The following is a 72,089-nucleotide window of genomic DNA, read 5'->3' on the forward strand; positions in this document are numbered from 1 at the left end:
AAAAATGTTAAAAATTATTATTAGAGAAACAAAGACTAATGTCCAAGGACGGATGACGATCATTTTTTTTTTTTTTTTTTTTTTTACTTCCAAACTATGGTACGTGTAAGTGTCAGAAGATTTATAAAACGGATTTGTCCGTCCAGCTGTGAACAGATATCAGAGCAAAAAGGGTATGATGTCGAGAAGTGGCTTCTTGTAATCGATTCAGCTTCCAAAGAATAGGTTCCATCTCTTCCGTTAACTCACTATTCAAATCAGAAGTGGTTCAAATTAGCTATTTCTGGTATCAACTTTTTCGCCATAAAATGAAAACAGTAATAGACAACGAGAAGCGGTTTTCTTGCAATCGATTTGGTGTCTCAAGAATAGGTTTATTCTTCTCCGTCGAAGCTCTATTGAAATCGGAAGTGGTTAAAATTAGTAGTTTCCGGTTTCAATGTTTATTGTCACAAATCAAGGGCAGTACTAGATAGCAGTGAGTAGTTTTTGGAAAATGGTTCAGAGTCTCAATGCAATGCAACATAATTATCCGCAACACTCTACCAAAACCAGAAGTGATGCAAAATTACTATTATTTCTGGTTTCAATACTGATTTTCATAGAATAGAAACGGTGAAAGACACCAAGAAGAATCTTTTTGTAGTCGATTCAACGTCCCAAGAATTGGTTTCATCTTCTGCATTAACTCTCTACTCAAAATGGAAGTAGTTCTAATTAACTATTTCCTGTTCCGACATTTATCGTCATAGAGCAAAAATTTGATTTTGAGTTTCAGCAACAGGGCTAAATGAGACGTGGACCTACAACTTAACGTGGGATCCGAACCACATGAGCTTCGCTGGGAATCGCACCGGGGTCTCCCACGCCAAAGGCGTAACCATTTAGCCACAAGGGAGCTTTATAGAACCAAAATAGTAGTATATAGCGACAAACTATTTTCTACAATCCATTCAGGTTCTCAAGAGATCGTATCATCCACAACACGCAATACCATACGAAAACCAAAAGTAGTTGGAATTTACTACTACGTCCGGTTTCAATTCTAATTTCTGTAGAGCAAACACAGGAAGAAATATCAAGATTCGGATTTTTTCAATCGATTAAGCTGACCAAGAATAAGTGCCATCTTTTCCGTCACTCTCTGTTCAAACTGGAAGTGGTTCAAATTAAATATTTTCGGTTTCAAAATTTATCGTCATAGAACAGAAATAGAAAATAGATGGCGACAAATAGTTGTTGCAATCAATACAGTGTCTCAAGTGTACATATATACCTAGGTAGTATCACAACACGCAACATTATATTGAAACCGGAAGTGCTTGGATTTACTGGTACTTCTAGTTTCAGAATTATTTAGAGCGAAAACTGTAAGAGATCTCCTCCTCCTATCTCCTCCCTTAATTCTCTATTCAAAACCAGAACAGGTTGAAATAAATGATTCCTGGTTTCAGCCTTTATCGCCATAGGACAAAAACAGTAAAGAATAGAGAATAATGGAATTTTGATATGGATTTAGCATCCGAAGAAGAGATTTTATCTTTGGTCTTATTCCTCTATTGCATCCAGTAGTTTGTATTTTAGTTTGCAATATTCAGTATCACATTTGTTAATTGCTTGTTGTATCTTTCGCATTGCTTTGCGGTGGAAAATTTTGCAAATGCTGTTACGGAACGAGACCCATCAACTCATGTATTTCTCAAGACAAAATTATAATTATTGTGGGTTATTATATTCAGTATGACTTTGATATAATCTAAAAGTTATGTTTCTTGTAAAACTAACATAGCCAAATATACCAATATTTGGTTTTGCCACTATGGAACAGCAGCGTAATTTCAGATTTTACCAGGAGGTCAAGATCCTCCATCGATATAATAATTTTACGTATTTTTATTATTATCCTAATATAATAGTGTAAACGGATCAAATAGTATGGTATTCCCAAACTCAGAGGGATGGAAAAATTGCACCCTGCCCTTCAAATGACGCCCCTATTGTGGCTATGGGGTTAGTTAATATCAATCTAAACGAACTTCATTTGTATCTTTATGTAACTTAAAGGATCCATTACTTTTAATAAACTACTGAATATGAGCAGTGAATATCATTGATATAAAGAAAATGGATAATTTTGGGAATGTAGTTAAAGCTACATGAAAAACGCACTTAAGCAAATGGAACGTTTATTTAGGAAGCCACAAAATTTGAAGGAAGTTAATTTATTCTCTAAGAATGTGTAATAATACTTAATTGTTCGTTCGCTCTTCAGTCATTAAGTTTCAACTAGCTTCATACTTGCTTACCAATTGTCTCTAGTGCTTCCTTCCAGCGAAATTAAACTTTGTGTGTGAGTAAGAAGGATTAGAAAGAACGAGAAAAAGAAAAAGGAACAATTACCAAACGTTGAAAAAAAAGGAAAGAAAGAAAAATGATGCGTTTGAGGGTGTGAGAGGTCGGAAGAGGAAGAGAAAGTCGAAAGAGTGAACGGACTTAAAGTCTCAAGGGGTAACAGAGTTGCATTAATCTCCTGCCTCAGAAAGTATCTGCTTTGAAATTACTCGATTACTCAGCTAGCAGTCGTTCCTCTAGGCTGGAAGGCGATGGATAACCGTGTGAGAGTTTTTAAAGTCTATGTGAGCCCCTTTTTAGACTTCTGACATCGTAACTGTCTCGAGTAATTTCGCAAGATTTCTTTCCAAGCTTTCTATAGCAGGAAGGAAACAAAAAGAGAAAACTTAGAGTTTTCCTTTTTGCTTCTTTCTTTCTTTCTTTTTCTTTTTCCTTTTTTTGCTATTATTCTTTGTTTCTAACCTCCTGAGGAAAAATACGTATATTTAAAAACAAGTTATGAGAAGTGCTTCTACTCAAACAAAAAGTTATAACCGAAGAAAATACGAACGTCAAAAATGTAGGTAATGTAAGCAATATTATGACATGACTATTAGGTTCATCAATGTACAGCCAACAACAAAAGTACTTGAACTCCTGACAGATATAACTCCACTCCAGTTCTTTTGATGCTATCACACCTGGACAGATGCAACCCAACTTACACGGTTAGGCAATTGATAAACCCGTGGAATGTTGAAACAGGCTTTTGCTGCAATTGATGAATGAAAATAATCTCCACTTTAAGGTGAGCGGAGTTATTTCAAGAAGACAGAGATAGTTAATTTAAGAATATGAGTTACTAATGCTCATATCCAAAGATGCCCGAACTCGTAATGGCACTGAGCGTGAGGTTGGGTGAGAGCGAGTTCCAAATCAATATTGAGTGAGCGTGAGGTTGATTAAGCGTGAGTTCGAGATGATTATATGAGTGTGAGGTCGAGTGAGCGTGATGCCGAGACGATGTTGTAAACACGAGTTCAAGAGATAACGTGAACATGATGTCTAGATGATGTTGTGAGCATGAGGTTGAGTGAGCGTGATGTCGAAAGCATGTTGTGAGCGTGATGTCTAAATTAAATTGAGCATAATGTTGAGTGAGGTGATGTTGAAAGCATATGAGTGAGGTGATGTTGATGCCAATTAAAATTAAGCATATTTTGAAACAAAAGTTAGCTATTATGTATAAAGTAATTTAACATTTCTGCTGCAGACACTATTATCCTCACTAGTACAAAGTTTTCTATAGATAACACATTAGAAAAATGTATTTCTGCAATGTAAGAACACTGTATATAGTGACGATAGTTTCAGCATTGTAATTATCTACAGGACGCTAGGATATCTTATTCTAGTATTCCTTCCATCAGCTATAACAGTAGATACAGATGGTCAAATCAAAGAATCACTCAAAATACCTTAGGTTACCACTGCCGCTCCTCTAAACAGCACAGCTAAGACAGGCCCGTCATTTGTTCAAATGACCTATGTATTTCACTTTACTTTGGGAGACAAGTTTCGTTTCGGTAATTTCATTCTGTCACACACTGCAGAGGATTTACTAAAGTAGGTACAGTATACGCAGTTACTAAAATTTAAGAAGTAACATTGATATTGTTCTCTGGGCTCCAGTGATGTCCTCCCGGCTGGTCTAGTGACTAAAGCGTGCCCTGATGTACATGATAATAAGTTCGATTCCCGGTGGGAGAGCACAATTTAATTTAACAATTGTTCATTTTTATGAATTATCCATCTCCTTTAGCCTAAATGGCATAACCGTGTGACGTTCATCTAAAACAAAATTGCGCTCCAGGGTCCGAAATCATCATAATCGAAGTAGTAGCAGACAGAAGTAAAAAAAAAAAAAAAATCTTCCCACTGGACTATTTTAACATAAAGTTCACATATTTGTATATTTATAGTTATGAAACTATATAAGATTAGGGATACAGCAAACATGTAGTTTACCCAAAAATTGCATATTAAATGTAGTTAATTATTTGTGAATTAATATAATTAATTTTCAATATTGAAAATACTGTCGCCTTAAAATTCACAACTGCCCCACTAACTTATTAATGGTGGCAATAATATTCGTGAAATATAATGAGGAAACATTCCCCTTATCCACCGCATTATTTCGCATCGTGCTGCGCTCCTGTGTTACTTCAGTATACTCAGGCTGTAATTACGTGCCCGTTAACCCGAACCGTTCTGGGCAAAGTTTAGTTTTTTTTTTTCTCGTTTCTAAACCTGGCTTTCATAATAGATGTTCAGAACTACCAATAGTTGACAATAGTAAGCGCGTAATAGACAGGTACCTAATTAAAATAATGATTCAGGTATGTGTTACGTGTGATTCTTCAAGTACTTCTTACAAGAAGAAAAAGGAACGTAATAAGAATAGAAAAAGTAGTAACAATTTTCCTTTTACTCGCTGTATTCAAATGTAAGTGCCACAGGATGTTAATTACTATAACATTTCATATTTACAGTAAATCTAGAAGAGGAGGATATTTTAAAACCAAAAGTTTACAGTAAATTAAAAATAGTTTTCATTCTTGAGTTTTGCTAAATCTTGATGCATGAACGACTATTAATATTTTTACATTAAACCTGTCCAAAAAATTACTTAAAAATTACAAGAGTAATGATACCAAACTTAGTTTGTTATAAACTGCAAATTTGAAATATATTCCCTAAGATCTATAACCAGTACGCCCTTCAAATGCGAATTTTATGTAAAAGCATGTAATTTTCCTAAAGGTTACTCTGTATTAGAATTTCTAGGTATTTACAATATTTTCTTTTTAGTACCTACATTTTTCTTCAAAAAATAAATCGAATATTCTGCTAAGTATTTTCAAGTAAAGTAGTATTCAAAAATAATTTTAAATAAAGTGTTGTGAACAGTGTGTTGCATATGTGTATACTTTTTATAATAAGAATTTGAAAACGCATTCTGCAATCTAAAATTGTGTATTATTGAAGGAATAAGATATAAGATTATTGACGTAACCACAGGTAAGTGACGAACACTTCAGAAAGGCTGAACTGAAGATCGAACCCAGGGTGTTCCTATTAGAAGAAATGAAATGAAATCTTTGAGTTTTACGTCGTACAGTTATACCAGCTAGGCTAAAGGAGACGGTGATGATGAGAAATGAATGAAATGGTGGAATGAAGAAACTGGGAGGAAACGGAAGAACCCGAGCAAACCCACGCACACGGTGTTTGTCCACCACAAAATTCACTTGGCATGAGCTAGGATGGAACCAGGGACCCCATGCACCAGGAACGCTCTACCACTGAGCCACCGCGGCCCCATTATAGGACAAACTATGTTATGGATCCGACTATTCGCTACATCATACTCATTCACTTGGCACATTAATTTACTAAATCCCCCACCCCACATACATTATGAGCCTTCGGGTAGAAGTCTTCACAGGCCGTAATTTTTAGAGTGAGCCAGACCCAGCCCGTGAATTTATAATAAAGGAATGACCCGAGTCCGAAGTATGTCTTAACATTTAGGCTCGAGCCCAGCCCGAGCTTGCGTTATAATCAAGTGAGCCCGAAATAAGCCTGAATTAGAGAAATTTAATAAATAATACAAAATTGTATTTTTATTTACAGTAATTAGAGGTTTAACTTTGCAGTTGTGCTTTAAAAGTTCTCCAGAGAGAACGGAGCAATATATATCGTTGTACAGTATATTTACATAGTTAGGCCCGAAAAGGCCCGGGAAATATGGTTGTATATTTAAAAATGTACGGCCCGGGCCCGAAGTAATATATGCTTTGTAGGCCCGAGTCCGGCTCGCGGAATGCTCCTGGCAAGAGTGGTGGTAAGCATTCCATTTCAAACATTGGTCAGATTGCAAATAAATTTGTCCTTATTGACACTTGTTCGTGGGTACTTCACATTCCTGTTAGTTTTCCCACTTTTCACTATTTCCAATGGTATTTACACTATTCATGAGGATGATGATATTGAAAACGGAATTCTTTGAAAAATAAATGATTTCCTTTATTCTTTAAGTAAACAACTCAAAGATAGATCGATGCTTAGTGTTTCCACGCCAACACGACCAAATATCACGGAATTCATGCAGTCTTCAGAAGCGATATAGCTGACAACACATGTGATGTAACACGTATGTTATTGAATAAAAACTTTGAAACGTTCATGTTCATGCTTTCTTCATAATAAGGAACAGACATTATCTTATCAAATTGTACTTCAAGCGTCATCTACATCAAGAAAAATACAGAATATACACATTCATTCTATCCATTCTAGGGGACAATGCTGAAGGAGTGTTCCAAATACACATTACATCTCTCCCTGATGAGAGAGCGCGTGAATGACAACTTTTATCTCAATATGCTGATTAATTACGCAATCGATTATTCGTTATGTTTTAAAAAAATCAGAGATAAAAATACTATAAGATGTAAAATGATATAAATGCTTAACTTTGTTATTTCTCCCTGGAAGTTAGTTGCCTAATGTCATCAACATGAGAAACATTGTTTTGTGGTATCTAACCGGTAAGTTTAGTATAGAGACTTGTTTCATTCTATTTAATTTTATACACATTTCCGATTCTGAACAATTGAGTTGAGTAGAGATGGATCCTAGAAACGGTTAACACTTTTATTTAATTATTTCACTAGTAGCAGAGACAACTTGCAAACCGCTTGCTGTAAGCTTGCAGTGCGAGTAAATATCCAATGAACGGCCAGCGATGTTACGACGCTCTGCGAAAGATCTAAAGTATTGCTTGCAAGTGCAACAAAAGGAAGATTGTATGAAAGCACGCGTTGAAAGGGCAAGCGTGGAAATCCAAAAGCCAAGCAGGCGTTGATCTGATTTCAGATTCTTGATTTGTTAGAGTTTAACTACAGTTTTCAGCACCGAGTCTATATGAGATTGATCTACAGTTTCAAGGTTGGTAGAAATACCTTGGAGGGAATCACGAGTGAAGGATGATTAAATAATCTAAGGAATTAGAAACTGACAAGGAACCCTAGGTATAGATCAGAGCCCGATGTTCATGAAACTTTGTATATAGGTATCGATCAGCCCATCCACACCAATTACATGTTGTCTCTGACACAAATCAAATAGTGCTACAGTTATATATCGCTCTGTTTTTCTAGTTACACTGATCCCACTCATAGCGCTCCATACCCCCCCCCCCCTCTGCTCGAGTGTCATGAGATACACTTTGCTGATCTTCTACCTAAACCACTCTATACTACAAGCACAGGAATAATGTAATCCCAAACAGACTTCACCAACTTTCCTCATTCACACCAGGCAAATGCCGGGGTGGTACCTAACTTATAGGTCCCAGGCCGCTTCCTTCCGTCCCCAATCCTTTCTTCCTTCCCTTTCCCCGGATTGTGTGCTAGCCGAGGGACGTCATCCCTCAAAACGTGAAGGACTAAATGGCCTTAGATGCCGAAAGCCCAGAAATCTAAATCCCATCCCCATCCAGACTTCACTAACAGGGTTTTGAGTTCAAATAGATGCATTGCATGACTCTCTTATCATTTACATCAATCACACTATCTTCAACACGGCCTCTTTCAAGATGGCAGATATTCTTTTTATCACTTTTATTAGATCATCTCTACTATGTCGTATTCATGTCTGCTCATTTCGTGTCGTAAAAATGACCAGTTTAAAAAACAAAACGTGCATTTTCTCACCATGTACTTAATGTACTGACGTTCCACTTTTGATCTTTCTCGAGCCCTAGTGTCTCAACCTCTTGGAAATTACAGCTACAATTTTGGCTGTGCAAGTTTTCCGAGATACTCTCTCTATATACAAAGTTTCATAAACATCGGGCTCTGATCGATACCTAGGGTTCCTTGTGAGAGAAAAGAAGGAACACTTCTGAAGAAATCTACAAAATACTTCCAGTATTTCTAGACTAAATTTAGCAAAATATGACTTTTTAAAGTTGCAGGAGTGTAAGAAATGCTTTCTTTATTTTGATGAAATTAGCACAAAAGGTATCGTGATAATTCAGGAGCGAAACAACTGTTTCATTTATCACTTGCTACTTGAATGAAGTTCTAATTTACGTTTTCTGTTAACAGACTGGTTTCTCTAAATCTGATTTCCCTTTATAAGTCTTTGTCTCTGAAAAAATGGCTTACACCACTGTAATTTTAACTCATCCATATATTGAAAATAATGCAACAACAAATTAATTTAGAGAATTTATGAAACAAAGGCATCTTGTTTGTTAATTTATCTTGACAAATGCATTGTGTTTAGTCATCTAATATATATGGACCCTTCTCGCTGGTCTATTAGCTAGCGCGCGCACCGCATGTGGCACAGCCTTCGTAGGAGAAAAGGACTCTACAGTTCAAGATATCACACCAATTTAATTGGAAACGAAAAGAATCACTCATTTACTTTTCTTTCGAATATTCCCATAAGGCAATGTAACGGTGTGAAACGGTCATTGAAAATTTTAATACAGAGACTAACTTTTGATTTAAAATATTAAAGTTACGAATTATTATACGATTAACGAGCAGGAAAATGGGAATCTTCTACATGAAAGAAGCTTCTTTAAAATAAAGTTAGAATTACATAAGATCTAATCTAGGATCAATATTAACAGAGGAAAATAATATTCACGGAGAAATTAAATGTCGACTAAAAGCAGGGAATTCGTGTTACTATTCGGTTCAAAATCTCTTGTCGTCGCGAATTCTGTCGAGGAATTTGAAACTTAAAATATACAAAACGATAATCATGCCTGTTGTTCTGTATGGCTGCGAAACATGGTCACTTACTCTGAGGGAAGAACATAGACTGAAAGTATTTGAGAACAAGATCCTGAGACGAATATTCGGACCCAAGAGGAACGGGAATGGGGAATGGTGGAAACTTCATAACGAGGAACTACATAATTTATATGGTTTACCCAACATTGTTAGGGTCGTCAAGTCTAGGAGGCTTAGATGGGCGGGTCATGTAGCTAGAATGGAAGAAAGTAGAGACGCTTTCAAAGTCTTGACTGGAAGACCCATAGGAATACGACCATTAGGAAGACCTAGGCGCAGATCGGAGGACAATATTAAGATGGATCTCGCAGAGATTGGAATACAAAGTAGAAACTGGATGCAGTTAGCTAAGGATAGAAGTCAGTGGAGAGCTTTTGTGAACGCGGCATTGAACCTCCGGGTTCCATAGGCCATAGAGTTAGTTAGTTAGTTAGTTATTACATAAGATCGAATTCTTTTAAGCATGTAAATAACGTGTTTATTCCATTTAGTTAACTGCGTGTTAGAATCATTAGCTTCGTGTTGTGATCAAAAGGTTGTGTAAAGTAGTACGATGAAGTCAATATAAAAAGGTTTGCAAATTGTATTATGTTCTGCAAGGCAATATGAGGGTCACTACGAAAGTTTTGAGATACGCATTGTTGTGGCAAAGTATTTGAATTCCAACAATTGCGTTCGGTAGTGGTATCCAGAGCAAATAAGCGAAGCAAGTTTCAACTCGCCTCGCTTATCGGCGTGACCGTATCGCCTTCACTTGTTTGTTGATGTGAGCAGTATTCGGCTGTCTAGAATGGAGCTCGAAAGGGAACATTTTCGGGCAATGATCCTTTACGATTTCAAAAGTGGTTTGGACGAGACACAAAGCCTTGACCGTTTGCAGAGGGCATTTGGGGACTTTACTCCTTCCCGTGCTACAATTTTTCGGTGGTTTGGTGAATTCAGAAGAGGCCGGACATTGCTTAAAGATGAAGAGAGAGCTGGACGTCCGGCAACAGCTGTGTCAGATGAAAACATTGCCGCTGTGGAACAAATGATTCGAGAAAATCCTCGAACAACTTTCAAGGACATTGAATCTACAGTGAATCTACAGTGATCGCCAGCAGTAACAAAAATTCTTCATGATCATCTTCGACTCAGGAAGGTTTCATCTCGCTGGATGCCTCACACTTTGACTGAACAGCAGAAGGGCATGCGTGTGGAATGGTGTGAAGAAATATTTGCAAGATTTGATGGAAGCAATTCTCGACGCGTCTCTGACATTGTTACTGGTGATGATACTTGGATCTATTAATTTGACCCTGAAAATAAACTCCAGTCCACAGTTTCGGTCTTTCCAGACGAAAATCCACCCATGAAAGTGAAGCGACCGCGAAGTGTGGGGAAGAAGATGGTCGCAACTTTCTTCTCCAAATCTTGCCATATTGCAACTGTTCCACTTGAAGAACAAAGGACTGTTACTGCTCAGTAGTACACCACTGTTTGCCTAACAAAAGTGTTCCCGAAGCTTCGGAACGGCGTCCAAAAACTGGATTGCGTGGGATCCTGCTTCATCATGGCAACGCGTCCGCATACACACTGTCAACATAGCAATTTAGTTTTTAGAATCTACGGAGAACAGACTTATGACTCATCCGCCGTATGGCCCTGACCTGGCCCCGTGTGATTTTTTCTGTTCCCCAGGATCAAAGATCGCATGCGTGGGAAGAGATTTTGCAGCCCTGAAGAAGCTGTAGTGGCTTACGAGAATGAACTTTCAACACTTGAAGAAAAAGACTGGCAACACTGCTTCCAAAAGTGGTTTTCGAGGATGCAAAAGTGTGTACAGTGTAATCGTGAATACTTTGAGAAAATGTAAGTGTTAAATTGATTTTAAGTATGTAAGTTATTTCACATCTCAAAACTTTCGTAGTGACCCTATTATGTGAAGAGATACCTAATCATCATAGTGAAGGAAAGTCATTAGATTTGAATATAGGGAACTTTGGATACACAAAGCAGAAGTGGATATTGGGAAGGTACGGTAATGTCTTGAGAATTTTTTTTTTCATTTTTTTAAGTGAAAAACTTAACGAGAATTTTATTGACACCTTAAATATTAGACATACTTTGAAAACATTGTACAATGGAAATCTTATCAGTTTAAAACTTCTTTTTAAGATCTAAATCCCAGTCCTTATTCTGTCTTTTCTGGAGGAAATTGTACTGTTTCCACAGGGTATTCAAATTAATTTCTGAGTACCACCATAGTACTGAATACGAGGTGATAACCTTCAGAAGAAATTGCAATAGAAATGTGGTGGAAGGAGAGTGATTACAAAAGGAAAATTTCGTCCAAAGCTTTTCCCGGAGGGAGAGTTCCTAGCATCGCTGCTCCTTTTCCTCTTTGCACAGCCATACTTATTCGTTGTATAAGATAGGATGAGGCTCGGGTGTCTCCTGTGTTAATAGTTATGCGGTGCCCAACTTCATTAATGAAGTTTAGACCTTCCTGACCCCAGGAACCACAAGTTTCAATGGCTATGGTGACGAAGTGGTATTTGTCCAAGAGGTTGTTATATTTTCGTCTCTTTTCATATTCTCTGCGAGTTGCAACCGTCCCAGCTTTTGTGGAAGGTGAAGGAAGATTAGAAGGGGCTAGGGTATCGGTACAAGTGAAATCCCATATTAAAGCCTTCCCTCGTTTCCAAGGCACCAAAGACATTCCGTCAGGTCTCTTGCGATCAGAGCGACTACACCCCATTGGCTCTCTCACGGAAGGCGTTTCAGAGGAGATGAGGGCTCTCATAATGAGATCGTTAACAGTGGAGTGTCGAGAGTATCTGCCAGCACTGTGAACACATGATAGGTCATGTATACCTTTGTTATCCACTAAACTTCCGCAAGCAGGGCACTGGTGTTGTTCACAGACATCTGCTCCCAAACGTAACGCACAAGCGATTCGAAAACTTTCGTCGGGAAGATGCAGCCCTAGGGATGAAGATGGGATAGCTTGTAACCAGGCACCTGCTTTAGGGGAAGAAGTAGCAAGAAGACGTGCCTTATCTTCAGGATTGGTGGAGGACTGAAGAATAGAAGATAATCTGGAGTCTATAAGAGGAGCGTCCCATGAAGTTTGAAAACTTCTCTTATCAATTTCAGGTAGATCGAGTCCGCCGCACGATATCCACTGGGAGATACAATCATTTATCTCAGCTTCTGAATCCTGATGAATATCCTGGCAAAGAAGAGAAGTGATCAAAGGCATAGAGCTATACATGGATGAAAGGAAAGGTGGAGTAGCCAAGTCAAGGGCTCGACGAATTCCTAGACCTCCGTGATCCACAGGGAGAGATGCTTGTATCAAATTCATATTAGAATTTTGTGAACAAACTATAATATAAAGATTTAGAAAAAAAGTAGTAAAGAATAGTAAAATGAGGAAACAAAGAATTATTGAGTTTAAGCGTAACTAGGAGCTTAGCTAGTATGCAGCTGTTTTGCAGGCTTTCAAGTTCTCAGTTTAGAAATGGTGCTTAATTATGTTCAATTTTGAAACTTAACAGTTTTTCAACTATTAATATAAGTAATAATTTAATATTTTCCATTATATATCCTTTGAAGTAGATTGATAAACTGGAATGAAATGGGACGTGAACAAGTGGGCTATTTGTCCCCGTCATACGCTCTTCAGATTGTTTCTAACTATACAGTTGAAGATATCTCTTGAGATTTTTTGTTTCTGGACATGCAAGACTCCATCACATTATAAATACATTCATGCGTGATCCTGAGTTCATTATGTAGTACTATGCTTTAGCGATGGTGAAGTATTTCAAAGTTACCACAAAGCTGTCAGGATTTTTTCTGTACGTTGATATGCTGTATATAGTTTCTAATTATACCTTTATATATCATTAACTTTAATGAGTTCGGTTTACAAAATCTTTTTATATATCTACTCTATCCCTGTGCCCGTCTATCCGTCCGGGAGAACTACTTGACGGATCACTACAAAATTTGGACAGGATATAGATATAGAGGGTCAAAGGTTAGGAATCTTATTTCTTATACACCTATATAAACCATTTCTATCTTTAAATGAAATCTTTGTTTTACGTGCCACGGTTGCCGGCTATGCTAAAGGAGACGGCGATGATGAGAGATAAATGAAATGATGGAATAAAGAAAGTAGAAGGAAACGGGAGAACCCCAAGAAAACCTACGTACACGGTGCTTACCCACCACAGAGCTCCCTTGGCGCGAGCTTGTGCACCAGAGGTGAATGCTCTATCCTAAGCCACTGCGGTCCCTAAATCACTTCTAGTTTTAACGTTGATTGCCGTAGAATAAAATCCTAATACATAGCGATAATCGGTTTTCTGTAATCAATTAAGCATCCCAAGGTTATATTCCATCTCTCGACGAACACCGAAAGTGGCAGAAATCAGCCACTTCCGGCTTTAGTGTTAATCGTTATACTGTAGAGTAAAAATGGTGACAAATATCTAGAAGCTGTTTTTAACAATCAATTAAGCGTCCCAAAAATAGATTAAATCTCCACTTTAATCCGTCTGCTGAAACCGGAAGTGGTAGAAATCTATTCAATATTAATTGAAAATAAGCTATACAAACAAAATATCTTCAAGTGGTGTACACGTGGAGAAGTATAATCAATCGATATTTACCTAATGAAGGAGTAAATCCATTGATGCAATCACTGATTTACTCATCACTGGTTCTTTGTAACTGTTGGATTTCGAAACTTCAAATGCTGTACACATGTCGTATTTGAATCCTTGGTTTTGGATAGGGATAATGTTTTACAAAATGTGAACTCAAAAAAGGAGAACAGTGAATTCAACGTATTTTCTCCTTTCACTTGATCTTCGAAATTGTTACGCATAGAAACTTGAAATGTTTTGAAAATATTCATCTTTGGTCACCAATGGAAAGTAAAGCAGTATTTTGGAAATTTCGCTAGTCATCAAATATCCTAACATATTTGTCGTAAAAAGTAGAAATTTTATTTAAATGTTCTCTTTAATCCATTAAGGAAAAGACAAGACAGGGTTTCGCGAAACATGACACCTGAGAGGAAAAGAGTTGCTTGAAAAATATTTTCAGCGATCATTGCATCTCCGAAACTGGTTAGCGTTCGTAATTGAATTTTGGTATAAATTTTCTCCTCGAATCCTAAAGTAAGATCATTTGAAGATTTACAAAATACGAGATCTATGGGAGGAAAAATGACAATTGAACTCTTGCTGGACGATCAGCAGATCTCGCAAGCTGACGGGTACAGGAACTTTCTTAAAGGAAAAAAGAAAAAGCTTCATGAATGGGATAAAAATGTGTAATAATTTCCTTGAATTCTAATGTGAGCATAAGACTATAATACGAGAATAAATGGAAATTTTAATCTTTCTTTTTAATGTTCACCAGATCTTCAGTGTTGGGAACATGCATTTGAAATTTTGTACAAATGTTCTCATCAAACCACAAGTTGGGGTTTAAATACGAAATGCTAGGGGAAAAATAACTTTAAATATTTTAGTCTGTAAATTGTGTATTCACTTATGAAGTTTTAAATAAGGAAGCAAATTGTACCTATTGTTGCTTGTTTTTTCTACCGGTTACACTCATACTACTTATATCATTGCATGTCTTGTTTTCACAGTTCTTTCACTGGGATATGTTTCCAGTCTACCTGCCGACCGGAAGCTTTCAGTTGGAGATGTTGATCTAGAAGTTACACAATCTCATATAAGTTATTCCCTCAAATCAACGAAGAAAGGTAAAGCATAATCATTACAACTTTCTTTTCCTTATTTGATATCTTAAAGAAGCAGGGCACGTTTATATTATTACTATATTTGGGAAAAGAAAAGTAATAGTAGAAACTCTTCTGGTGATTTTGATGAATAGCCTTCCTGATATTTACTCGCCATGCAACTGAAACATTAAGGTTACTAATAGGGCAGCATAAAATATGCTATTAAATTGCTTATTAAAAATTAAAGAAATAACTTAGCTGTAAGTAAATTTTCCTCAATTATGAACAAGAGCTTCAGACCCTTTTAAAAATACTTATTATCATTGAAAAACTATCTTGTATTGTTGTTACTTCAGCCAGGGTGCGAAATCATTTGAAAATGGTGGGGGGAAGAAGTTCAGCGGTCCATACTGTTGCCTCACTGTACTTAACACATCAAGTGGGAGCTCCAAAAAGTTGAAATATTTATGTATTATTATTATTATTATTATTATTATTATTATTATTATTATTATTATTATTATTATTATTATTATTATTATCGTCGTCGTCGTTATTTAAAATACTTTAATAATGGTATTTATTCATTTAACCTAAATTAGTACACTTATCTACTGCATTTAATATACATTTCGGTGCGTATGGTCCAGGGTTAGACTTCCTGGGAGCAAGTCTCCTTATGTTTACCATCATAAGGGGGACTACATTCACGAAAATAGTGGTGTGAGATCTAGAAGTCAGAAATAATAGCGCGTGAGAACCGATGTGCTAACCAAGCATTAGACATACGAAGGTGAAGCGCTCCACCTGACCAGCCATAGAGTTCCATGAACTGTAGAGCCAGAGTATAGTTTTTATTATTATTTTTGAAATTCACGTTTCTTCACTGTATTTAGTGTTTCAGTTTGGTCGCTCAGATATTCGGCCACCTATGTAATTCTAAATAATACTATGTATCTATATCGTATTATTAGGAAGAATGTATTATTATAAATAACAGATATTATTTCAACACAAATACTTGAAGGCACAACGAAAAGCCGCGTTATCTCAGTGGTAAAGCGTTTCTCAGGTGCATGGGATCGTATCTCACGGAAAATTCTGCTTGTGGTATATAAACACTGTGTATGGGGGTTTTCTCAGAGTCCATCCGTTTCGTTCCACTTTCTTAATCCACCATTATTATCTATCTCATCATGACCGCCTTCCTTAGCCTTGGTGGATATTCGTAGGACGCTAAACTTTAAAAAGTGAAATCAGAAGCACAATAATACGATTGATTTGGTGATTTAAGTTTAGCATTCCTTTTCAGCAGCGAGGCTATGAGATGTGGACTTACAATTTAAGGTAGAATCCGAACCACCGTAATCGTTCAAATTTTTGTGAGGCGCTCCTACCAGGAATCGAACCCGGGACCCCGTACACCAAAGATGGTAGCGCGTGCTAGCCACTAGACCAGTGGGGAGAGCCACAATAATACGAGTGTTGAATGATTGTGAATGTTTTATAAACCTAATATATAGTTTGCAATAACGTATTACCTTAGAGAAACATTTTAAGATTAGACTTCACCTCTTCACTTTCTTTCCGTGTGTAACGAGAATTGGACATGTGATGGTCAGACGAAACCCACTTGTCCCATAATTTTAACAGCATCCCATAATTTTAGGATATACCTATTCAGGGGCGGATCCAGGGGACGATCGCCCCCCAGAAGAGGAAACTTTCTTATTTTATATATAAATAAAACCCATCCCAGAATTTGGTGCTCTTAAAAGTAGCTCTAAGTAGCAGTATTACAATCCCCCCCAGAAGTCCGTCCTGGATCCGCCCCTAAGTCCATTGAATTGAATTGTCAATAAAGATTGCAAAGTACTCATCAACATACGGTTTCTTTCGGAACTTTTAATATTATGAGCAACACTGAATCCACGTTCACACGAGCAGTTAGTTGATAATGGCACAGGGGTAACTTTCCTCGTTAGGGCTTTAAGAACTGGAAAATCATTTACCGAATTAGAACTTGACTTGTAACTTACTCTCTCCATTCTGACACTGCAGTATCAGGATTCAATCCCAATAATTGAACTGCATTATATAGATCCTACGTCTATGTTACCGTATAAACTACTCATGCTATTATGATCTTTATTTTCAAACACTGAATAGCATTTTAGCACATCATTTGAACGAAACCTTCTTTCCACTTCATCTACTAAATCCTGGATTATCTGCCCTTTTACTTGATCAAACTCCCTATCATTACTCCCTGTATCAGACGTTTGTCTGCAGTGCACTAAATATTTTTCCCTTATAAAAGCCCCTTATAGCCTATAAGGAAGTTATAGTCATGCTACTGATTTATTTTAGCACTATTTAGAAGGTGTGACCATGAATTTTTTTTCATTTTTATTAATGTGTGACATTTGCTTTCCATCTGTCCTTCCCCACCTACAGATTTTGGTGGGGGGAAATGCATGCATAAAATCTTTGGTGGGGGGAAAGTCCCCCCGTCCCCCCGCGATTTCGCACCCTGACTTCAGCAGTGTTAAGGATCGTCAGCAGTACGGCTTCTCGCACTCAAGAAAATGCATGCTATAATGTTTTCTTTCACGCTTATAAGTGAAGAAAATATTAACTATACCGTGTCGAAATATATTGCATTACCCATTATTCGGAGCACAAAAAACATGGAGCTGCGGGTTCCTAACACTTCCGACTTCCCTCCAAAGCATTGGATGCCCATTGTTGTCAAGGCTTACCTTCTGCCTACTTCGCACCCTCCAAGAAATCAGGGTATATTTGGAAACGGTATTGAGAGCATATCTGAGAATTACACCCTGTAGGGAATAACCTGTATACCTATTGAAAATTGACGAAATAGGCACTTTTGGATTGTATATGCGTGGCTTCCTTTACACTAATAAGGATCACCATCCACAGTTTCTGGAATTCAAAATAGGGCCTGTTGAAATTTGGCTTCGTCGTAATTTAGGACAACTCTAGCTCTGAAACTATACACTTTTCGCCATAGGTCGATATGAACTTTTTCTCTTATTTTGATGTGAAGAATCACCTCTCACAGTTTGTCGGTATAGTTCATTAACATGTATATATATATATATATATATATATATATATATATATATATATATATATATATATATATATATATAGATAGATAGATAGATAGATAGATAGATATAGATATAGATATAGATATAGATAGATAGATAGATAGATAGATAGATAGATAGATAGATAGATAGATAGATAGATAGATAGATAGATAGATATGATTTGGGGAAATGATATCTGAGATGAGAAACATAAAGACATCTTGAATGTATAAACATTTACTATGTTACAAATATGATAGAAAGCGAAAGGAAAGTTGAACTAGATTCTAATCAAATGTATGAGATGTGATAATGACAAAGAGATTTCTTAGGAAACAACAACACAATTAGATAATAAACCTAATCCATTATCATGCAAGGGCTACAAAGGCATTAGTCTTACATGACTTCAAGAAATACTACTTTGAATATTAAATAGAAAGTGATATGGAAGAAGATATGATGAAATTGGAGAGAAACAGCAGTCCAGATTTAGAGGAAAGAGCATTGTAATGCCACCTACTGCCAGGTACTCATTACCAGCGACCTCAGTAGATATTAGACGTCGTGAGTAAGCAAAATGGGCGCTCCGCGGAACTCACGGACTTCGAACGTGGTCAGGTGATTGGGTGTCACTTGTGTCAGAAGTCTGTACACAAGATTTCCACACACCTAAACATCCCTAGGTCCACTGTGTCTGATGTGATAGTGAAGTGGAAACGTGAAGGGACACGTACAGCACAAAAGAGTACAGGCCGACCTCGTCTGTTGAGTGACAGAGACCGCCGACAGTTGAAGAGGGTCGTAAAGTGTAATAGGCAGACATCTATCCAGGCCATCACACAAGAATTCCAAACTGCATCAGGATCCACTCCAAGTACTATGACAGTTAGGCGTGAGATGAGAAAACTTGGATTTCATGTCGAGCGGCTGCTCATAAGCCACACATCACGCAGGTTAATGCCAAACGACGCCTCGCTCCTTACACCATGCCTCGCTTGGTGTAAGGAGCGTAAATATTGGACGATTGAACAGTGGAAAAACGTTGTATGGAGTGACGATCACAGTATACAATGTGGCGATCCGATAGCAGAGTGTGGGTATGGCAAATGCCCGGTGAACGTCATCGGTCAGCGTGTGTAGTGCCAACAGTAAAATTAGGAGATGGTGGTGTTATGGTGTGGTCGTGTTTTTCTTGAAAGGGGCTTGCACCCCTTGTTATTTTGCGTGGCACTCTCACAGTGAAGGCCTACATTGATGTTTTAAGCACATTCTTGCTTCTCACTGTTGAAGAGCAATTCGGGAGTGGCGATTGCATCTTTCAACACGATCGAGCAACTGTTCATACTTCACGTCCTGTGGCGGAGTGGCTACACGACCATAACATCCATGTAATGGACTTGCCTGCACAGAGTCCTTACTTGATTCCTATAGAACACTTTTGGGATGTTTTGGAACGCCAACTTCGTGCCAGGCCTCACCGACCTGCATCGATACCTCTCCTCAGTTCAGCACTCAGTTCAGCTTACATGCTGCCATTCCCCAAGAAACCTTCCAACACCTGATTTAAAGTATGCCTGCGAGAGTGGAAGCTGTCATCAAGCCTAAGGATGGGCCAACACCATATTGAATTCCAGCAGTACCGATGGAGGGTGCCACGAACTTGTAAGTCATTTTCAGCCACGTGTCCGGATACTTTTGATCACATAGTATATATATATATATATATATATATATATATATATATATATATATATATATATATATATATATATATATATATATATATATATACACTTTATTATGGTTTCTTATTTTGTAGCAATTTTGAACATCTATACCGCAAAACCGATTCCACTTTTCATGCAAATTCTCCAAAATTTTCACTTTCTTTTGCTGAAACTTCGTCTCAGTTATTATTTTCTCCTTTTATTTACTATTGCCATTGTCTCCCTTGATTGCGTTTTCATTCATATCCCTTTCTGAAACAATGTCTTCCCTTCGTAATAGCCTTTTGCCTTTATCGGCATTACACTTTATCCATATTTATCTTTCTCGTAGTTTCTTCAACCACCCACCTGTAATCCATGTTGCTGAACCTCCTTACCCGTTTTCTGCTTCAGTACCTTACTACCACTGCTGCAGTCTGATGGTCCGTGCTTTTCCAATATTCGCACATACTTTTCTTTGAATCTCCTTCAGAGAAGAAAAACTTGGTGAAAAGAAAAAGGCGTTTGTAATAGTATGTCCATATCTCCGTTTCACTTCAGGTTACCGACATTAAATTTCGTAATTTGGTCATTTAAAATAATTAAACCCACGTTTCAGTGTTTCTCGGTATTTGAACTGTAATAGAAGGAAAAAAGATTATTGTGGTTTACTAAGATGCCCATACGAGGTGTTTAAATTTCGTATGTCTTCGAATTTCAGACGAATACTTTATAAAAAGTACAGAAGGGAAGATGGAAAATATTACTTGCAGTAATATGTGAAGACCTTTTTTAGATAGTAATAAATTGCTTGTAGATGTAGAACTTGTCAAGATATACGATCTTCAGTATCAAGTACGAAGTCCCAAAAATGAATTTTAGATTACTTTTAGACAAACATGTGAGTTCTTTAACACTGCAAGCCTTTGTTTCACGATTTGTTCCCCTAGGTCTGTAAGTAAAATACTATACATATGTGTTGATAATCTTAATCGTCCTGTTTCAGTTCTTGTTTACTCGTCTATAGTGGCCCCACTTTATATTACTAAATAAATGCCTTGCTTATTATTTCATTGATAGGAGGTGAAGTGGTTGGCTCAGGCAAACTAGGACTCAGCATACCAACAGAACTATGGCCACCTTCATCATGTGTTGGAGGAGATGTATGTTTACAATTTGGTGAAAAGGCAAAACTTAACCTCAAAAGGGCAACACCGGAATGTGTTGAAATTAACTGGAATAGTGAAGACCAAACACAATTCCGAGACTGTTGGGACCTTGGTGTCGCTCACTGGTACGGAGGTTTAGAAGTGAGAAAGCAAACATGGCCAATTGAAACTGTCCCATTGGATTTGTTTCCATATGTTACAAATGGTTCGGACAACAGGGGATTGGTTGAGTCTTATTGGCTGAACTCAAATGGTACTTACTTCTTTTTCCCCGAAGATGTCCCGTTATTTGTTAGTTCTAACTCGAATAATGACAATCAACTATGTTTTGTTGCTAAACGGGAAGCTCCCTTTATTGTTGAAGGTCCATTGACTTTGAAATACAATGTATGTTCAGCTGAAGACGCAAGAACAGCTCACTTACATGCTGTACAAAACTTCCTTGGCACACCTGAAGATATCCCTGACGAGAGGATGATAAGACACCCAATTTGGTCCACGTGGGTAAGATACAAATGGGACATTAATGAAGAGAAGGTTCTAGCATTTGCCAATGAAATACTTGAATATGGATTTAACAATAGTCAGCTTGAAATAGACGACAAGTGGGAACCAAATTATGGTGATTTTGTCTTTGACACTAACAAATTTCCAAATATTTCTTCCACTGTACAGAAACTCAAAGATCTAGGATTCCGAGTCACTCTATGGGTGTATCCGTACGTGAATCTTCAAAGTCCAAACTTCGAGCTCGCATCGAACGCTGGTTATTTAGTTACTGATTCAGAAGGAAATGTAGGAACCACAATATGGTGGGATGGTGAAGGTGGTGTTATTGATTTTACAAACTCAGAAGCAGTTGCATGGTATGCCTCCATGTTAGATGAGTTACAAAGTAAAGGAATTGACTCTTTTAAATTCGATTCTGGAGAATCTACGTATTTACCGCAGCCAAATTTACTGAAAAGTCCAACAGAACTTCAACCAAATATCTTCACAACTGAATACGTAAACTTTTGTGCTCGTTATGGCAGAATGGTGGAAGTCCGATCTGCAAGAAGAACACAGAACCTGCCTATTTATATAAGAATGCAGGACAAGGATACTGCATGGGGATATGACAATGGACTTAAATCACTGGTAACAACACTTCTTCAGATGAATATGGCTGGATATCCATTCGTTTTGCCGGATATGATTGGCGGAAACAGTTACGGAGTAGAGGTAACTAAAGAGCTGTTCATACGATGGATTGAAGCCAATACTTTCATGCCTTCCTTGCAGTTTTCACTTGTCCCTTGGGATTTAGATAACGAGGTAAGTAAATAATAACAATTCTTTACACGCTTCAAAATAAAGGTATCAGATCTCCGTTTTTCGAGGACACTCTCCAAAGAAAGTCTGTTTTCGTACCATCTAACTTCTTTCCATAATTTTCCACTTCACTTCTATAATGTTCCCTCAATGGTTTCTAGACATTTTATTTCATTGAGAAGCTAAGGGTAACTGGTGCAAGAAACTTTTGTATAATTTCCGTTTATCATTTTACATATTCTTCCTATTTTCCTTTAGTGCTATCAAAATTTGTTATTACTTTTAAATTTAAAAAACAAACATCGAAAAAGTTGAAAGTATTTTCCGCATACCTCTGGATGATGTCTTTGTCTACCGTATTACACGAGTATTATTTTACATACTGAAAATCTTGAGTATATGTTCCAACAGAATTTAAGCTAGTTTGTTGAATCAGTTGGAAAATAATACTAGAAGTATCTCAGCATTCCGTAATAGAAATTATAATATAAACGTAGAAGCTATTTTTTATTATTTGTTGATAGGAAATATAATTTTTATTAGTCTCTTGGAAAAAAGAAGTGAAATCTTTCAGTTTACGTTCTACGTTTATGCTGTGTAAGCTAAACCAGATGATGAGAAATGAATGAAGTGAAACACGTGGGAGAAAACGGGAGAACTCCGAGAAAATCCACGCACAGAATGTTGATCCATCACAAAGCCCCAGTTGGCGCAAGCTGAGATCAAACCAGGGACTCCACTCACAAGAGATGAAGTGAACGCTCTACCACTGAGCCACCGTGGACCTATTATTCTATGGATATTTACTGTTTAAAGTGGAATCTGAACTACTTTTAAAATTTTGTATACAAGACAAAACAGCTCGCCGCTAGTCGAACTCCCAACCACTCACACAAGAAAGGTTGTTTCACACGAAATAACACAAAAATAGAACATAATTTGCTCCGTTAGAAAACAGAAAATTATTTAATACCGAAAGTGTTCAATGAAACTTTTCTATCTTTAGTCATAGCCAATGTGAGAAGAGGTAAGTCAGTATTAGGACACCTGCCTATTTTTGCTACAAATATTACGGTAATTTGACATTCATTAGAAATTAGTTTCCAAATTCCATCTTTATGGTTTGCTGTATACACATTAGTGATAATACTTCTAAGTCACTATGTCTCAGTTTCTGTATAGAAAATATTTGACTAAATAAATGGAAAACTAATATCAAGGCATGACAGTCATAAAGATCCTGTTGAGCCATCAATCAATCTTGAACCTGAATAAAAATTTTAAATCAATAGGAAGTCATATCACACCAGGAATCAAGGATCTTATAAAATATAGGATCTGCCCTTACAACAAAATTTTGAAGCCATTCGTCACAGTTTCGCCACCCCTACTCTGCGCACTCTGCCCAATAGGATCGCAATGTTTCGAGCCAACAATCTTGGCGGAAACGAAAGTAGGCAATCAGACGAAGTAAGAAACGAGAGTAGCCACTTGGCGATGCCCGGTTGTTTTTCGGTTTCATTGATTTAATAGGATGAAGACACATACGGGCAGATCCTCTATTTTATAACATCCTTGCCACGAATAACATTTAGAACGTTTATAGAAATGCTTTCTCTCCTTCCTTGGTTACATATTCTATTCTGACAAATAATTGCAGCAGTATTTCGTGCAATTCGCGCCTCTATAATTGTCTATAATGCAACTTTCAGAGTTGAAGATTAACGTATTCCTAATTTCTTACCAGATCGAGCTTGGTAGAGCTAATTTTTAAGGTTGGTAGAACAAATAGAACTAGGGCCCATCATTTAGATTCACTCTTGATATCTATACACCGTGTTTCAAAACCACGCCGACAACTTTTTGGAGGTGATTCCTGACACAAAGATAAGACAAAAAGTATAGACCAACTTGGGTGCACAAATGCTTCCTTTTGGAGTTATGGCTTCCGAGAGCATGAAAAAATGAACTTTAATAGTCCATAGCTCCAAAACTATGGGACCTACTGGTCAGGTCAAGACTTCACTTAGGAACTAATATGAGCCCTATCCAATAATACATGTTTCAGAATCCTAAGGTACTCACACAGCAATTTTTATAGAGGAAGTTTGACTACGAGCCTTTAATTTGAAGTACTCACCAACCATCATTATGAAAATTGTTGGGGAAGTACCACAAGATTCTGAAACTTGGATATTTGGATAGGACACGTACTAGTTTCTAAGTGAAGTTTTGACCCGACTACGGTAAGTCCCATAGTTTTGGAACTATAGACCTTTAGGTACTAAAGTTCATTATTTCATGTTTTCGGCAGCCTATAACTCCACAAGGAAGCATTTGGAGGTTGATCTCTACATTTTGTCTTATATTGGTGTTAGGAATCACCTCCCAAACGTTGTCGGTGTTGTTTTGAAACACCCTGTATAGTTCACTATTGTACGAGCAAATGCGAGCGAAGTAGATATCTATGCGATTTGTCTCTTGAGACATAGAAGCAATTAAGCAATGAGAGATTTAGAAAAACAAGTTTTTAAAGAACTTCGCCAAGCTCAAATTAAATCTGAACAGAAAAATGGGCGGCTAAATACTGCACATAGGATCAGTGCATACATCTCCCTAGCCTTCACACTAATTGGATATTTAAGGGGTGTTTACGTGTAAGCTGATCATACGCAGTTGTATTGCAAAGAGCCATTACGTTTTGTGGGTTTACACACCAACTATTCTTTAATTACTTGTACAGTCACGAACATTAATAAATGGAGGTTGGAGCCATAAGAAGTAATGGCTTCAGCCTCCATTTATTAATGTTCGTGACTGTACACAGTTAGACGGTTCACTTCTAGAATTGTTCATTCAAGAGTCTTCCTCTGGAGATGATGTGTGGTTACAATCTGTTTATAGCAACCATAACTAACGAAACTAAGTGTTTCAGTGATAAAGTTCATGTTCTTTCTGACGATTGAACTACCACCGACGACTATTGGCAAACCACTGATGACTGATTCATCACTATTCACTGACTCCTGATTGCGTCCTGCAATCCGTTCAATGAGTTCAGATGGTGTGGGGAGGAGTGGTGGAATGGGTCACGAACATCTTCACCCGTGACTCGGAAGACCCAGAGGTAGTCAGATCCATGATCTACCAGAAAGGGTGACCCAGACATACCCATGAGCGGGTGACAAGAACAGGGCCAGATAGAGCCATGATCCAAACTCTTCCAGTCTGACTTTCACAGACCCTTCACCCAGGGTGACCCGGTAGTCATAGTCATACTCATGGGGATTGTGTGTGTAAGGTTACTAATGCAATTCTAACAAACATAATTATCTCCTCTCTTATTACTTTTAACTAGATGTAATTTTCTTTCTCATTTATTATTTTCGCCTGTGAGAGTCAGACATGACACTGAAAAAGTTAATCAGGGTTTATCAGGCCATTACCACTTCTGAATCACGGAAAAGCTAAGCTACATGTTCCTCTTATGAAGGATCGTCAAGGTTTAATTGGATGTAAAACTTGTCGTTTAGAATATAAAATATACCGCTAAGCCCAAATAGTACTACCAGTATGTTAAATCTTATTGTATATACTATGTTGAAAAACTACGTATGGGAAAACTCATAAACATGAACTTATAGTATATTTGTGGCAATATGAAATATTCAAAATATGGTATCCTGATTAAGAAAATGTCACACTGAAAATCAAACGGAGGAATTTTCGAGCTGGAGTAGTGAACTCCATTAATTTACTATAAAATTCTCCAGGAATTTTACAGAGACGAAATTTGTGTTGTTTCTGGATCGTTAGGTCTATTCGGATCACTGGGTCTGTCTATCCGAGTCACCAGGTCAGTCTGGGTCATCGAGCCTGATTGGATTATCGGATCTGTCTGTGTATCGGTGCCTGTTCGGGTCACCGGGTCTGTCCGGATCACCGGGTCAGATCGAGTCTAAGAAACGAGATCCAAAGTGAGCCATGATCTATTCCAACATGGTAGGGATGCTTTCTTGGTTCCCATGCGTCTATGACCTGTAATTCTTTTCCCTTGTGATAAGGAGATGATATAGTGCATTTCATATAAGAAGGGCCCGAACAATTGGGAGAGGACAGAAAGACCCGAGTTAAAGCAGCCTCCACGGCCCCAAAACCTGAGATCTAAGCATGAGTGGAAATCAGGGGTACTAGGGGATAGTGCCGCAGACTTTTTTTTTTGACGTGGGGGCGTTTTGACTGGGGTTTTCAGTCCTCGCCCTTTTGTCCGGGCCCTTCTGACGTGAGACCGATATAGTGGTATATACAGTCACCATTTTCTTTGAAGTGGAAACCGTAGTTCGCTATATGGTTTTACTCATGGTTATACTCATGGTTAGGATAGTGAATATTTTTCAGATTTAGTTGAAGAGAGGCGATACGTTATTTCTTCCTGTTAAGCGAAAATACAAGATGTGAAATTTCCCATATGTCACTTTACAATCCTAAACTGGTTCTGTCTTCTTTTATTTAAAATAAGACAATCAAGAAGGTATTCAGTATATTTGCACCTAACCTTAGATGACGTCAAAGCAACTATTAAAAATAGCTATTATTTTTCACATGCTTTTTAAATTTTTGGCTGTCCTTATATTTCTTTGTCATTATAGGTCATTATATTTCTTTAGGGAATTCGAAATATCAATAGTAAGTAAGCATTTTAGTTAAAATTCTATTAATTTAGTTTTAATAATTAACTTGATATTATTTTTATAACAATGGAGCAATAAAATATTGTTTAAACCTTGGTGATAGCTGAAACGTGATAGAAATTTGGTCACACAAAACTGTATTGTGTTTTAAATCACAGTTTTTTTTTTAATAAAAAAGGTAAAATAAACTCTTTCGTAAATTTAGATGAATAGTAAACTAATAGAATATCAAGAATGTTTCCATCATTTAATAAGATGTAACATGTTCTTTTCAGACAGTTGAAATCTCACGTAAATACACTGCTCTTCATGCTGAGTATGCAGATACGATAATTGCTTTGGCTGAGAACGCTGTACAAACCGGAGAACCAATAAATCCACCCATCTGGTGGATAGACCCTTACAATGAAGAAGCTCATATTATTGACTCAGGTAAGAAAAATGTGCGAAAGTTGTTAGCTTTTACAGGTATTATGCAAAAACATTTGCTGAAATATATAACCTATTATTATTATTATTATTATTATTATTATTATTATTATTATTATTATTATTATTAGTAGTAGTAGTAGTAGTAGTAGTAGTAGTAGTAGTAGTAGTAGTAGTAACAGTAGTAGTAGTAGTAGTACTAGTACTAGTAGTTGTAGTAGTAGTATCACTACTGTATCTAGGTTTAAATCGGTTTCAACTTAATAATCTGACGGCCGTGTCTGATACGAGCAGACTGCTGAAAGAGGACTTCCTGACCATATTACAAGTGTCTTAAACTACTGATTCTTACAGGTTTCTCAGAAGATGACTTTTTAAAATCTGTTGCAGTTGTATCACACTACTTTTAGGGTCAATAGCTGTAGCTGCGATATTATTATTTAAGCCATGTGAGCAACAACGTTGGAATGAGTATATGTTTACTGTGTGCAATGTGAATAACTTCTTACGTGAAGCACCAATAGATTTAGTAGATATTCTCTCAAACTCCTATGACATATTAAAATATTTTCCTTCAGACAGAATGAACAGAGATTCTTGACCATAGTTATATAAACAGTTTTGCAAGGAGAACACAACTTTAACATTAATGTTTACCATAATGTACTAAAACTGTTACCCTCTAAGCAACAATCCGTACAACGATAATATTACGAATGTGCATGAGCAAAATGTTTCACGTAACATCCATAAGGAACACTTCAGCAAGACAGATAAGCTTCGTAAATTATTTTGATAGGATGCGCCTCACTTTTTGATTGTTTGTTAAAATTGGTGCTGATTGCAAATCTGTGTAGAACGACTGGCGTAGTCTGTTACCATTTATAGAATGCACATTAGCTTTTGTATGATTTCTTTCACGGAATAAACTCATGTCAAAATTATTATCATCATATTGAATTGAATGTGGATCACCTTCGAAAGAATGAGAAATATTTTTCAAATTCCAGATTATCATACAATGTGTTCCAGATATGACAATCCTGTAAAATAGCATATCTTTCGCAAAATATGTTTAATGCATCTTTATAATATCAGTAGCGTACACCGAGAAAAATCCGTTCTCCGGACAGCGGTATAGTGTACAAATATACGGAATCCTTTTGTTTACTACATATATCAGTACGGAGCATACGTTATCTTATGCTACATAGGCACTGCCCTTAGATGTTACATCATGCCGTTGCAGAATGTCTGATATCTAACAGTCTTATTTATATTACATACATATATGTATGTTATCTTCGTCAGCTATATGTTATATACGTCCATTTGTATGTGAGATCCTTACTGTCTATATTGTTTCATACGGAAGGTACTATAGATGAAACATTTATACAAAAAGTATTATAAAACATGCGTTTTCAGTTATACATTTGCTGTACGTTAAGTCCAAAAACTATAGGATTTACAAATGTGACATACGATTTTACGTAGGCCACATACGAATTTTTCTCAGTGTAGAGGAATGTTGAGTTGAGTTGATTTTGAGTTTAACGTCCCGTTCAACAGTGAGGCTACATAAGACGTGAACCTACTGTTTAACGTGGAATCCGAACCACATGAGCTTCCGCCAGGAATCAAACCCGGATCTCCCACGACAAAGGCGTGTATGCTAACCGCTTAGCCACGATGGAGCTTTGAGGCCAGGAATGTGTATGTAGCTTGTTTCGGAATGCAACTATGTCAACCAAGTAATACTTTATGGCTAAAATGACCAATATTAAACATGTGAATTACAGAAAGTACGTTTAATGATGATGATAAATACGTTTGGAGCTTAATATTTTGCTATAACCATATGATATCCTGCAGTTTTGAACAATTCATTAAACAATCAAGGCATTACCGTAAAAAAGATCCAAAGGATTTTTGTCTAAACGAAACCAGAACAGTTATTAGACTGACTTGATAATTGTCCGAAGTGTTATTTTTATTGAGTATTAACTTGGGATAATAAAAATTACTCAAAATATATCTTCCCTGGATGCAACCTTGGTTACTAAAGAATTCAATAAATAATTTCCTTGTTGGTAACTAAACAGTTTAATAAATACCTAATTCAATTCGTTTTTCCAGAATTCCTCCTTGGTGAAGATATCCTTGTAGCCCCAATTTTGGATGAAGGTGCAAGATCTAGAGACATTTATCTGCCGGCGGGAACGTGGTATGATAATCTCAGGGGTGATACCTACGAAGGACCCATTTGGATACGTGATTATCCAGTTGCATTGGACGAATTAGCCTATTTCACAATACAATCGAAGATTCATTAAGTATTATTTCATTTAGACGTGCGTCCAGTTACGTTGCAAATACCTGTATTATGTGTCTAAATGGAAGGTTAGTTTATATAGTTTTGCTGCCTAAAAGTCAAAGAACTGGTGGATACCGTAGGTAGCAGCCAGTATTTATCATGGCTAATAATAATTATTAAAACAGTAATTCTCAATCTTTTTTGTTTACAGAACTTTATCCTTTATACTGGTACGAGTTGGCAATACAATTGAAATCAATTTCCTTATTTTTACCAGAAATATTAGAATTTTTTTTCCAACTCGTCGAAAGACACTACATCGAGCTCTGCCTTTACCCTGTTAAGTGTACAAACAAGGGACCATATCTCGTAAATGGCTAAATCTCTTTACTATGTACAAATCTTACATCATAATAGGAACACTATTACAGAATGCCCACAATTTACGTAATATGCGACTAACGTAAATTTAAGTAATATGCGACTATAAAGTGTCCCAAAAGAAATGCAACCCAAACTTTGACGTTTTTTGAAGTAAGAACAATAAAGACAGGATTTTTGTGACAAATGTTAGTGTTGTCTATGGAGATGTTTTGAGAATAAAACCAATGAAACAAATCGTAACATTGAATTTTAGTAATTGTTTAAACGACAAGAAGTATAATTCAAAGAGGAATGGACAAAGATAATTAATTACTTTAACTCTTAATGTAAATGTGTAGTATACTAAACGTTTACATTAAGAGTTAAAGTAATTAATTATCTTTTTACATTCCTCTTTGAATTATACTTCTTGTCGTTTAAACAATTACTAAAATTCAATGTTACGATTTGTTTCATTGGTTTTATTCTCAAAACATCTCCATAGACAACACTAACATTTGTCACAAAAATCCTGTCTTTATTGTTCTTACTTCAAAAAACGTCAAAGTTTGGGTTGCATTTCTTTTGGGACACTGTACAGTCGCATATTACTTAAATTTACGTTAGTCGCATATTACGTAAATTGTGGACATTCTGTAATATTTATCGCATTAATATTTATCGAATGAGACAAAACTGTGTGTTTCTTTGCAGCGTTGGCAGTTGTAAAGGTTACTTTCTGCGTATTCAGAAAAACAAATTTTTAAAAATAAAATAGCACATTTTCGTAACAATATTCCAGCAAAAATGCTAGCACAGGTGTAATTCATCCTCGCACATGTTGGGCAATGTGGTTTACTTCTAAATTTGGGTTGCATTTCTTTTGGGCCACTCTGTATAATAAATCTCGAAAATTATAATAGAACTGGATGTCAAGTATTACGTATACTTCATACTTCTAAAGTTTACGTCTAAAAAAAAACTCTAGCTTGAAATTTCATTTATAAAAATTTACAGAATTCTACAATACTATTCACCTTTAACGAAAAAAAAGTCCAAAAATCAGACATATACCAATTGGTAGAAAAACTGATATGGTTCAGGACAAAAATTTATGCGTAGTTTCTGAGAAAATTGAGGACAAATAATATTTTGTAAAACTGAAAATTGATGTTGCAGAAAACCCATGCCGTCCATTATGATGAAACTGATACAAGCATATCCCCATCAAGTTCTTTATTATGGTACTACCAAGACCACCGTACATACTGTGATTAATGGAATATAGTTGAAATTATGATAACATTTAAAGTTTATTTTGTATTTAAGTAAAATGTTCTCTAAACATGTATAAGTGGATAGATCACCTCAAGCTTAACAGAATGGTTTGCTTAACGGTAAATTCTGGCGCATAGTTTCCGAGAAAAACAACAAAAAAGCAACTTTTATGCGCCGAAAAGTATACGATTCATTGTGAATAATTTATAGTTCTTCTGGAATAGATTGTTTATAGCTAATATTTATGTACTGTACAATAAATAATGTTCTGTTAAGTATCAGTTTGTGTTTTATTTTAACAATTATACGGACACTCCCAGTAGTGATACAGGGGGACGCGGCACAAGAGCTAAACGACACAACGCCTAAACAGTATAACACCTAAACGGCACAAGACCTAAAGACCATTTGGCGGCAGAAAAACCTAAACGGCATAACACCTAAGCAGCATAAGATCTAAAATTTAGGTCTAGTGCTTACATTTTTAGGTCTTATGCCGTTTAGGTCTTATGAATGTTACCCATAACACACATACTGCAAACAATTACGAACATGGTACTTCAATATCTTGCAATATTAGATTTAACAAAAGAAAGTCCTCCAGAAATGAAACTTGTAACAAATTAATAATTCCTGAAACTCTTGCACAAAATTCCAAGAATTGGAATTTATATCCCTACTGTTCCTATATATATAGGAACGATTAATATATAATTTTCAATATCAAGTTGCGGCGTATTTTATCCTACTGTGAAGAAAACAGTGGCAGATAAAGATATGCGACTTGTTGCATTCTCTTTCTTAAGAACACGAGAAAAATTCTTATTTCAGAATGTTTCAACGTATGCTTCCTCTAAAATAGAAAAATGGAATAAAGTGAAATCCCATGATCATGTCCTTTAGGCTAAGGGAGGTGGATGATTAACTCAAATGAATGACGATGAGAGAATTAGTGGAACGTAAATGTAGGAGAAAACGGGAGTATCACGAGAAAATCCACGGATACGATGTTGTCCACCACAAACTTACTTGTCCCTGGATCGAACCAGAGACTACGCACTAGAGGTAAGTTCCCTACCCCTGAACCACCTCCGTACGGCCAGTTTAAAATATGAAAAACATATGAAATGTAATAAATAATAAAACAGTATGAAAAATCACATAGAACTTCCAATCTTGTCACTCAAAAGTAAAAAAAATGAAATGAAATCTTTGAGTTTTACGTCCCACGGTTATGCCGGTTAGGCTAAAGGAGACGGTGATGATGAGTAATGAATGAAATGGTGGAATGAAGAAAGTGGGAGGAAACGGGAGACCCCCGAGAAAACCCACGCACACGGTGTTTGTCCACCACAAAGTTCACTTGGCGGGGGCTGGGATTGAACCCGGGACCCCAAGCACCAGAGATGAAGGCTCTACCACTGAGCCACCGCGGCCCTCAAAAGTAAAATATTTGAACAAATTAGACATACGATAGTCATACTACTTACAATTATTATTTATGGAACAATTCCAGGATACGCTTTTCTACAATAAAACAATTTGTCGTTAGATGCCATCTTAGCTGCCATCTTTAATCCGTCATATTGGATAAACTGACAGGATTCAGATTATGTGACCATTTTTTTTCAACTATGCTGTAGGTACCTGTAAAATCAAACTGAGGGTAAATCTGGTGCACACAAGCCTGGAGCTAGCTCATTGACTATATGTGTGAAATAACAAATCAGATCATAATTTCAATTTGAAAATTCTCACATTTTTCTCCCGAACTGTGTGTAAAAGAGAAAGTAATCTCGTGCATGATCGAATCACGGGAAGACAGCTGAATCGATTGAAATGAAGATTGGGATATAGTTATCAACTTTATCGAACTAGTTTTAATCATGTGACTTTCATTAAAATGTATATCCTAGAGGGGAGGGGATTATAATTTATGCTACAAATTTAGTATCTCCCTAACCGTCAAATTAGGAAGATAAAACTCAATACATAAACTCTTCATTAACTCTGGGTCTCAACATTTTTAAAATTATCGTTTTAAGACGAACAAGGGAGCATTCTCTGTAATTTAGTTTTTCACATTGAAAGCGATGTTGACTGTTGCTTATGATCACGTCACGGGGAAACAGCTGAACACTTTGAAATGAATTTCTGCACATAGTACAACCTTACTTTTGATTTCATCATGTTGCTTTCATTAAAGGCAGAGGCGGATCCAGGACGGACTTCTGGGAGGGGGGTCGTAGTACTGCTACTTGGAGCTACTTTTAAGAGCTCCAAACTCTGGGATGGGTTTTATTTATATATGCCCCTGATTGAAGGGCATATAATAAGGGTGAAGAGAAGATTTTAAATTTATGCTAAAATGGAGCATCTCACGAGCCCGACAAGTTATGAAGATGAATCGTGACATACAAACCGTCCACTAAAAATAAGAGGGCGCGTGTCTCAGCGTTTTTAAAATTTCCCTTTTATATGAAAAATAGCCTATATGTATTTTATCGCTACACTAAAATCTAAGTAGTTTGTTTTTTGTTATCGCATCACAGGAAAGTGGACATACAAATTGAAATGTACTTGGAAACATATTGACAAGGAACGGACATGAACGTGTCACCCGGACATCCGAACCAAACCTTCGAGGAAACCGTGTAGTTTCTCCCTCATATCTATTCCATCTATCAATATAAAACTTGGTACAGTCATTTCTTATCTCCCATAGATTTTTCGAGATACATTTGGATTGTGTGCTTTTATCCGGGACCACTCCAGAGGGGTTCAAAGTTGATGTGAGAGGTTTCTGGAGGGAATTTTCCCGATATTCTCCCGATTTTTCAGTGCATTATGAACCTCAATACACAGCACCTCTGGAAAGCTTGTTTCATGCTGAAGAGAAGGAACTATAAACCATGACTTTCCAATGAACAGTATTGATGCAATAGCTATTTCACTGCGAGTCTATCATTTTCTTCATACTAACAGTGTTAATAGGCCCCGGGACTTACTCCGTTGTCCATGTCACCTATTTTTTTGTGCATAAACATATCTTTGTTATGATTATCGAATGGACGAGGTTTGATTCGGATGTCCGTTCATATCCGTTCCTTGTTAGTACTTACCTCAAGCTGTCATTTTATTATATCACTTTGATTAAAGAATTGAGGGGTTCGAAATTTATTCCTAAAACCTAGTATCTTATGGGTCTTTTATTTTTAAACTAACATTTGAAATGGAATTGATATAGCCAAACTATGTCTTTCATAAGAGTTTTCATTCTCTTACTTAAAAATTGTGGTGCCAATAAGTAGTAGAAAAATGATCGATCTGGCTCAGCGTTTAACAACTCACAAGCCCCTGGGAAAATGACCACCGTGCACCGTGAGCCCACGGTCTTTTACGACCTCCATTTAGGGGTGTATTCGTTCTCTTTTATGACCACTTTTTAGGGGTGTACTCATTCTCTTTTACTCGTTCCCTTTTATTTCAACCCCTACGAACACATAACACTACGTAACACACAGCACAAAAGATAATACATAGCACAGCTAATAAAAGAGCATGGCATATTTTCCAATCCCTATTTTAAGATAACAGAAATTACACTGAGACTATGAACACACAGCAGAGCATAAGAGTACGTAACACACACAGGGGTGTATTCATTCTCTTTTATGAGCATATTTTCCAACCCCTATTTCAACATGACAGAGACTACGAAACATGGCGGACATAGCACAGGGGGTGTATTCATTTTCTCCACCCCTAATTGAACATAGCAGAAATTACACTGAGAGTACGTAACACACAAAAACCTCCATTTTAGGGGTGTATTCATTCTCTTTTATGAGCATGTTTTCCAACCCCTATTTCAACATGACAGAGACTACGAAACATGGCGGACATAGCAGAGGGGGTGTATTCATTTTCTCCACCCCTAATTGAACATAGCAGAAATTACACTGAGAGTACGTAACACACAAAAACCTCCATTTTAGGGGTGGACTCGTTCTCTTTTATAATTACTTTTCCAACCCCTATTTTACCATAGCAGAAATTACATAATTTTTTTTTCATCCCCTATTTTAAGACAATGAATACCTATGTAACATAGCGATTGGATACGTTCTTTGAACCGATTTGGATGGAACTCGGCTTATGGGGGTTTTCGAGCATGCTGAGTACAAATATCATACTTATTTTTACCTGGGTCCTATAGTTTATGTGGCATACGCCCTTTCTATAACAATTTTAACCGATTTGGGTGAAACTCGGTATATGAGGGTTTTCGGACATGCTGATTACAAATATCATACTTATTTTTATCTGGGTCTTATAGTTTATGTGGGATACGCCCTTTGTATGACACTTAAAACCTAATAACTCGAAAACGGAGCCAAATATCGAAGTGGTGTTTCCACATTTAGCAATAGGTCATCCGGTACTACAAGTTCCAAAATTAGTGGTCATCGAGGTCAAAGGTCAACATACCTAAAACCCAATAACTCGAAAATGGATCCACATATTGAGGTGGTGTTTCCACATTTAGCAATTGGTCATCAACTACTACAAGTTCCAAAATTAGTGGTCATCGAGGTCAAAGGTCAAAATACTTAAAACCTAATAACACGAAAACTGAGCCACATATTGAGGTGCTGTTTCCAAATCTAGTAACTGGTCATCAACTACTACAAGTTCCAAAATTAGTCGCCATCGAGGTCAAAGGTCAAAATACTTAAAACCCAATCACTCGAAAACGGAGTCAAATATCGAGATGCTGTTTCCACATTTAGCAATTGGTCATCAGGTACTACAAGTTCCAAAATTAGTGGTCATCGAGGTCAAAGGTCAAAATACTTAAAACCTAATAACACGAAACCTGAGCCACATATTGAGGTGCTGTTTCCAAATCTAGTAACTGGTCATCAACTACTACAAGTTCCAAAATTAGTCGCCATCGAGGTCAAAGGTCAAAATACTTAAAACCTAATATCTCGAAAACGGAGCCACATACTCAGGTGCTGTTTCCACATTTAGTAATTGGTCATCAAATACTACAAGTTCCAAAATTAGTCGCCATCGAGGTCAAAGGTCAAAATACTTAAAACCTAATATCTCGAAAACGGAGCCACATACTCAGGTGCTGTTTCCAGATTTAGTAATTGGTCATCAAATACTACAAGTTCCAAAATAATGATCATCGAGGTCAAAGGTCAAAACTCGAAAATGGATCCACATACTGAGGTGCTGTTTCCACATTTAGTAATCAACCATCAACTACTACAAGTTCCAAAATAGTGACCATCGCGGTCAAAGGTTAAAACTCGAAAACGGAGTCAAATATCGAAGTGGTGTTTCCAAATCTAGTAACTGGTCATCAAATACTACAAGTTCCAAAATAATGATCATCGAGGTCAAAGGTCAAAATACTTAAAACTCAATTACTCGTAAACGAAGCAACATATTCAGGTGTTGTTGCCACATTTAGTAATTGGTCATCAGGTACTACAAGTTTCAAAATAATGACCATCGAGTTCAAAGGTCAAAATTTAAAATCTAATAAGTCGAAAATGGATCCACATATTGAGGTGCTATTGTCACATTTAGTAATTGGTCATCAACCACTGCAAGTTCCAAAAATAATGAACGCCCAATGAACCAATGAACGCGAATAACTCTTAAACAGAGCAACGTTTTGAGGTGCTGTTTCCAAATCTAGGAATACGTCATCAACTACTACATGTTCTGAAAACACTGACCATGGAGGTTAAAGGTCAAATATTTAAGCTTTAATAACTTTAAACAGAGCCTGTGTGACCTATTCAGTTTTGTACCAAGCAGAGAGAAGTGAAGAATGAAAAAATATGACTGGATTACTTCGAGAAAGAAAGCAACGATATACATTTTAACTAGCTGCGTATTTTAAATCATTTTGTACTATTTAAATAAACAATCCGATAAATTTAACCGGCTCAGAAGTTCAATACTATTTTGTACTCTTGAGTGAGCTTTCCAATTTTGTAGCAAGAAGGACCATTTTTTAAACTAACTCAGAATTTCATTTCATTTTGTAATACTCAAATTTGGATGGAGTGTTTAGTTTTGTACGAACCAGAAACATTTGATTGGATTATTTCCTTATGTACCAACTGGAAAAAGTGAAGGGCCATTATTCAAATAAACAAAGGAATAGAGTATTTAGTTTTGTACCAACTAGAAAAAAAGAAGTGAAGTATGAATAAAATTTAGATGGACTATTTTCTTTTGTACCAACTGGAAAAGACAAGAAGAGCTACTTTAACTAGCTCATTATGTACTGTTTAAAGAAATGAAAATTGACTATTTAACTAGCTCAGAATTTATGTAAGAATAATTTCGATGTTCTACTTTTTATACCAACGAGAAAAAATGAACTAGCTGAATATACGAAAGAATAAATTTAAGTGACCTATTCAATTTTGTACCAATGAGAAATGGCATTGCGCCATTTTGGAATATTCAGATAAACAAAGGAATTATAATTTGTGTCAACTCTAAAATCAATTAAACGAAGTAATGCATTTGAAAAACCGAAGCTGAGTATTTTATACCATTCTGTATTATTTCAACAAACAAAGGAATAAGCAAAAAAGGATCATTTTATATCATTTTAAACTAGTCTAATAAACGAAGACATAAATATGAGTGAGCTATTTAATTTTGTAGCAACCAAAGGATCATTTTAACTAGCTGAGTATTTCTGTACTTTTGTGCCATTCAAACACTAACCAGAAAAAAAAACGAAGAAGGCCCATTTTAACTAACTGAGAATTTCTATACCTTTTTGTACTATTTAAACAAACGATGGGATAAATTTGAGTGGCCTGTTTTTTGTACTAACCAGAAAAATCGAAGGAGGTACCTTTGTACTAGCCCAATGAACGAAAGAACAAATTTGGGTGTTCTACTTTTTATACCAAACAAATAATAACCATTTTGTACTACTCAAATAAACGAAAGAAAAAGAGAAAAAAGACCTTTTTAACTAGCGCAGAATTTCTGTAACGCAAAAATTAATTTGGATGGAGTAACAAGAAAGAAAGCAAAGATATGCCATATTAAATATTTAAATAAACGAAGGGATAAATTTAAGTGATCTATTCCATTTTGTACCAAGGAGAAATGCCATTTTTATTTAACTTAGAATTTCTAGTGCATGTTGTATTATTTAAACAAAACGAAGGGCTTAATTTGAGAAAGCGAACATGAACCATTTTACTCAAACTTGGAGGAAGTATTTAGCTTTGTATGAACAAGAAAAAAAAGTAAAGAAGAACCATTTTAACTAACTCAGATCTTTATACCATTTTGTACTACTTTTTGTACCAATCAGAAGAAAATCAAAGAAGGGTCATTTTAACTAGCCAAGCAGAAAAAAGGAAAGAATTAACACTTTGTACTAACCAGAAAAGGAGAAGAAGGAACAGCATTTTATACTTTTCGTGACATTTATTGGGGTGTCCTATTTCCTTTTGTACCAACGAGAACCATTTTTAACTGGCTTAGAATTTTATGCCTTTTTGTAAAATTTGTATCAAATCGAAAAAAAGCAAGGAAATACCATTTTAAATAGCTCAGCATGTTATAGCTTTTTGTGTTTTTGGTCTACCCAATTTAAACAAACAAAGGAATAAATTTGTGTGACCTATTCACTTTTATAGCAAGCAGAAAAAGGAAAGAAAAATTTGAGTGGATTAAGCAAAAAAGGTCAATGGTAACTAGCCTATTGAAGAATGAATAAATTTTGTTTGCAATTAAAAAAGCGGAGAAGGTCTACTTTCTGTACCAACCATAGAAAAACAAATTTGTTTGATCTATTCACTTTTATAGCAAGCAGAAAAAGCACGAAAAAAAGGGAAGAACGTTCATTATAACAAGCTAGGTATTTTTATCTTTGTGATGCTACATTTTGTATTATTTTTGTGTCATCCAGAGAACAATTTAAATTGCCTCTCCCGTCACTAAGTAAGGCTTATAAAATATTTCAACGTAAGATTTAACAAACCTGAATTGCGTCATAATTGTGTAGAACAGACTCCATAGTTATTTGCGTAACATCATGCATGGCCATTTTTGATCACAGCAGAAGAAGAGATTATATCAAAGTAAGAAAAGTTTTCAAAGTTCCATGTTGCTGCAGATATTTAAGCAACGTTATGAATGCGTTACCTAACATTTGTACTGCTAGTATGGTGAGGGTCCTAAGGTACTGCCTATTGCTCGACGATTCAATTATTTATAGACTTTCCTTCCTCGTCTAAGTCAAAAAGACAAATATATATTTTTGCATTTATGTATTTTATTATAATGGAATATAAGTTTCTGGAGTATACTTGGAAAATAATAGGTCATACATCATGATGTTATATTGCCTTGAAATATATTATTAAACACGGAGAATACATAGAATGTTTTTATTTATTTGATTTGTTTTTGCTGAAGAGCAGAAAAATGACTAGCATGGAGATTGTTTATGTTTCACCTAGGGAAAAAGAAATTCAGCGTGAAAACGAGAAACCTATACTGTTAATCCAGCCGTCTGACCCCGATTTGCCAGATGAATTACGTGATAAAGTGAGAATCATATATCCAACACAAGAACTAGAAGAACTGTATTATTTTAGACGCTATAATAGATATAATGATGAAATACTCCCGGAAAGTGATGATGACAGTGTTTCAAATATTACCTGTTTTGAACTGGAAGCTAATGAGTGCGAGTGTACTAGTGAAAATATTAGTCATACGTGTGTTATACAATTATTTAATGAGTATACACCAAATTCAGTATTATTATGTGAAGCATGTTCTAACCATAATGAAAATGAAAAAGATCACAACTGTTTGCTACAGTATGATTACGAATTATTGCAAAAGGTGTGGACAATCTTAATTAAACGTGCAATGAGAGAGAAAATCTATAAACTTTATATAAAGAAGCATTTTAAAGATTGTAATATTAAGAACACTTATACTTTGGAGGAAAAATTTAATCTGGTATATGAATACATTACAGAGTGTGATTATTATATCAACAAGAAAGTAGAAATATTTTTAGAGAAAGATAAACAATTATTTAATTCTGTAAATGAACACTGAGCCCACTGTAGCATATGTATTTGATTGTGAATGAATAGAAGAACTTGAACTGATAAATGGATCAATAATAGTGAATAGGTCACACAAATTTATTCCTTTGTTTGTTTAAATTGGGTAGACCAAAAACACAAAAAGCTATAACATGCTGAGCTATTTAAAATGGTATTTCCTTGCTTTTTTTCGATTTGATACAAATTTTACAAAAAGGCATAAAATTCTAAGCCAGTTAAAAATGGTTCTCGTTGGTACAAAAGGAAATAGGACACCCCAATAAATGTCACGAAAAGTATAAAATGCTGATCCTTCTTCTCCTTTTCTGGTTAGTACAAAGTGTTAATTCTTTCCTTTTTTCTGCTTGGCTAGTTAAAATGACCCTTCTTTGATTTTCTTCTGATTGGTACAAAAAGTAGTACAAAATGGTATAAAGATCTGAGTTAGTTAAAATGGTTCTTCTTTACTTTTTTTCTTGTTCATACAAAGCTAAATACTTCCTCCAAGTTTGAGTAAAATGGTTCATGTTCGCTTTCTCAAATTTAGCCCTTCGTTTTGTTTAAATAATACAACATGCACTAGAAATTCTAAGTTAAATAAAAATGGCATTTCTCCTTGGTACAAAATGGAATAGATCACTTAAATTTATCCCTTCGTTTATTTAAATATTTAATATGGCATATCTTTGCTTTCTTTCTTGTTACTCCATCCAAATTAATTTTTGCGTTACAGAAATTCTGCGCTAGTTAAAAAGGTCTTTTTTCTCTTTTTCTTTCGTTTATTTGAGTAGTACAAAATGGTTATTATTTGTTTGGTATAAAAAGTAGAACACCCAAATTTGTTCTTTCGTTCATTGGGCTAGTACAAAGGTACCTCCTTCGATTTTTCTGGTTAGTACAAAAACAGGCCACTCAAATTTATCCCATCGTTTGTTTAAATAGTACAAAAAGGTATAGAAATTCTCAGTTAGTTAAAATGGGCCTTCTTCGTTTTTTTTTTCTGGTTAGTGTTTGAATGGCACAAAAGTACAGAAATACTCAGCTAGTTAAAATGATCCTTTGGTTGCTACAAAATTAAATAGCTCACTCATATTTATGTCTTCGTTTATTAGACTAGTTTAAAATGATATAAAATGATCCTTTTTTGCTTATTCCTTTGTTTGTTGAAATAATACAGAATGGTATAAAATACTCAGCTTCGGTTTTTCAAATGCATTACTTCGTTTAATTGATTTTAGAGTTGACACAAATTATAATTCCTTTGTTTATCTGAATATTCCAAAATGGCGCAATGCCATTTCTCATTGGTACAAAATTGAATAGGTCACTTAAATTTATTCTTTCGTATATTCAGCTAGTTCATTTTTTCTCGTTGGTATAAAAAGTAGAACATCGAAATTATTCTTACATAAATTCTGAGCTAGTTAAATAGTCAATTTTCATTTCTTTAAACAGTACATAATGAGCTAGTTAAAGTAGCTCTTCTTGTCTTTTCCAGTTGGTACAAAAGAAAATAGTCCATCTAAATTTTATTCATACTTCACTTCTTTTTTTCTAGTTGGTACAAAACTAAATACTCTATTCCTTTGTTTATTTGAATAATGGCCCTTCACTTTTTCCAGTTGGTACATAAGGAAATAATCCAATCAAATGTTTCTGGTTCGTACAAAACTAAACACTCCATCCAAATTTGAGTATTACAAAATGAAATGAAATTCTGAGTTAGTTTAAAAAATGGTCCTTCTTGCTACAAAATTGGAAAGCTCACTCAAGAGTACAAAATAGTATTGAACTTCTGAGCCGGTTAAATTTATCGGATTGTTTATTTAAATAGTACAAAATGATTTAAAATACGCAGCTAGTTAAAATGTATATCGTTGCTTTCTTTCTCGAAGTAATCCAGTCATATTTTTTCATTCTTCACTTCTCTCTGCTTGGTACAAAACTGAATAGGTCACACAGGCTCTGTTTAAAGTTATTAAAGCTTAAATATTTGACCTTTAACCTCCATGGTCAGTGTTTTCAGAACATGTAGTAGTTGACGTATTCCCAGATTTGGAAACAGCACCTCAAAACGTTGCTCTGTTTAAGAGTTATTCGCGTTCATTGGTTCATTGGGCGTTCATTATTTTTGGAACTTGCAGTGGTTGATGACCAATTACTAAATGTGACAATAGCACCTCAATATGTGGATCCATTTTCGACTTATTAGATTTTAAATTTTGACCTTTGAACTCGATGGTCATTATTTTGAAACTTGTAGTACCTGATGACCAATTACTAAATGTGGCAACAACACCTGAATATGTTGCTTCGTTTACGAGTAATTGAGTTTTAAGTATTTTGACCTTTGACCTCGATGATCATTATTTTGGAACTTGTAGTATTTGATGACCAGTTACTAGATTTGGAAACACCACTTCGATATTTGACTCCGTTTTCGAGTTTTAACCTTTGACCGCGATGGTCACTATTTTGGAACTTGTAGTAGTTGATGGTTGATTACTAAATGTGGAAACAGCACCTCAGTATGTGGATCCATTTTCGAGTTTTGACCTTTGACCTCGATGATCATTATTTTGGAACTTGTAGTATTTGATGACCAATTACTAAATGTGGAAACAGCACCTGAGTACGTGGCTCCGTTTTCGAGATATTAGGTTTTAAGTATTTTGACCTTTGACCTCGATGGCGACTAATTTTGGAACTTGTAGTAGTTGATGACCAGTTACTAGATTTGGAAACAGCACCTCAATATGTGGCTCAGGTTTCGTGTTATTAGGTTTTAAGTATTTTGACCTTTGACCTCGATGACCACTAATTTTGGAACTTGTAGTACCTGATGACCAATTGCTAAATGTGGAAACAGCATCTCGTTATTTGACTCCGTTTTCGAGTGATTGGGTTTTAAGTATTTTGACCTTTGACCTCGATGGCGACTAATTTTGGAACTTGTAGTAGTTGATGACCAGTTACTAGATTTGGAAACAGCACCTCAATATGTGGCTCAGTTTTCGTGTTATTAGGTTTTAAGTATTTTGACCTTTGACCTCGATGGTCATTATTTTGGAACTTGTAGTAGTTGATGACCAATTACTAAATGTGGAAACACCACCTCAGTATGTGGATCCATTTTCGAGTTATTGGGTTTTAGGTATGTTGACCTTTGACCTCGATGACCACTAATTTTGGAACTTGTAGTATTTGATGACCAATTACTAAATGTGGAAACAGCACCTGAGTATGTGGCTCCGTTTTCGAGATATTAGGTTTTAAGTATTTTGACCTTTGACCTCGATGGCGACTAATTTTGGAACTTGTAGTAGATGACCAGTTACTAAATTTGGAAACAGCACCTCAATATGTGGCTCAGTTTTCGTGTTATTAGGTTTTAAGTATTTTGACCTTTGACCTCGATGGTTATTATTTTGGAACTTGTAGTAGTTGATGACCAATTGCTAAATGTGGAAACAGCACCTCAGTATGTGGATCCATTTTCGAGTTATTAGATTTTAAGTATGTTGACCTTTGACCTCGATGATCATTATTTTGGAACTTGTGGTACCTGATGACCTATTACTCAATGTGGAAACAGCACCTCAATATGTGGCTCAGTTTTCGTGTTATTAGGTTTTAAGTATTTTGACCTTTGACCTCGATGACCACTAATTTTGGAACTTGTAGTAGTTGATGACCAATTGCTAAATGTGGAAACACCACCTCAATATGTGGATCCATTTTCGAGTTATTGGGTTTTAGGTATGTTGACCTTTGACCTCGATGACCACTAATTTTGGAACTTGTAGTACCTGATGACCTATTGCGAAATGTGGAAACACCACTTCGATATTTGGCTCCGTTTTCGAGTTATTAGGTTTTAAGTGTCATACAAAGGGCGTATCCCACATAAACTATAAGACCCAGATAAAAATAAGTATGATATTTGTAATCAGCATGTCCGAAAACCCTCATATACCGAGTTTCACCCAAATCGGTTAAAATTGTTATAGAAAGGGCGTATGCCACATAAACTATAGGACCCAGGTAAAAATAAGTATGATATTTGTACTCAGCATGCTCGAAAACCCCCATATGCCGAGTTCCATCCAAATCGGTTCAATGAACGTATCCAATCGCTATGTTACATAGGTATTCATTGTCTTAAAATAGGGGTTGAAAAAAAAAATTATGTAATTTCTGCTATGGTAAAATAGGGGTTGGAAAAGTAATTATAAAAGAGAACGAGTCCACCCCTAAAATGGAGGTTTTTGTGTGTTACGTACTCTCAGTGTAATTTCTGCTATGTTCAATTAGGGGTGGAGAAAATGAATACACCCCCTCTGCTATGTCCGCCATGTTTCGTAGTCTCTGTCATGTTGAAATAGGGGTTGGAAAATATGCTCATAAAAGAGAATGAATACACCCCTAAAATGGAGGTTTTTGTGTGTTACGTACTCTCAGTGTAATTTCTGCTATGTTCAATTAGGGGTGGAGAAAATGAATACACCCCCTGTGCTATGTCCGCCATGTTTCGTAGTCTCTGTCATGTTGAAATAGGGGTTGGAAAATATGCTCATAAAAGAGAATGAATACACCCCTGTGTGTGTTACGTACTCTTATGCTCTGCTATGTGTTCATAGTCTCAGTGTAATTTCTGTTATCTTAAAATAGGGGTTGGAAAATATGCCATGCTCTTTTATTAGCTGTGCTATGTATTATCTTTTGTGCTGTGTGTTACGTAGTGTTATGTGTTCGTAGGGGTTGAAATAAAAGGGAACGAGTAAAAGAGAATGAGTACACCCCTAAAAAGTGGTCATAAAAGAGAACGAATACACCCCTAAATGGAGGTCGTAAAAGACCGTGGGCTCACGGTGCACGGTGGTCATTTTCCCAGGGGCTTGTGAGTTGTTAAACGCTGAGCCAGATCGATCCATTTTCTACTACTCCAATAATAAAATTGGAAGCATTAATTTTAAACCATTTTGATGGCGAAGAGGAAACATTTCTTATTTCGAGGCTGAAAGTTTCTTCAAGTTGCAGGATTGATTTAGCAAATCTCTTAGGAGAAACCTTTCGATTTAAACGCTGTAATTTGCTCTCCTAATTTCTAGCAAAAGGTGTACAACTATACGTGGATAGAAAGGACAAATAAAATTACACTTCCACAATCCAAAAGAGGCTATATTTGTTTCTTAAATTTTACCTGATTTTTATTTTGAAAGCAACTTGTGATAGCAAGACAATAACATTTTTGTCTTCATGGATTACTTTCTTACTGACTTCCCCTCTCTTTTTCTCTATATCTGTATCTATATCTATCTATCTATCTATCTATCTATCTATCTATATATCTATATATATATATATATATATATATATATATATATATATATATATATATATATATATATGTGTGTGTGTGTGTGTGTGTGTGTGTGTGTGTTCAAAAAAAAACCAACACACGTAACTCCCATTTCCACATTGCTGAGATTGCATCAGACGACATTTCTCTTCTGAAAAGTACAAGCACATAACGAAACGTCAATAAATTGACATTTAAGTTTGAATTGATAGAGAACATTTCCATGCGTTGCATTATTAAGTTTAAGAGAATTTCTACGCTTTTGTTTCATCCTGAGATTGACGAATGTAGTGACCATATTTGAGAAGCCATGGCTGTGTATAGGCAGAGCCATTCGTACGAGTTATCATGTTTACGCCCTTGGGAGGAGAGAAGCAGATTAACCTGGAGGAGCAACACATCATGATACTGTATTAACATTCCCTTTCTCTGAGTTTTATCATACCAAATGACAATAAAATTACTTCTTTTTAGCCCATCTATCATCACGTCTGTTTTCTCTTTGTAATTGTTGATTTTCTATAGAAGGAATCTCGGGCTAATTCCAGTAATTCAAAATCCTAGGACAGCCGTGTTAGACAAGATCTAATTTGCTTAATCCAATCTTAATATCTAATCTTAATCAAAATCTAATCTTAAGCAATATCTAATCTTAATTAGATTAGACAATATCTAATCTAATCAGAGCTTAATCAGGATTAACATTAGTCACCTCCACAATATATCAAGAAGTGATCAAATTTTACATCAATTTGAACTAGGGATGGCCAGGACCGGGTTCAAAAGGATCCGGTTCTAGAATATCCGGTTCCGGAACCGGTTCTTCGGATCCAGGTCTGGAACCGGTTCCCAAGATCTGGTTCTGGGACCGGGTTTTCAGATCCAGATCTGGAACTGGTTCTGAAAACCGGATCTCCGAGAACCGGTTCCGCCGGAACCGGAACTTTGTGGCCATTCCTAATTTGAACACGTGTTATTGCTATGAGGAATACTATATTAGTATTAATTATAAAGTACGAGAACAAGGAAACTATAGGCTACCGATAAAACCCTAGCATCGATGCGTTTGGAAATATTTGAAAATGTGAAGGTTTTTCACATGAACACACTGAAGTATTTCCAATTCTACAAAACATGCAGATCCTACATTTTTTAAAAAAGTTTTCTGGTATTTTCTGTAAGTGGAGAATAGCCGTTTAGGAAATGGATGACTCACATATAGTTCCTTCATTCTTGAATACATTATAATGCCAATTTAGTATACTTCATAGTTTAGTTCAATTTTACTTCTATTTGTATTTAGGTCCCAACCCAGCTAGTCACTTACTGAGGACGAAACCTACGACTTAATGTGTGACCCAAACCACTATGTTTAATGCATTCCCCGGGATTTGACAGTGGAAGCACTCATGACAAAGGAGAGATCTCATAAATACAAATGTATCAATTATAAAGAAGTTATCAACTTATTCTACTTTTAAACTTTTTTTTAAAAAAAAAAAAGCAAAATACAGGAAAGAGGTCGGTATTTTCATGGGGAAATTTTACGCAGCGCAGCATTTAGTTTAGGATAAATATTTCAAACCATTCTTTCTTAGAAATAGGCATTTTCGTCTTTATTATGTTGACCCACCCAGTAGCGTTGGTCCACTCAGCGATTGTCAGGTAGGCAAGTCTGGCCCTGCATGAAGATCATGTTTAGCTGTTGGTCTGCTAAATGTTGATCCACGTAACAATCCGTTAAGCTCTTCTGATCCAGCTTACAGGTCGAATCGGTTGTTCAATTTTGGGCAAAGCGAAAAATGGTCACTTCAAACTGTTGTGTGTATCCGATCTTTGGTGAAGAGGGAGGGAGGGTGAAGAGGGATAATTTACGGGCGCTAAAACCTTTCGTCGAATTACATACTTTGGCTGGAACACATTATCGGATTTGTTGAAGATTGACTGATTAGAACTTAAGTATTCTTTGTAGCACCCACGCTATACGAGATAAAACCAACTCTTTACTTTAGGATAAGAACTATTGCTTGAGATTTTATCAGAGGTATATTAACTTCATTGGTGTTTAGCCTAGGACCACAAACTACAAGCGTTAAAACTTACGAAGGGCACGTTATTTCCGAAAAATGCAATTAATAGAATACAACAGTGAAAATCACAGACATGCAAGTTATATATTATAGGCATACACGTTGGTTATATTTAAACCTGCACTCCACCGCACTAAGCCAAGTACTCCCACCTTCAGATAATTCACTTTTCGCATTGGATGACATCCCAATATTCAAATATATTTATTCTTTATGAAATCAAATTCTTTAAAAAGAAAAATTTTAAATTTATATAATTAGGACGTTCCTACTCGTGCCTTAATTATTTTCAATTCATGATTTGTTTGTCAATGTGAATCAAAATATCGAATGACCCTACACGCATTTCTCGGGAAATAAAATTTACAACAACTTGGGAGATTTTCCTGGATTCTTTTCCAAAACGATTTTTATTCATTTTCCGCGGCTAGTATTCCAAGAGAGATGCGTAAAGAAAGCATGTCCCAGACTAGAAATATTTTGAATATCATTGAAACTCTGGTAGTAGGTATGAAGACTACAAGAATTTTCGAACTATACAAGTAGTGAAGTGCGAAATTATTGAAAAATAAGGGAAAAAAGAAGATATTTAAGGAACTGCTATTTGTACTCTAATTACCGTAGAGTCATAGTTTGAAAGTCGATGTCTTCAAAATAAATCAGGTTTTGGAATGATGCTGTACATATGTATCACGAACAGGGCTGCAACAAGGAGAGCAAACGGATCACGTGCCTAATGCGCGTTTTTGGTGGTGCAACTAAAAGGGCAATATACGGTACACATTGATGGGAGCCCCCAATTTCTGTTTGCCTCGAATAACAAAGACTCTAGTTGCAGGCCTGGACACTAATCCATAAATTCGAGAGAAGTTGAGGAATAAGTTCCCTGGATTTTTACCCAAAAATATTGAATCTTTCGGGGCACGAAGTTGAGGTACAGATATGTATATACAAAAATAAATAAATGTCGTTTGTTCTGTAAGTGAATTTTCATAGAAACGTATATTCGAATTTTTAACAAGGCTTCAAACAGGAGGAAGAATTACTGTCAAAAACAAATTTTTACTTAAATATTACATTTTATTTAATTTTTACACACACAGAAAGCACGCGCATTAACCACTTGGCCGCGAAGTAACACAAACTAAGATATAACTTTCTTCGCTAGAAAGTAAATGTGATTCCGTAATGTACTGGAAACCTCACTCAAATTCTAGTCTCATCATGAAAAATGAAAGGAACACCATGCATTTTGCTGTGACTGTAGTCTTTAAAAGTCTTTGTTCCTTGTATCCATCATTGTGTCTAAGCACAAGAAATCAGGATGATTCCCTAAGACGAAAACAAGTGTAGATAACGTACTTGCTATCTAATAATTAGAATTGAACATACACTTGAGCATGACCTCGTTACCTGAGTATTCATCATACTTCCAATTAAACATAAGATTTTAAAAATTCCCCCTATGCAGCATATGGGGCAACAAGGTAAAAGAGCAGTCTGACTCGGAGGAGCAGAAGATTGGACATTCAGTGTATGCGTGCAATCGAATATTTGTCACATTCTGTTACCAGCGATGATTTCAGTAGGTGCTCCAGTGGAAAGAATTCTCTCTGGAGCTCCGAAATTTCTCCCAGGGTATTTTAGATCGTGCTCAAAGTGGATTACCAGTATTTTCGCAGTACTACTTTTAGCTCGATCTGGGTGAAATCTTCTGAAATGACCATTGGCTCTGATAGTCGCAATTGATGTACTAACGTGATAGAAACCAATCATGCATTTTTGCATTCACGTATAGTCAGAAAACTATAGCCTCCCGTATTTTCTATGGTGGAGCAAGGGACACTGTATTGCTTTCTCCTGGATTTTTAAAAGGGAGGGTTCAGTTCATCAAAATACATGTCGAAACATATTAGATCTGCACACTCTACAGGGTGTTTCAAAATGAATAACGGAGTTTTTAGGCTTTATAGGAGTTTTAAGGCTTTATTGCTGACCCTCATATGCGAACATTATGAGTTTTCACATCGCCACTTAAGCTTAAGTGAAATATCGATTCATCAGTGAAAACGACACAATCTAGAAATTCTTAATCGTCATGCAGCTATAATTCATTTGCAAAGTTGGCACGTAAACCGTAATATGTAGGTTTGTAGCGCCTGGAAACGATAAGGACGTAGCTTTAAGCGTATCCTTAAAATTCTCCACACAGAAGGTTGCACTATAACTACTGACTCAGTCTTTGCAAAACGTAAAACACAAAAAGCTTTCTGTTCACTAGTCGCCATCTTTGCTACTAGCGCTTTCTAACGCAGATAAACGAAACAATGCATGCGCATGTGTGAGTACAAAAGTTGAGTTGGTCTTTCGTTTGGTGTATTATTTCTAATTGTAAGTTAATTGTAATAAATACTACATAACCTTAAATCCTCTATATTCATTTGAAACATCCCGTATGGTAAGAACTACAGAATTTTAATATATTTACTGCAGTTACTAAAGTTATGCAATGTGCATAAGTATTGTTGTCTTACATGAAGTATTATGTGCACGCGTACATCAAGGTTTGTGAATATTCTCGAATGCGCTTGTGTTTGTATGTTGCCCTCCTCCTACCTTGTAAAAACTGTTGCAAGTGTAGAGTTACAATACAATGAAATGAGAACATATGGACACATTTCCATCTCGCTATCTCATTTTATATACGTGTAGAACAATAAGAAACAGCATCACGATGTTCCCAGATTTAACAATTTCAACATGATAATATGTTCACAAAACAGTTACATAGAAAAGTTCGAAACAAAGGACTGGGAGCAAAGATACAGAAGGAACGGCAAAAGAAGCCAACGCTACTGGAGCGACTGTCATGGCAAGATACATTCCTCATTAAGCGTTACTACCAATGGGATATACCATAAACAGAGATTATCTTAAGTGATATAAAAACAATAGTTTGCATACACCACTCATTGCATATACCGTATTTATCCGTGTATGCCGCGCACCTTTTCTGCACAAAAACGATGTCAAAAAACAGGGTGCGCGGCATACACGAGGAAATGTAGAATTGACCGAGCCATCAAACATTTAAAATCACGGGGAGTTTTTATTAACCTAATACTGGAATATTGTCAGTAATTTTACAAGAGTAGGAAAGTTTTAATATAAAATGACAAGGTACAGCTCATCTTTCCCTCTTTGCATCAACCGGCCTTTCAAGAACCACTTGCGGCGACTGTACACTGAATGGATGGCAACTGCAGTACAGGAAACTACGCCAACTGGCCGAATTAAGAAACCTGCACTTCACCTTTTGTGCGAATGGATTATTGAAGCATGGAATTCAATTCCAGAGGATCTTGTCGTCCGCAGCTTTAAAAAATGCTGCATTTCCAATGCCAGCGATGGGAGCGAAGACTTTATTTAGTCCGACGGTGATACGTGCTCCAGCTCCTGGGCGACGAAGAAAGCTAGGCACGGGAGTAACTTCTGTTAATAATCACAGTATTGTTGGGTTTTGTCTGTGTATAACAATTTTAATGGTTAAAAGTAGGATGAAAAATACATTGTACCGTTTGTTTTTTCTTTCAGAAAATTGATGTGCGCTGCTTACACGAGTTTTTTTTTTTCAATTTTAACGTTCCAGAAATTGCGGGCGCGCGGCTTACGAAATTGCGGGTGTACTTCTGTGAGTGGGAGGATTTTGGCGGTAGCAGAACAACGAGTTTTTTTTTGTTTCTGCTGTTTTCATCTTTTGCTCTACTGCGAAACATGTAAGAGTTTGTAATATAAAAATAAGCCTGCCATACGTCCCGTAAAAACGGGACACTCCCGATTTTGGGCCCGAATGTCCCGTGTCGCCGTAAACTTAGTTGGGACACGCAAATGTCCTGTATTTGAATTCCGTCCCCATTTCTCCTATCAATCTATCAATATCACCTTATTCGAACAGTGGAAAATGTAAAGAAAAAATAAATAACGTTGGCAGGGAATCCTGAAATTAGTGAATAAACAATAAGTTGTAACATGTAACAGCTTCGAGCAAGCTATCACACCACCCTTTCCGATTTGATAGCGAGCAAGCCAATAGACTCGCAGTGCTAAGTTGCAGTTGTCCCTTAGCAGTCAAGGGGATCTCTAATCTTTGATAAAGTGCACGAGCTGAGCTATCGTTGATAATAGCCTACAATCGACATTCTAATTGTCTATCAACAAGAATGCCTAAACTGAAGGAGAAATACCCATTTCTGAAAGCAACAAAGTTGAACTATGAAGTTGACTGCAAAATCTACAATGCTACTTTTCCCCCTGCACCTGGTGGAAAGTGGGACACTGCAACTCTAAAAGAACAAGCCAACATATGATGGCTTCGAGTGCTTCTACATCTACAAGCACAGGGAAGATGAGTGACCTTTTCTCCAGCAAGTAGTGTTGTAAATAGAAAAAAAGTTTGTACTTTTTTTCAGAAATGCACGTATTTTAGAACAAAAAACATCCCAGACAACACGTACGTGTACGACACATGTGCACTATCCATGCATAAGCCGTACATGTGCACATGTGCATTTGTGTAGATGATGAACACATACATAACCCGTGCATAAGCCGTACACGTGAATTTGCCTGGATGAAGCACACATACATAACACGTGTATGTGCACATGTGCATTTGCGTGGGTTATGCATACTTACATAACCAGTGACGAAGTCATGCATGTGCATATGTGCATTTGCATGGATAAAGCACACATTTATATAACCCGTGCCTAAGCCGTTACGTGCACATGTGCATTTGCATGGGTGAAGCACACATTTATATAACCCGTGCTTAAGCCGTTATATACACATGTGCATTTGCGTGGATGCAGCGCACGTACAGAACCCGTACTTAAGCCGTTATGTGCACATGTGCATTTGCATGGATGAAGGACACATTTATATAACCCGTGGTGTAGCCGTTATGTACACATGTGCATTTGCATGGATGCAGCGCATGTACATAACCCATGCTTGAGCCGTGCATGTGCACATGTGCATTTGCGTGGATGAAACACATTTAAATTACCGGTGCTTAAGCCGTTGTGTGCTCATGTGCATTTGCACGGCTAATGCACGTGTGTATGAGACGTCCATAATACCGTGCAAGTGTATACTTTTACTTTCATTCTTTTACTCTCATTCTCATCAACAATATAAAGTAACCTCCATTTTTGGTACGTGTCGTTTTTCCTCCAGGCGATGTTATAGAGACTTATCGACGAATGAGAGCTGAATGATTGTAAAAACTCTATAACGCCCGCTGAGCTACGATACAAGATCAACAGGTGGCAGCACTGTACTAATGTAACTGCTGTCAGACAGTTTATAGGTTTACAAAATAATTTTCGTGACCGATTACAGCAGTATATGTTGCATTATTTGTTACTTGGCAAACATGTCAAAGATACTACCTAAAGCTTTGCTCGTTGCAAATAATAAGCTCCAAAATAAAATTCTCAGTAAAAATTATTAGCTACTTATGATATACTTTGAAGGTGATGTCTTGGGTGTTACGATGTATGCCAGCCAATCACAATTACACAGTTCTTATCGTTTATAACTGTTACACTTCAAAATATTCATCCTTTATTGCGCAACCATATCCTCTGTCAAGTTCAACAAGCTGCCAAAACCATCCTCAACATCAATTTCACAGCTACTTATTCTGGCCAAACTGTTTACTTTCACTCTGATACATTGCAAACTGATGTTTAAAACTCTCTCACTCATCATACTACTTTTAATTATTATGGATATTAATTTTCTTTTTATGAACATTAGTTCTTTACCGCAACATAAGATCTTATTTGAACAACTCCTCTTTGAAAAACATATTTCATGTTTCCTCTTAAACGAAACTCATCTTACGGCCCGGAGGCAAGTACACCTATCACATTATACAATGCTACGATACAATAACCAGACTCCAGCAAGAAGGGCTTGTGGTGGAGTAGCTATCGGATTTTCGCCATCTCTTCCTTTCCGCCGTGCTACTCTTCCCCTTCAGTCATTACCTGAACATCTAGTTACTACCTTGTATTTTAAACAACTTAACATCACGGTTGCGACAATCTATATTCGTCCTGGACATCCTCTTCCATATCAGTTTATTCAATATATCTCCGACAATTATCGCACTTACATCATTCTAGCTGACCTCAATTTTCACAGTCGTACCCCCCGTCAACAGCAAGATTTTCACAATTACCTTCTAACACGTACTTCAGGACACTTTCATCCATTACCTAAACCTACACGACCTAGTAGTAACACAACGCCAGATGTTGTTATTACTTCTATTAATCTCCAAACTCGTTGTAGACTTGATGTACTAGATCCTCTTGGCAGTGATCATGTACCGATACTTCTTACCATTACAACGCCACGTCCTGCTTCTAGTACTACTTCTGAACCTCCTCGCTCTTATCCAATGTTTGATAAAGCCAACTGGAATGGTTATCGCACCATACTCGAACATCAACTAGAAACTGTCCAAGCACCCACTACAGAAGACGATCTTTATGTTGCGCTCGATACTATTTCTACTGCCATCAACACTGCCTCTGCCCAAAACATTCCAATGCGCACCGTTCATAGTTTCAAACCAGCTCTCCCTCCTCATTACCTAACGCTTATCAAGCGTTCCCGGGCACATTATAGAGACTACACTCACACAGGCAATCTTGAGTCTCTCCGCCTCCACCGTCAATATCAACGCACTGTCCATAACTACATAGTTGCTTATAAACGCCGTCGCTGGATCACTACCTGCAATGATCTTTCCACCACCACTCATCCCACAAAATACTGGAAGCGTTTTCACCAACTCACTGGCCGCTCATCTCGCACACCTTACCCACTCTTAGACAGAGACCAACCCCTTGCTGACGATACTGCGAAAGCAAACGCCTTTGCCGATTACCTTCAAGGAATTTTCACTCCTCTTTCACCTGATCCGTCTCTACGCCGCCATCCAGCCGATAATCTCAATCTTTCAACACCAGATCTTCAACCCAATTCCAGCCACCATCTCCCTACAAATAGTGATCTTACTGCTCCTATTACGGTTGAAGATATCCACATCACAGTCGCTAGAAAACGTCAGTCGGCTCCAGGCGCTGATCGTATTTCTTACCGACATGTCAAAGAGGCTCCATATATTCTTCTTCATTTACTGGCTGCTATCTATACATTTATTTTACGCACAGGCTTCATTCCGACTTCTTGGAAATCCTCGATCACTCTCATGTTTCCCAAACCAAACAAGCCTACACATGCTGTCTCTTCGTATCGGCCCATTCAGCTCACGCTAGTGTTCAGCAAAATTTTAGAACGTATCCTTGTTACGCGTCTGCACCGTCATCTATCCGCTCATAATTTACTTCCTCTTTCGCAAGCAGGCTTTCGCCCTTCCTATAGTATTAATGATCAGCTTATGCGCCTTACAACCCATATTACACTGCAGTTCAATACATCCAAACCATCCTGTCTTGTCTTATTCGATCTGGAAAAAGCTTTTGATAAGGTGTGGCATCTTGGTCTTATATATAAACTCCTCTCTTTCCGTCTTCCTCTGTGTTACATCCGTTTCACCTTCCACTTTCTCTCTTGCCGCCTTAGTTATATATCTATCAACAACCACCTCTCACACCCCATTTTCCTGCATTCTGGAGTTCCTCAAGGTTCATCATTATCTCCGTTATTATATCTCTTATATGTAGCCGATTTTCCTCCATTACCTGGCAATATCAGTTTATATCAGTTTGCCGATGACACAGCCTTCCTCGCAACCGCAAACACTGCCCAAGAGATCAATCGAACACTGCAGATTGCAATTGACACCTTTCTCGCTTGGTGCAGACGCTGGAGATTGAAACTAAACGCTGGAAAAACACAAACAATCATATTTCTTCCTCCGAACAAGCGCACACGCGTCTATCGCAATCCGGCTAACTTCTCTGTCCATGTCGACCACGTTCCTCTCCAGCCACAGAACACTGTTACATATTTAGGCATAGTGTTCGACAGACATCTTAAATGGACAGCCCATCTGAAATCCATATGTGCCAAAGCTTACAATCGTCTCAATCTTTTACGCCGCATCACTGGTACAACTTGGGGCCTAAACACCCGAACACTTTTAACCACTTACAAAGTTTTCCTTCGTCCCGTTCTTACCTTCGGTTTTACTGCCTGGATTGCCGCTGCTCCCTCGTTTTATACTCGACTACAAATTCTTGAACGGCATGCCCTCCGACTAGCTCTCCGAATCCGCCTTCCCAGCCCTACCAACGAACTCTATGACCGCACTCCATTTCCCCACATTCTTTACCATCTCGAAACATTGCGACACCGCTACATTTCTTCTCGGTTTCAAACTCATCACCCCATGCTTCTAGCCACAATGCATCATTTCGCTTTACATCCTTCCAATATCCTTCTACGCCATACCCCGCTTTCCCTCCTCTTTACCCTCTACCACTTCTCCCTACCCCCCGACAGTCCAGACCATCTATTCATCACAGACTACATCACCGCCACGGCATCACCTTGCATCATTCCATCTTATGCACAGTAGTCCTATTGTCTAACTGGGCTTCCCCTGTCTCCATCAGATCCGGAGTCACCCCCGGATCAGAAGATAACACGCATCTGTTTTGCTAACTATACCCGATGTTGTGACGTTTGGTGCACCTCATTTCCATTCATTCCATCTACCTTAATTTATGATTATGGTTAAAGGCCATAATGTCCACCCTTTTCCACAATATATGCTTATTTAATCAAATGAATTAATGTATCCCCACTGTATTTATGATTGTGTATAAACTGATGTTGAATAAAATTTAATAAAAATAATAATACCCATCCACACTCTCCAAATCCTCAAGATCCCATTACTCCACTTCCCGATATAAAGGGCGGTACCCTTTGGGCGGGAGCTAGTCGACCGCGACTAGCAAAAAAAAAAATCTTGGGTGTTACTCCACCTCCACGAAGACCCCCGGCTCTTTCAGTTGTCATTAGGGGGGTGGATCCTTCCCTGACAGACGATGAGATTCAGGAAGAACTCACTCAAGAGGGGCACTCTATACTTAAGTGCATACGTATTAAAAACGACCATGGAGCCACATACATGGTACGAGTCCTTACTAATTCCGAAACCACCATCGATGACTTGCTAACTTATGGCGCTTTCATTTATAAAAGAAAGCATCACGTCGAGCCATCAAAATCACCTCCACCTTTACCATTGCGATGCGAGCGCTGTCAAGCGTACAATTCCCACCCGACTTCAAAATGTACGCAACCTAGCAAATGTGGATACTGTAGCGGTGCCCACGATACTAAGGCATGCACCAACTTAGATAAACCACCTAAATGCTCCACATGTCCAGAGCAGCATCCGACGTATAGTTATCGATGCAAAGCGAAACCTACAGCTGAGCCTCTCAGCCCGGAACTCACAGTTCCTTTGCGACCTGTTTTACCGCCAACTCAGCAAGCGCTACCACCACCAGCTATCGACGAACCTATTACTCTCCAACAATTACTATCTTTTTTCACTATCGCAATGCAAAACATTCATCCTTTTCTTCGACAACACATTCTAGGGGTGGTCAATCACTCTGCTCGCCTGATCTTTAAATGTTCCTTTCAAGCTACCTACTCTGGTCCACACGTGTATTTTCATGTCACTCCATTCGAAGAACATGCCTCCGCAGAAACTTCCAACCCTTCTACTGCACCGTAATCATGGGTATTTCGCTCTTATTTGTTAATATTCGATCCCTCGCTACTCATCATGCTCTTTTCGAACAGCTTCTCTTAGAAGAATCTATTCAAGCCATCCTCATTAACGAAACTCACCTCACACCAGCTATGTATTTTAAAATACCTAGATATACATTACTACGTTGTGATTCTACGGTAGCTGCACGCCGAGCAAATGGGGGAGTGGCTGTTGGCTTTCATCCTTCCATTAGTCATCGCCAATACCACCCTGCCTTATATAACATACCGGAGCACCTCATTATCACCCTCTATTTTCACTCCCTTTATGTCACTATAGCCACCATATATGTACGAACTGGACACCCAATCCCCCTCTCCTTTTTTCAGTATATCTCTAATAACTTTAAATATTATATCATTATGGCAGATATTAATATTCATAGCCGTTCAGATAACCAGAAACAACGTTTCCTTAACTTCATCACCAGTCATACCACAGGCCATATCTTTGACATACCAAAACCTACCCGACCTATCACTGAAACCACACCAGACGTAGTGATTTCATCTGTCAACCTTTCCCAACGATGTACTCTCGAGGTACTAGATTCTATTGGTAGCGATCATCTACCCATCAAACTTCACATTGATCAACCACAGCCTCATAGTCCTCGAACCTTACCAGAATCTCGGCGTGTCCCACGTTTTGACCAAGCAAAATGGGAACATTATCGCTCAACAATCACTGCCGATTTAGCCAATCTTGAGCCGCCTACCACAGAAGATGCTCTGTATAATTGCATTTCTGATATTACCTACTCTATCCGTCATGCGTCCGAACTTCATATACCAACCACTGAAATCTCCCGGTTCCAACCACGCCTACCACCAAGTTATCTACCTCTTATACACCGCTCCCGCGCATTTTTCCGAGAGTTTCAGCGCACTGGGAACTTGGAAGCAGTGCAGCATCATCGCAAACTCCAGCGCACAGTCCGAAACTATGTTTTGGCATATAAACTCCGGACCTGGGTCAAAACTTGCAACACCTTGGCAGAAACTTCGCACCCAACTAAGTACTGGAAACGCTTTAATCTGCTGACGGGCAAGCTTACCAGGACGACTTATCCATTGCTTATTAATGACTGTCCGCTACAAACAGATGAAGATAAAGCCAACGCTTTTGCCGACCACCTGCAAACTACATTCACTCCTTTTTCACCAGACTTTCCCCGGAGGCATCCCACGGACATCTTGAACCTATAAGCACCTTACTTACAACCGAGTGAAACTCATAGTCTTCCCGACAATAATCCTCTCACCGCTCCTATCTCTACTGACGATATTTCGTCTGTCGTGAATCGCAAGCGTAATACAGCTCCTGGTTTGGATCGGATAACTTATCGCCACATCAAAGAAGCACCATACTGTCTTCTTCTTCTTCTTTCTTATGTCTATACATTTATACTTCGTACCGGCTACTTCCCCTCAGACTGGAAAACATCCTCTACTTTAATGTTTCTGAAACCTAACAAACCTCCAGATTCTGTTGCATCTTACCGTCCAATACAGCTAACCTCCGTATTTAGCAAGATTCTCGAGCGCATCATCGTCGCCAGACTTCATCTCCATCTCTCTACCCATAATTTGCTTCCTGTGCATCAGGCTGGATTTAGACCTAATTTTAGCATCAACGATCAACTGCTCAGACTCTTAAATCTCATAACCAATCATTATAATACTGCTCGACCGTCTTGTCTCATCCTTTTCGATCTCGAAAAAGCTTTTGATAAAGTTTGGCATTTAGCTCTTCTGTTCAAACTACACCGCTTCCGATTTCCGCTTTCTTATCTCCGATTCATATTTCACTTTCTTTCTAACCACCTCTCTTATGTAAAAATCAATAGCTCCTTCTCTCATCCGATTTTTATTCACTCTGGTGTACCCCAAGGCTCTGCTCTCTCACCCCTACTATATCTTCTGTTTGTAGCTGACATGCCGGCACTTCCTCTCAATGTGCACACTTTCCAATATGCTGATGACACTGCTTTTCTCTGTACAGCCCGAACCATTCAACAGATTAACTCCTCTCTCAGCATAGCAATTGACTCCTTCTTTCGATGGTGCAATAAGTGGCGACTTCACATAAACTCAACTAAGACGCAGGCAATTGTCTTTATTCCACCTCGCAAGCGCTCTCGAGTACAGAAAAATCCGAATCTCCTTAACATCAGTGTCGACGGTACACGAATTCAACCCACTAAACAGGTCACTTACCTCGGTCTCACTATCGACCATCATCTAACTTGGCGCCCACATCTTAAAGAAATCACTCGCAAGGCCTATAATCGTTTAAACCTTCTTAAACGTCTTATAGGTACCACATGGGGATTACAGCCTTCTACAGTACTCAATACCTACAAGGTATTTTTGCGCCCCGTCTTAACATATGGACATCCCGCCTGGGTTAGTGCATTACCTTACTTCTACAACAAATTAAAAGTGCTCGAACGACATGCTTTTCGTCTAGCATACCGAATCAAGCTTCCGAATCCAACGCAGGAGTTGTATGACCGCATAACGTTTCCTACCCTACTTCATCACATCGAAAAATTAAGGCTCAGGTTCATAACTACCCGCTTTCAGCAACGGCAACCTCTACTTGTGGACACGATGAATATCGATCGCAACTACGATCTGGGTTATAATTTCATCACCTGTCCTTTATCTCTGCTCTTCTCCCTTTATCTCAAAACTCTTCCACCTGATCACCCCGACCATTTTATCGCATCTGCCTATTCTTCCGATCATCTTCCCCATCATGTTTCACCCACATTTACTGCACTGTAAATCCATTATATTTAATACTAACAGGGCTTCACATGTCTTCATCACTGTCCAGAGTAGCCCCTGGACCAGAAGATAACCAGCATTCGTCTTTTTAACAAATTGTTTGTGTTTGTCCTGTGAAGTGCACCTCACCATCATCTTTTCCTGCCCTTATGATTATGATCACAAGATCATAATGTCTGATGGATACTATAATAAAATGAAATAAAGTTGAAATATAATAAAGTGTTACTTAAATACATGATGTTCCAGTTCTCCTACACCCCATAGACAAGCTCCAATCTCCTTACTACCCCAATACTTTCAGCACTCACCCCGGATAGAGGGCGTAACCCTCGCAAGGGAGCTAGCCTTCGGCTAGCAATTAAAAAAAATTGGGTGTTACACCCTGTCAGTGTTGAGGATCTTCTCCGCTGTTTAACTATTGTGCTTCAAAACATACTGCCTTTTCAACGTGATCATATCCTTCGCACTATTAGTGACACAGCTAAATCACTCTTCAATATTAATCTCCATGCTACCTACTCCAGACAATATGCCCATTTTCAAATCGCACCACTTGAAACAACCGTATAAAACAATGGCACTCGTATTTCTCATTATGGCAATTATGAATATTCTATTTCTTAATATTCGATCGTTTCTACAACATAAACTTCTACTGGAACAGCTACTGCTAGAGGAACACATTGATCTATTTGCATTAAATGAAACTGCACTCAAACCTACCACCACAGTACGTCTACCAGGTTATCAAATATATCGCCATGACTATTCAGGGCATGGTGCAAGAGCACAGGGTGGGGTCGCAGTTGGGTTTTCGACTAAGGTATCGTTTCGCCAATATCATCCACAGATTTTCATCAATCATCCGGAGCATCTTCTTTTGTCAATTTATTACCCATCACTTGTTATCAATATCGCTACAATCTATATACGGCCGCGACACCCCATCCCATTTGATTTTCTTCATTACATAGCACATAACTTCCGAAATGTCATCATCATGGCCGATATGAACGTTCATAGCCGAGGCGACCGAGAGAAACAACACTTCTTTGACTATGTAACTCAAAATTTGAATTTACATGTACATCGTTTACCTAGGCATTCACGACCAATTAGTCAAACAACACCCTATGTAGTGATAACATCTCTTAATCTAGTCAGTGACTGCACTATACAAATTCTTGACACTATAGGCAGCGATCATGCACCAATTAAGCTATCGTTGACTAGGGGCCGTTGCCCACAGTCTAAAACCGAATACCGTACTGTCAAGCGATATGATCGAGCAAACTGGAGCACATATAGGCAGAATATTGACAGAGATATTACGAATATTGCTACACCAAGTAGCGAACACGAATTATATAACACTCTCACTCATCTTACTGACACCTTAACAACAAACGCACGTGTAAGTATTCCTGAAGACAAAATAAGCGCGTACAAACCAAAATTGCCACCTCAATATCTTGCACTTGTAAAGCGCTCACGTCAACACATTAGAGAATATCACCGAACTGGTAATGTGGAAGAGCTCCTTTACCACAGGCAATGGCAAAGAGCAGTTAGGAACTACCTTATTGCATACAAACGGAAGCACTGGATTAGTACTTGCAACAAACTGCGAGACGAAGTACATCCAACCCGATACTGGAAGAAATTTCACCAACTAACGGGTAAAAGTACAATAAATACGTGTCCGCTTCAACTTAATGGTGTACCACTTCACACTGATATCGATAAGGCAAATGCTTTCGCTGACCAATTACAGACAGTCTTTACTCCATCAGAATCGCCTTGTCGTGATGAGCGGATTGATCTCTCCACCATCTGTTCTCTACAGCCTTCTACATCACATCACATTGATCACAATCATCCTCTTACAAGGCCTATTACATCGAATGAATTTCATGCAGCTCTTAGTAGAAAACGAAACACAGCACCAGGCATGGACGGAATTTCTTATAGGATGATAAAAGAATCACCGGTCTCGTTTATCACTTTGTTAATTTCCGTTTATAATTTCATCCTCTCAACTGGTTATTACCCGTTACAGTGGAAGGTTTCCAAAGTATGTATGTTCCATAAACCAAATAAGCCCATTCATGATGTCAGCTCATATCGGCCGATTCAGTTGACTTCCGTATTTAGTAAACTATTCGAAAACATTCTAGTAAATAGACTTCATGCATATCTTAAGGCATATGATCTATTACCAATACATCAAGCAGGTTTGCGACCTAACTTCTCTATCAGTGATCAACTGCTTCGTTTAACTACAGTCATCACAAACCAGTACAATAAAGGACTTCCATCCTGTCTAGTCCTCATGGACTTAGAAAAGGCATTCGATAAAGTGTGGCATTATGGCTTACTACGTAAACTACAGTCACTCCGCTTGCCCACTTGTTACCTTCGACTCATATACTCCTTTATAAGTAACCGTATCGCATATGTTTCAATAGGAAATGTACTATCAAGGCCCATTTTCCCACATACAGGTGTACCACAAGGTTCCGCCCTTAGTCCATTATTGTATATATTATACGCTTCCGACATGCCGAGCCCACCGCCTAATGTGTACATCTTTCAATACGCAGACGATACTGCCTTTTTATCGCTTGGGAAAACAATCCTTCAGGTCAGCAGAAACATACAAATAACCTTAAACAACTTTCTTAATTGGTGCAGTAAATGGAAATTAACTGTTAACACTGCGAAAACACAAGCTCTTGTTTTCCTCCCTTCAAAACGACGCAGTAAAGTACACAGAAATCCTGGAAATCTTCGTGTGTCAGTAGATGGTCTTTTCCTTAGACCAGCAGTTTCTGCAACATACTTAGGAGTGGTCTTTGATTCGAAACTCTCTTGGAAACCTCACTTCCAAAAACTTGCGTTGCAAGCAAAGCGCAGATTAAATCTCCTCCGTCGTCTCACTGGCACAACTTGGGGGCTAAATGCAAAGTTACTACTCAATACCTATAAAGCATTTTTACGGCCTATATTAACATTTGGTAACATTGCCTGGTGCCATGCCTCACCTACGCTATACGAAAAGCTTGCAATTCTCGAACGCCATGTTATTCGCCTTGCATATCGTATTAAATTACCATATCCAAATTACCTCACGTATGAACACATTGATTTTCCCAACATCATTGATCATCTCTCTACTCTTAGGGCACGATATATAGAGTCTCGAATCACTACTTCTCATCCCTTATATCTCGATACATTACGAGTTGATGCAATTACCGACGCACAGTACAGATTTCTACACTCGCCACTCAACATTCTAACAACGATATATATTCAAACATCGAATCTGGACGCAGCTGAAAGAGATATCTTTGCCATTTACATGATTCACGAACATTTACCTCGCATTCTACCATCTTAGCACTTGTTTTTCATTCATAATTAACATTGGGCTTTCATCCTGTCTACATCAGTCTCGAGTCGCCCCGAGACAGAAGATATAACCATCATGTGTTTAAACTAACTTACCCATTGTGATTGTGGCGTGAATGCACTTCATTTCATTTTTCATATCCACATTATATTTATTTACACTTTTAAATGTATTATTTTTCATATCCAGCACCTTAGTACCTTGAATGTATTTCCTGCACTTATGTTTTCTCAGTATTCTTATTCTTATTCTTATTATTCTTATTATTATTCTTGTTATTATTATTATTATTGTTATTATAAATATTTTTTCTCATCAAGATTAATGTATTTGTATTTTGTGTTAAATATTAATCTACTCATAGTCACACTTAGACCAACTACAATAGTTTTACTTTCAATTAACTTGTCTTAACATCTGTGCCAAAGAGAGGGCGTAACCCTCTAATGGCTGGGAGTGCAACATCTCTTCCTCAAAATGGATGCTCAAAAATTATGAATAAAGATACATATTTTACACCTCTACTCCCTCACCTTAAAAAAAATAAAATAAAAAAAATTGGGTGTTACAAAGCCTCGTTTGAAATCTTTGGCAAGAACGCTACAATGGAAACTCTTAGTTCATCTCGGCGCAAACAACCACCACCTCCTAAGAAGCCTCCCCTTTTGTCCGTGGTTATTAGGGGAGTTGAACCGTCGTATACAGACGAGGAAATTTCAGAAGAGTTGCGGGCAGAGGGACTTACCATCACGAAAGCACTTCGCATTCGCAATGATCAAGGACCGACATTTATGGTGCGGATATTAACTTCATCCCAAGAAACAATCGATACCTTACTTGCAAATGGTGCTTTCATCTATAAGCAACGACATCGAGTCGAACCCTCTCGTTCTTCACCACCGTTACCAATTCGTTGCGAGAAATGCCAAGTTTATAACCAACACACAACTGCAAACTGTCGCAACACTGCCGTCTGTGGCTACTGTAGTGGCACTCATCCTACTCGTTCATGTACTAATCTAAACCTACCACCTCGATGCGCTACTTGCAATGACCAACATCCCACTTATAGTTGTAAGTGCAAAGGGAAACCTCCACCAGAAACTTCCCATCCTGAATTAGTAGCTCCATTACGAATACATGATTCATCAACCAACACAGACTTTCCAGTGGAATCCACACCAGTCACTGTCGATAAACTTCTGGCTTTCACAACTCTCGCCTTACAAAATATCCATCCTTTTATACGCCCACATATCCTACAACAAATTACTCATGCCGCCCGGATCATCTTCCATGCTTCCTTTAATGCTACGTACTCTAACACCGATGTCTATTTTCACACAACAAATCTTCCGTCCGACTCCTAACTACCTCCGCGTACTTCATATCATGGGTATTGTATTCTTATTTCTAAACATTCGATCCTTATCCAAAAACAGGCTGCTTTTTGAACGCTTCTGCTGGAAAAGGTGAACGCCTTCCTTCTGAACGAAACCTTCTTAAAACCTCGTGATACTATACACATACCCCGTTACAACATACTTCGTTGTGACAGCCAGCTTCTTGCTCACCGAGCTAATGGTGGAGCAGCTATTGGCTTCTACCACGCTTTACCATTTCGACGCCATACCTGTCCACTTACCAATCTTCCAGAGCATGTTATCACAACATTGTATTTTCCCAATATCGCAATCAGTGTCATCACCATCTATATCCATCCTGGGCATCAGATTCCCCATGACTTTTTCCAACACATTTCACATTACTATAAACACTATTTAATTATGGCAGATATCAATCTCCATAGTCGAACAGATAATGAACGCGCTGCATTCTTCCAATTTATTTCTTCGCACACAACAGGAATTATACATGATTTACCCACACCGTCCCGTCCTATCTCTCAGACAACGCCTGACGTTGTTATCACTTCTAATACCATAGCTTCCCACTGCACAGTCGAAGTTCTTGATCTCATCGGCAGCGATCACGCACCTCTCAAACTTACTTATCACCACAATACCGCCAACAACCCTGTCAATGCACCACCTCCTCGCACATCCCTTCGTTACGACAAGGCCTACTGGAACAAATATCGTGAACATATTACCCATTCACTTCAAAATCACGCACCACCATCTACGGAAGAGCAGCTATACAACAGCATAACTACAATCAGCTCTGCCATTTCTAACGCATCCGAACTCTATATTCCCTGTTCAGCTTCTGTTCCATACAAACCACAACTACCGCCTCAATACTTAACTATGATTCGCCGCTCTCGACAGCTATATCGCGGATACGTTCGTACTAGAAACCCAGAAACCCTTCATCACCATCATCAACTGCAACGCACTGTTCGTAATTATCTCAAAGCATATAAACTGAGAAACTGGGTAAAAACTTGTAATAACCTCAACGAAACCGGCCACCCTTCTACATTCTGGAAACGTTTTAACGCACTTTGTGGTAAATATACAAAACCTCATTATCCTCTACTCCATAATAACATACCACTTCAAAGTGATCAGGAAAATGCCAACGTCTTTGCAGATTACCTGCAGGAAATTTTCACACCTACACCGCTTTCCAATCTCACTGCTCCGCATCCTGTTGCCAACCTACATCTTGACTCTCCTCATTTACAGCCCCGTAGCAATCATACGCTTCCAAATCATCCGCTTACAACACCCATTTCTGCAACCGAAATTATCACTGTTGTTAACCGCAAACGAAACTCTGCCCCAGGTTTTGACTGTATTACATATCGGTACATTAAGGAAAGTCCCCCTGTACTTCTGACGCTTCTCGCCCTCATCTATACTTTCATTCTCCGTACCGGATTCTTCCCCACGGATTGGAAAACTTCTAAAACACTTATGTTCCAGAAGCCAAACAAGCCCCCTACCGCCACATCTTCTTATAGACCTATTCAACTGACATCCACATTTAGCAAAATTGTCGAACGCATCATCGTTAAAAGATTGCACCCATACTTAGAATCTAAAAATATCCTTCCTATTCATCAAGCAGGTTTTCGCCCTGGATTCTCTATCAATGATCAACTCCTTCACCTCACCAGTCTCATCACAAATCATTATAATTCTGTCAAACCTTCTTGCTTACTTTTATTCGACCTGGAAAAAAACCTTTGATAAAGTCTGGCACCTGGCACTTCTTCATAAGCTTCTCCATTTTGCATTTCCCATTACATATGTTCGCTTTATCTATCACTTTCTTGTATGTCGTCTGTCTTACGTCAGCATCAATAATCAGCTTTCTCATCCCATCTTCCTTCTGTCAGGAGTACCACAAGGTTCTGCTCTATCTCCGCTGTTATATATGATTTTTGTAGCCGATTTCCCTCCACTTCCTCCTGATGTGCACTTATTTCAGTATGCTGATGATACTGCTTTACTAGCCTTAGGAAATACTATCCGTCAGATCACTCGAGATCTCCAAGAAGCCATCAACCAGTTCACTCATTGGTGCCGGAAGTGGAGTCTTCCCATCAATGCAGCAAAAACTCAGGCCATTACCTTTATACCCCCACGAAAGCGCACCAGAGTACACCGTAACCCATCGCTGCTTTCACTCACAGTTAATGGTACTCCAATCATTCAAACTCGATCCGTTACTTATCTGGGCATTCTTTATGACTCTCACCTCACATGGAAACCACACCTCAAGAAAGTAGCTGCCAAAGCTTATCAGCGCCTTAACCTTCTAAAGCGCCTGACTGGCACAACCTGGGGCCTACAACCTAAAACAGTTCTGAATACATATAAAGCGTTCATGCGACCAGTGCTTACGTATGGGTTTACTGCGTGGATTTCCGCTCTTCCAACCTACTTTGAAAAGTTACGCATCCTAGAGCGACATGCTTTCCGAATCGCACATCGTATTCAATTACCAAGCCCAACCCGTGAGCTGTATAATCTCGTCAACTTCCCCGACATCTCGCATCATCTTGAAGCTCTTAGGCAGAAGTTCATCACTGTCACATACATTTCCCATCAGCCATTACTCCTCGATACTATGCACTATCATGCTCTTCATCCTGTCCGTCCCCGGTATGTCTACTCCCCACTTAGTCTGCTCTTCACTCTCTACTGCTATACGCTGCCACCTGCTCACCCCCATTTACTCTTACTCGAAGACTATCAAATTCATGCCCACTTACCGCACGTATTTCCCTCATTTTCTGCACAGTAAGACCTACTGTCTCTAACAGGGCTCCCTACGTCTTCATCAGCCTAGAGCAGCCCCTAGGCAGAAGATAACCTCATTTGTCATACTAATTTCCCTTGTGTTTGTCCCGTGTATCGCACCTCATCCCATTATTCACCTTCATTCTCTATTAATATAATTTCCAATTATTAGTCGTTTAATCTATAAGGATTTCTCAATCATCAAATCATATATATAGTTGTGTTTGGAGTTTAAGTATTTATGCATAAGTTTTCTATATATTAAGTTCCTTATATGTTTATGGTCACTTTCTATTTTCACTCATTCTCAGTGTTATTTCACTTATCACTCATTCTATGTGTATATAACAATGTGTAACACCAATTTATACTTATATAGTTAAGTAGTTTCACCTCTCCTTAATTTATGATTATGATCGCAAAGGTCATAATGTCCAGATATTCGATGATTAATAAATAAATAAATAAATAAATAAACGAAATCACTTAGAACATCTGCCTATTAAACCTCTATCCATTAATCCTCAATAGCTCTCCCCCCTCAAAGAGGGTGTAGCCCTCTAATTGGGTGCTAGCCTCGGGCTAGCAAAAAAAATTGGGTGTTACGAACTGGCCACCTGTAGGTCTAACCAGGTTTAAAAATAGGGTATCCGTAGCTGGCGGAGAAAAATAAGCGAGTCATTCAGGCATTCCATCCCCATTGATTGAATTTAGTCGCGAACATCTTATACGGTTGGATTACTTACCTCATCGAGGTGAAGGAAACAACCGTCGAATTATTTTTACACCTCCACGGACGTTGGCACACCACATTGATATTATCCGTTGACGACCTTGCTATTTCTCTTGGCTAAACGATTTATTATGTACTCTCCTTTTCGGAGGGTAGCTTATATTTTTGACATATCACCTTCAGTCATCATCTCAGCTCCTAGGATGGCTACATCCAACCCAGTCATCTCGAAAAAGAAGACTAAGATACCAAAGAAGATAGTCAGCAGATCTCAATACCGGCCTGAGGACTTTCTTGTCCCGTTGGGGCGGCCCACCACCTCCGGCGCTACTACCAAGTCACGATCATCCTCGACTAACCGGTCAGCGACTGACGTTCAATCCCTTGCTCCACCGCAGGACGACAATTCCATGGACTTTACCCTGGTTACTACATCCAAGCGATGTCGCTCGCCCTTTGAGTCCACACTGAGCCAACTACATTCATCAGATTTCCCTGCTTTACCAATGAGCAACCGATTTGAGCCTCTCTCTACTCTAACAGCTGACGGGTCGCCTGTGATAGAGCCACGACCCAAAAGCACCAAAGAGATTAAACCACCTCCTATTTACATTTACGGCATCCAAAACACTTACAACTTTACCAAAAGCCTTTCCAAGACCCTCAGAGAATCGCCTCAGGTTCGGCATAACAAAGAACGTATCGTGATTCAGGTATATTCTAGGGACGACTTCACAACTATAAAAAACTACTGCGAACAGACAAAAACTGAATTCGCGACTGGCATCGCCAAAAGTGACCGACCCCTAAAGGTTGTCGTTCGCAAATTACCCATTGATACAGACGTCGTTGACCTTCAGTCTGAACTATTCACCTTAGGCTTTAAGCCACTCACGATTCATCAAATGTCTCGTCGGGGCCCCAATGGTGGAGATAGGGTTCTCATGCCCCTTTTTCTCATCTCCCTGGAGAAAACTCCAAACATACAAGAGATCTACAACATATCAGCATTCTTCATTATAAAGTTACATTTGAGCCGTATCGACCGCCGAGTGTTCTGCAGTGTTACCGGTGCCAACGCCTTGGTCATTCACAGGACACTTGATAAGCTCAACCTAAGTGTGTCAAGTGTGGAAAAAGTCATTTTACGAAAGCCTGTGCCAAACCAGATGCATCCACGCCAGCAACCTGTGCAAACTGTGGAGGGGACCATCCAGCCAATTATCGCGGTTGTCCCGTCTTTCGCTCCTACTCAGATGCTCTCAAGAAATCAACTCCTTCTGGCCGCAGATCGGGTCCTACTGTATCAACTTCACTGGACAATAAGGCACCTCGCAGCGACCGTCCTCCACCACCAAATCAGGATGCTCCCTCTACGTCCAGCACACCAGATAGTGCGTCTACACCATCCGTTAATGACTTTAATCTCCATTCACTCCTCACTTGCATCAAAACCTTCAACTTTGGCCGCATTATCTCCAATCTCAAGAAAGGATTTACTAGACTTCGGGAAGCCACGGATCTTGCGTCCAAGGCTGTTGTCGTCATAGAGACATTTGCTGACATGATTGCTGATGGCTGCTTCTAACCAACCACTTATTCATCACACTATAACTGTTGTAACCTGGAGTGCAGATGGTCTTACCGACCAGAAACGTCTCCTAATTCGTTTTCTAGCTGAATATCAGGTAGATATCATGCTTATACAGGAAACTCACTTCACTGCCCAGGTTACACACTGGAGACTACCCAACTACCAATTATTTCGCCTCGATCGAGTTTAACGACGGAAAGGAGGATTACTGACTGCCCTGAAACGAAATTTCAAGGCTAGACAACTCCTTTTACCCCCGTTACACACACTAGAAGCTCTCGCTATAGAAGTCTTCCTCCCCGGGATTCCTTACATATTGGTCACGGGCTACCGTTCTCCAGCACATGACTTAGATCCCAATGATTTCGACGCCATCTCGACTTTGGGCCCCAAAATCATATTGGCAGGGGACTTCAATGCAAAACATGTGGAATGGCACTCCAGACGTTCCAACGAAAACGGACGAGTATTACACCGGTATCTCCACACATCTCCATTCATCGCCTATGGGCCACCTGATCCAACTCACCATCCTACAGCAGGCGGAGAACCGGATGTGCTGGACATAGTTCTAAGCAAAGATACCATCTTAGCTACACGTCCTTACGTGATCTCAGCACTGGACTCAGATCATGATCCGGTCCTTTTCAAAATTTCGCATCGTCATATCTACCGTCCTGCACCCGCCCATATCTCCCGAACTACGAACTGGGATGTCTATAAGCAGGAATTAAATTCTTTGCTCGACATAGCCGCTCGTCCAAATTCTCCTGCGGAAATTGATCAAGCGGTCGCCCATCTTACACTTGCTCTACGTACGGCTGACTCCCTCAGCACATCAATAATTCCTGACTCGCAATCCGATCCACACGGTGACTCTCCATTTCTTCGTCTTTATATCCATCTCAAACGCTGGGCTCGAAGTACTTGGCAGCGCACCAGACATCCACTCTACAAAACGCTATGGAACACCTTAAGCCGCAAAATCAAGACCATCACTCGACGACAAACCGAACAGTACTGGGAGAAATACAGCGAAAACAACTATAATGAGTTTCAATGAAGGAAAACTGAACTCTCTAAATATACATCAAATATATATAGACGGGGAACTCATGCAGGTATCTGACACTTTTAAATTTTTAGGGTTAAAATTAGACTCTAAGTTAACATGGGATGATCACGTGAATGATTTGTTGAGGAAACTAAGCGCGAAAATATATCTTATACGTAAAGTTAGTAAGATTCTAACTACAGAAACATTGAAAACAATTTATTTCGGATTGATCCAGTCAATTCTATCGAATGGAATCATTTTCTGGGGTAATACCTGTATGTTCAACAAATTTTGATCGAAAGTATGTAAATTCTTTGAAATTGCGATTTTTACATTCATTTAAGCATAATATGAAAGGAAATGATAATAGAAAAATTTTCTTAGCTCAGGTTGTGAAAAAAACGCCCTTGTACAACAGTAGCTGTATATATACAAATGTATTAATATTTATAGAACATTTAAGCAAAATCCTTGTAAAAACCTACATTTCACTTTTTTTTATCTATTTCA

At 37.9% G+C, this 72,089-nt stretch overlaps 1 protein-coding gene across 1 annotated transcript; it reads left to right on the forward strand.

The window, feature by feature from the left end:
- The first annotated feature begins 6,886 nt into the window (after positions 1–6,886).
- Positions 6,887–30,221, forward strand: LOC145665717 (alpha-galactosidase MYORG-like). Its single transcript, XM_081732864.1, has 5 exons — positions 6,887–6,947; positions 14,869–14,985; positions 20,873–22,278; positions 27,242–27,398; positions 29,535–30,221. The coding sequence occupies exons 1-5, from the start codon at positions 6,917–6,919 to the stop codon at positions 29,729–29,731; spliced, it is 1,908 nt and encodes a 635-aa protein (XP_081588990.1). The 5' UTR covers positions 6,887–6,916; the 3' UTR covers positions 29,732–30,221.
- The last annotated feature ends 41,868 nt before the right edge of the window (positions 30,222–72,089 follow it).

This window comes from Thermobia domestica, chromosome 12 (assembly GCF_964235325.1).
Source record: "Thermobia domestica chromosome 12, izTheDome1.hap1.1, whole genome shotgun sequence".
Taxonomy (NCBI): Eukaryota; Metazoa; Arthropoda; class Insecta; order Zygentoma; family Lepismatidae; genus Thermobia; species Thermobia domestica.

Bases quoted from the DNA above. Each gene is read 5' to 3' on its own strand.
- LOC145665717 (XM_081732864.1), top strand. From the start codon at position 6,917: ATGAGAAACATTGTTTTGTGGTATCTAACCG. The intron at 14,986-20,872 runs GTAAAGCATAAT...TTTCATTGATAG, and splicing joins CCTCAAATCAACGAAGAAAG to GAGGTGAAGTGGTTGGCTCA. The intron at 22,279-27,241 runs GTAAGTAAATAA...TGTTCTTTTCAG, and splicing joins CTTGGGATTTAGATAACGAG to ACAGTTGAAATCTCACGTAA.